The 72,089-nt window shown below is 47.2% G+C and overlaps 1 protein-coding gene across 1 annotated transcript; it reads left to right on the top strand.

Annotated features, from left to right (window-relative positions):
* The first annotated feature begins 34,417 nt into the window (after positions 1–34,417).
* On the top strand, positions 34,418–35,184 carry LOC142435866 (thyroid transcription factor 1-associated protein 26-like). The gene has a single exon (XM_075539936.1). It carries the CDS (start codon positions 34,423–34,425, stop codon positions 35,137–35,139), a length of 717 nt encoding a protein of 238 aa, XP_075396051.1. The 5' UTR covers positions 34,418–34,422; the 3' UTR covers positions 35,140–35,184.
* Positions 35,185–72,089: the final 36,905 nt, after the last annotated feature.

Below are 72,089 nucleotides of genomic sequence, written 5' to 3'. Positions count from 1 at the left end.
TGGAGTAGCTGGTTGGTTCAAGCCAGCAACCTGGCAGTTAACAAGTACGTCCCTTGTACCTGTAATACCTGTATAAAGTGTATTAAATATGAACTACTCATGGTGTGTAATTTTAAATTGAATTATTGTGCCTGGAACTTTTTTTTTAATAGCTAAGAATGGTGAAATCAGACTCCTGTAGATGTTATGAGAAGAATAGACACTACACAGGGCTTGGACTCAACACAGCTTAATTCAAAGGAAGGCAGATTTATTTTCTTCTGCTTCCCAGAAGGTTCCTCAGCAGAACGTGTGTTAAACAAAATTGTTTAGCTATGGAAAAGAGCAATCTCCTCTTGGGAAGATTCTGGTAGAAAGGGGCTTTGGTTACATATCCAGCTCAACCCAGCCCCAGAGCCCTCGTCATGTTTTATTTTGTTTTGCCCTTGACACTGATTGTCTTGGGAACTGTGGCCCCCGAGCAATGGCCAGGAAGTCAGGTCTTCTTGATGTAAATCCTCTAATATCCCCTACAATGATTTTCAGTGCCAATGGTAAGGCCCGCCCAGTGGCTGCCACATGCCCCTGAGCAGACACGTCAGAGCAGATGAGAGCATGAGACAGCATTTAAGAGAATGGTAGGTTGGCCTTGACATAGCTGTTTGGCCTCTCCTCAGAAGTCATTTGTGACACTGACTGTCATGGGTTTCATTAAGAACAAGTCTATCTCTACCAAAGAAAACTGCAAGGTAAGAGGACTTTCAGCTCCAGCTACATATGTCTCCAAACTTACTTACATATTGTCCTGTTTTCAGAAGAAAAAAAATTTACTCAGTGCCTCCCGGGCAAATAAAAACTTTGGTACTACAACCTACAATCCCAGATAAAGTGTAGGTATCTGCTTTGGCAGCTCCCCTGGATCGAGCTGCTCCGGTAGCTCTCCACAAAAACCCTGTGAAGAGATGATCAGGCAGGATAGCCTAGTCTGTTCTTCAGAAAGAAGCTACCCCTGAAACCTCAGTGGCTTAAAATCTAGAAGTTTATTTCTTGTTCATGCAAATTCTGACGCTGGAAGGGCAATTCTACAGGGTGTTTGTCCTGCACACCGTCCGTCAGTGATTCGGGCTGCTTCACAAATATGGTGCCACCAGATCAAAAGGTGGATTCCAGGTCATCACAGAAGAGGAAGAGAGAAGTGGGGGTTGTGGATCAGTCTTTACATGCTTTGACACTTTAGTTGACATAGATCGCTGGATAGGGCTGCTTATATAAAGGTTATCAGTTCAAACCCACCTAGCTGTACCACAAAAGGAAGGAGTCATCTGTTTTCATAAAGGGTACAGCCTAGCCAACCTCATGCAACAATTGTACTCTGTACCACAAGGGGTGAGCATGAGTCAGAACTGACTTGAAGGCAACAGGATTTGGGGTTTTTTTGTTTGTTTGTTTGTTTGGTTGGTTGGTTGGTTGGTTGGTTGATTGGTTTGGTTTGGTGAGTGGGAGGTGGTTCTACCTACAGCATATTAATCTGAAGTAGTCACTTTAGGTTTTTTTGTTTGTTTTTTGAGAGATGTGGAAAAGCTCATTGGCTTTAATGGGGAGTTAACTCTGCCGCAGACGGCCTCCTCAAAATTTCCCTCCGGCTTCATAAACTAGCAGAGATTTTCAATGAAGGAGCCTGCTGGCACCCGCTGGATATCTCCTTGCAAGGTCAGTCCTTTGGAGCCATTGGGAGGGAGAAAAAAGAGACTTTTATTCCTGTAATGAATTCCAGCCCCAGAAATCCTGAGGGGGAAATTCTGCCCTGTCCTCTCGGGTCGCTATGAGTCCGAATTGAATTTATGGCTATGAGTTGAGTTGTAATTCCATTCACTTACTGCTATTGACAGGTTGCTAGATTAGGGCTTGTCTTCCCAAATGCCAGCACTAAACGAAATTGAGCTGTCCAGGCCACAACAAAGGGGTTGGAAATACATCAGGCACACTCATTACACACCTATGGCAAAATTCAGAACTGAGCATGCTCTGACCCAAGTCATGTAGACCCAGGTGGAAGGTCCACCTGGTCATACAGAATAGGACTTCACAAAAGTGCACCGAAATCAACCAATACGATCGACCAATGTCCTCCAGTGGTGTTGGGAGGTGATAGAAGTAGGCCTGGGCTCCTTGTCGCCCTCCCTTGTTCACGTGCTCTGCAAGTGGAGGGTGAGGCCCTTGGGGGTTCCTGCCGTGGCTCCTCAGCTGGTTCTGCACTCCTGCTCAGGTATTCCTCCCATAAAACCGCCATATTCAGCTGCAAACTTTCCCCACCCCTGCCATGCAGCCCGGCGTGATTTCCGGAGATAGTGGGGACTTTTGGGGACTGCGATACCTGAAACTTTCTTCCATAACATTCACATGGATTTACAAAAGTGCTTCTGCCATATGAATTCTTTCAGCGTTGCTAAGCAAGAACTGAGGTCAACCACCCCAGAAACCTAACACTATCAAGTCAATTCTGACTTATATCAATCTAGGGGGTCCTCAAACTATGGCCTGCGGGCCGCATGGCCCTCAGAGGACATTTATTCAGCGCGCCGGGTGTTTTTGCCCCGTTTTTTTTACTTCAAATTAGGTATGTGCAGTGCGCATAGGCATTTGTGCATAGTTTTATTTTTAAACTATCATCCGGCCCTCCAGCGGATTTGAGGGACAATGAACTGGCCTCCTGTTTAAAAAGTTTGAGGACCCCTGAAAGGAAAACGTAGAACTATGCCTGTGGGTTCCCGAAGTTCTAAATCTTTACAGGAGCTGAGAACCGCATCTTTCTCTGTGAGCCACTAGCGGATTCCAACTGGCCGGCCTCATGGTCACACACATTCCACCAGGCTCCTTGAGCCTTAACTTGATAATTTAATGAAATGATACTTCTCCAAGTCACATTGTATCATGGTCTATAATCTTGCTATTCTAATATCAAATTTAAAATAAGGAATATAGTTAAGCTCCAAATCCATAAGCAATAAGATCATTGAATCTCTTTGGACACTATTACTTAAAAAAAGAAAAAACTCTGTTCAATTATTTTCAGCACAGAAAAGCTTCCAGCGTTTACAGCTTAGTATTTAATTGCTTTTTCTCTTCTTCTTTTGCATTGGTGAATCATTTTGAGCTTATAATAATGTCAAAATAAATAGTTTCCAGAGCCTCCAGGCATTCACTGTGTAATGATCATTTAAAAGATTTCTTGGTTAGAGGGTCCTCAAAAGAATAAAAAGCGTGTCCGCATCCCTGGTCATTTCTATATTCAAAAGAAGAAATTGCTCATCAAATGCTACAAGCCAATTTCTTTCTTCAGCCAAACTGCCCGTTTTAGCATCACTGAATTAAGCAAATGGTTCTACATTTCAAAGTCAACAATGATAATCTTTTCCCTTTAACACGAGCATCTTAAACAGCTCAAAAAGTAGTCGAGCTCTTTATTATGGCTTTTCCTGAGAAAGCTGTTTCGTTGTTTATTTTATTTATTCATCTAGACTTTCATTTTAAGATTTGTGTATTTTAAGTTCTGCTAGTCAGGACATTTAAAACGGAGCCAGATTTTTGTTTATACTTTGTCTTTTAAAATATAATGAGACTGAGCAGTACATCCCTTAATAAAATATAAAGTCTTCCTATTTCTGTTTGTTTGTAATTTCCCTAAGGATAACTCTTAAAGTAGTAAAACCAAAACCCCCCATAATGAATTACATTTGGTCTACTGGGGGTTGTGGCCAACCTTTTGATAGAAAAATCCAGAGACTCCCTTCTGCATCTCCTTTCCCAACCAAACCCCGGTGGCTGGAGGCTGGAAGGAAGAAAGAGGCTGGGCTGCTGGGGCAGGGTGGGGAAGGGGTAACCTTGCAGATTATTTCAAATTCTACTCTGAAGGCAGAAAGTTATCCAAATGAGATAGCTAGAGATTCACTTCCTTAGAAAAAGATTGAAATTAATGTGTCCCTTAGAAAAGCCAAAGGAAAAAAGTCGTTATTAATTTAGGCAATTGAAGAACTTTGAAAGCCATGTCTAGTACATAAAAACACCTGTCCCTAGAGCCCATCGGCCTAGGAAACTGAATTTTTATACCATGTAAAATAAAGGAAGGTCATTTCTTAGACTTGCTCAACAGAAGATTGTCATTTTAAACCGGTTACTGTAATGAGAAGCTGGGTTTTCGTAAAAAGGACTGAATGCTTGAGTCAGTGTGAAATGAAATTAGAGATGCATGTTCTGCGCATGGCAGCATTTCCGGTGGAGTCTGTGTTCCCGTGACTGCTCTCAATCTGTCTCGTGCCTTCTGGGAAACTCACAGTGTGGTGCCCACATCTAGTCTCTCGGACTTTCTTGCCAGCTTTGGAAAGGTGTTGAGTCTGTTGGATCTGCTGCACAGAGACAGCATGCAAGTGGACCCTTCCCACATTCCTCAGAGAGCAGCCCCCCAGTGTAAAGCTGTGGGTGAGGTTTGATGACCTTTGCCCCTTCATCATCCCGCATTCTTTGAGGGACCCAAGCGCTCCCCCGAGGCATTACCGGAGAAGCAGCTACCCCATAGTTTCCAGATGGTGGGTATCAGCCTGTGTGCTCATTGGGATCGCCAGAGAGCTGTCCAAAAGACATCTTTGTCCCATCTCCACTGAGTCCGATTTTATTGGCCTGGAATGCAGCCTAGGTGCTTGGATTTTTTTCTCTCTCATAAGTTTTTATTGTGAATTGGGTGAAGGTTTACCAAGATCATCAGTTTTTTATTCAACAATTCATACACATTGTGTTTTATGCCACTTATTGCAATCTCCACAATATAATATGACTTGTTCCACTCCCTACTTATGTCTTCTGTTTCCCTTCCTCCTCTCTTCCTACCCTTCTGAACTTGGGCCTTGGATTAATACTGCCCTTTTGAGATCAAATGGTTTGCATGCCTCACTTGAGTAATTGCTCCCATTATAGACCAATCTATTATTTGGCTGAATATGGAACCACAGGTAGGAGTTCATTTTCAAACTTAGTGAATAAGGACCATCATTTCAGAGGTTCTGTTAGTCCCTATCCAGCCAATAAGCCTGGTCTCTTTTATGACTGTGAATTTTGCTTCACTATCTAGGACCTTTTGATGTGATCCCTTTCAAAGAAGTTGGAATTGATAGTTGGAGATCATCTAGTTATTCTGTGCTCAGAGTCATGAAGTCTAATGTTCATGTGGTCCACTCACCACTCTTTCCTCCAGAGTGAGGGTGACAATATTTGCCACCTAGATGGCCACTTGTGAGCTTCTGAGATCCAGCTGCTACTCACCAGCGTGGATGTCGACCATAGTCTTTACAGTCTAGGTAATGACAATTGTTCTTGGTGTCCTTCACAACTATAATCCCCAGCCCCCCAGCCCAATAAAGCACTCCCTCCAGTTGTTCGGTTATGCCTAAGGAGTTTTGATAACTTCATCTTCTGTGTGCTCCGGAATATTCAATTCCCTGGATGATCAGAATGCTCAGTCAGGGCTCAGAATGTTGGTGTTAAGGCTCCTGGTGAGATCCTGGCACATCAGACACAGAGGTTGTGAGGCTAGAGGATGGGCAGAAGGGGATCATACTGAGTCTAACAAGGAAAGAAAAGGAAATGAAGGATATAAGCAATTAAAAGCAAGCGCATAAATAGATACAAATACACAGATGGCCCTTGCAACATTATTCCCAATCTCGCAAACGTGTCAACGGTCTAAATACCCATCAATAGGTGAATGGATAAGTCAAACATGTTGCCTATGGTATATACAATGGACTACTACTCAGCCATAAAGAGAAATGAACTCTTGACACAGGCTACAAGAGGAATGAACCTCATAAGCATTATGCTGAGTGAAATAAATCAGCTTCAAAAAGGACACATTTTGCTTAATTCCACTTACAAGAAATATCTAGGCTAGGAAAATGAATAGAGACAAACATATCCCAATTGTTTCCAGGGATAGGTAGGAAGGTAAGTATGGTTGTTACATAATGCCATGTCAATTGGACAAATAAGTGAGGTGGAGTCTTTCTTATACCTATATGAGTGTCCTTGGATTTATTTCTCTAGTCAACCCAGCCTAACCCAGTAGGGCCTGGAGGGGAAGTGCCATCCCTGAGACGATACTGAGCTTCCATAAGGGTGATGACATAATTTTGGAATGGGTAAGGATGATAATATGAACAACATGCAGAATGCCACTTAGTTATAATCTTGTAGAGCGTGGAAGTGACGAATGTTTTGATGCATGTATATTTAGTACGATTTTTAAAGAGTGTACGCAAAAGAGCAATATGGCAAGTCTGTGTTGCCATTTGCTGTTGCTCAGCTAAAAGCGATTCGGGCCTGTGTAGTCCAAAGGGAACCACAGAGGCTCAGGAGGAAAGCTGGTACCATCTCCAACTAAGACTTGTCTGACCAAATGCAGAGTCTCCCTTCAAGTAACTGACAGGTCAGAGGCAGCTCATCTCTGCTGCAGAAGCAATGATTTGTCTCAATTCCCAGACCACTGTCACAACCATGTCTTGTTGCCCTCGGTGCCCCCCTTCCCCACCACAATAAGTCACTAGAAAGCCATGCTTCATTTAAAAACAAGCAAATAAACCCCTTCTGCCTCCATCCTGGCACTGTTTCAGCTTATTTAGCATCATAACATATGTCATCTGTTTCCCTAAACAATCTAACATGGACATGGCACGATGGGACTGATGAGTTAGGCAAATGAGGACCAGCCTGCCCTCTGAACACACACAATGGCATTTGACTTGCTGTCAGTAGATGCTGTCGCGTTTCTTCTCCTCTTTCCTGGAAAATAAATATAGAAAAGAAAGAGGACATGAAAAGGGCTGCAAGATGTTTAGCTCTGGTCTTTCTAGAAAGTGTAGAAAAAAAGTATGTGACCCCTGCCTGCCTTTAGATGCCCCACTCCTCTGGCAAACAAGGATTGCGCACTGACCATGGACAAGACATCTGGATCTGGGGGGAGGATATAACAATTGCCCCCACCAGCAAAGAGTTTCCAGATTTACGGGACTACACAGGCCAGGGAGCAGCTCATAAAAAGAACAAGAAGCATCGCAAAGGAGGGTGTGCTCCAGCACCACTTCGTCCAGCTGCAGACACATGAAGGCAAAGTTTCCTTTGCTTTCAGTCAAGTTTATGATTTCCGCGGCATCCCTTACCAACACCTTCACAAAGATGTAGGTTCTTGGGTTGTTTCGTTCCAAGGCGGACATCACCTTGGTAAAGCCACACTCTATGGACAGCTCATGGTCCAAGAATTCCACCTATATGTTTTGAAAGGGGCCACGTTAAAACCCCTGGCTCAGACTTTCAGGACTGGGCACAATACAGCAAACCCACCATGGGGACAGCAGGATTTGGTAACACTCTCATCTCCATCACAACCTGGACCTGGCAAAGCTATTTTCTTCCACTCACCATCTTTCAATCAATATTTACTCAGCTATTAGTTGCTCCCCAGGCTCAGCATCAGAAAAGTGTTCAAACGTTACCGAATTGTCCATCTAATGGTAGAGGTCTGTGCAAGGGATATGGAGCAAGAGGCTCAGAGATGATCAGTGGGTAACGAGAGAGGGATTCACCTTTATCATTTGTAGAAAGCCCCTGAGGCTTAGTCACATTGGCAGACTTTCCCTGGAGCAAGCAAATAAAGCTGCTCCCGGCTCAGCTCCATTCCTGATCTGGTCTTGCCATGAGACTATCCAGGCTTTGTCCCAACCCCACGTTCTGGAAACCACGAGTGGAAGGAGGTGGATCTTGGGGATACCATGGAAAAGATTGGGCATTGCACAACACTTCATTGTACTCATATGGAGCTTATGCAAAGGCCAAGAGATAGAACCAGGTGAGACTGTGAACAGGACAAGGTGATACTGCATGGTTTAAAATCAGAAAAGGTGTGCATCAGGGTTGTATCCTTTCACTGTTCTTATTCCATCTGTATGCTGAGCAATTTATACAAGAAGCTGGTCTATGTGAAAAAGAACATGGCATCAGGATTAGAGGAAGACCCAAGTAATGTCATTAGGAACATTTTCTCACTAAAAATTTTAGGTCATGGCATCAAAAAAGTGTCATTTTAACCTAAATGGGTTTTTAGACCAGTGAAATAACAGTGAGAGTGAGTCAGCATTGTGCACAGAATTGAGCGATACTGGTTCTTTGGGAAATTCATAATCCAATACTGACACTGCTGAGATAAAGAATGACAGTGAGGAAGATTCTACACCTGAGCTCTGTGATGGGCCAACGTGGTGCTCTACTCTCTTCAGGAATGGATGAGCCAGCTCCACCAAGATTCCCCTTTACTGGAGCACCTGCTATGTATGTAGACGTTGAACACAAGAACGCTTTGGCGTTCCTACAATGATTTCTGACCGATGAGGTCATCGAAAAATTGATTATGATAGCCCGGAGGTTTACTTTCAGGTTTTAACCCCTCTTCAGTTAATTTCTGTGCATGGGGGAAGGTTTGGGGCTTGCTTCATTTTCCTACATACGGTATCTCAGTTTGTCCAACACCATTTGTTGAGCAAGCAGAATTTGTCCCTTTGGATATTTCTGTGTCCTTTTTCGAAGGCTAGGTTCCTGTTGACTGGTGAATATATGTGTAGCTTTTCTGTTCGTATAAATTTATCTATATACCTCTCAGTGTACCAATACACTGCTCTCCCTTAGGGAAAAACAACAACAAAAGTTGTATGAGCCCCTATATAATGATTTTTTTTAATGGACGATGAACTATTTTCCAGGCCAGCACTATCCTATGTTTGAGCACATTGCTGCAGCCACTGTGTCAATCCATCATGCCTTATAGCCTGCGGTACTCATGTTCAGGTATAGTGTTCTGCCATTCACAAGGTTCACACTGGCCAGTTCTTTCAGAAGTGGAAGACCAGGTCCTCCTCCCTCGTCTCTGTCTGGAAACTGCTGAAGTCTAACTGCAGTGAGTGACCCAGCAGGCATTTGAACTACTGGCTGCAAAATTTCCACCATTACAGCCAAATGCAGGCCACCACAGTACAACAGACAGTAACAGCATCTTAACACCACACAAAGGCTCCTCCCTGGGGAGACCACGTGTTCAGGCAATTGCTGCTGTTACACATGTAAATGGGGGCTACATGAATTCGCACCATCTCCTGTGGCCCTTCCAGGAACAGGCCATTCTGCTGTTGTTTCTACTGGACTTAGGCTCAGCTGCCAACCTGCCCTCTGCACGCATTCTTCTCCTTACCCTTCCATGTCACCTTCTCTTTGCCCAAGTCAATACTGCTGGTCAGTCACCTACTGGTGGATGCTTGCTTCTGAAGTTTCTGAACCACATTTCCCCATGGTTATGAGACATTGCTGCTGCCACTGCGAGCATTTAACAGGTTACTTTACACCTTCAATGAGAAATCTAGGGGAATAGAAAGAAAGCTTCTTCTTTCTCCCAAGGAGTGGGTGGTGGTTTTGAACCGTTTCCCTTGAGGTTAGCAGCCCAATGTGTAACCCACTACACCAGTAGAGCCTTGGTGGCACTGTCCAGCAATCATTAGACTGCTAAATATGAGGTCAGGGTTTCAAACCTACCAACTTCTCCTTGGGAGAACGATAAAGCTGTTCCCATAAAAGACTGACAGCTCCAGAAGCCCTCTATAGGGTGGCTATGAGTTGGAATTTTGCGGTCATTTAGGGCTTTTTGGTGGCATGTGATTTTTTAGGGCTTTTAGGTTGTTTGTGGACGTTCAAGGTGTGTTTGGGGCATTCGGGTGGTTTGGGGTTTTTAGGGTGTTTTATAAGATTTTAGGGAGTGTTTAAGGGATTTAGGGGTGGTTTTTTAGAGTGTATAGGTATTTTTCAGCACAATATGGTGTTTTTAGTGAAGTTACAGAGTTCCTTAGGGATTTTAGGGTATTTTTCATATTATATGTGTTTTTTTCCCCCAGCATTTTAGGTTTTCTTAGGGCTTTCATGGTGTTTTCAGGGCATATATGGGGTTTAGGAATGTTTAGGGTTTGGGAATCTTCTAAGGATGATTTTTGGAAGTTTCACATGTTTGGGTGGGCATTTGGTGTTTTTTTGTGGCTTTAGAGTGTTTATGGGATCCTGTCAATTTGCAGCTTTAATTCCGCAAAGAAAAGTCAGATAGCAAGCCAGAAAGGAGCAGGAAATGAAGGGGAAGGCCAGGCCACATGTTACAGCCGCCAAGTCCGGAGAACCTAGGTGTGGTCGTTGGCTACCTGGGACCGGGAGTTGGGCTGTGCTCCTGCCCAAGGGTGCTAGGGAGTAAACCAATCTCAGCTGGACGTTTGGCTTTTCTACTAATTAGCCGACTCCATGAACTTTCCCAAGGGCAGCTGGCGAATTGCCAGGGGAACCCAGCTAGACCCCCCACACAAAAGCACAGGGATGGTTACAGGAACAGGAGGTTTCACACAGTGGATGTGCAGGGCTTGGGGTCGGGATTGGGGGCCAAGGTGAGGAAGGGGCAGCAATAAGGCCTGGTCCCAAATAATCAGACACTGAGCTATAAAAGTACAAGGACCGCCAAGAGAACATGGGGACAAAGGATGGCTGGACTTCATTTGATATCTTTGGACGTGCTGTCAGGAGAGACCAGTCCCTGAAGAGACATCAAGTCCATGAAGGACATGATGCTTGGCAAAAAGTGGAGGACGGGCAATAAAACAGCTCGAAACAGTGGCTACATCAGTGGGCATAGTAACAATGGTGAGGATGGTTCGAGACCTGGCAGTGTTTTATTTTACTGCTTGTGTTTTTCTAGAACTGTCTTTCCTGGATGCACGAGGAAGGATAACTGTGCTTGTGGGAAGCAAATGCACAGTGGGTAGCGCTTTGGCCAACATAGGTACACCACCGGCACACAGTGCCCCCTTACTTGGCATCCAAAGTGACAGGATTTGTCTTTCACCAGAGCTCTCCAGCCCTGGGGGAAGCGTCCCTGCCTTCGGCGCACCGCCAGGGGACAGCACTGCTGCTCTCTCACTGGCTACATCTGTGAGGACCCAGAGAGCTGCTCCTTTCTGCTGCTCTCCTCTCAGACTCCTGCCAGAAGCCTTGGCTCCTCCTGGATCCTCCCTTGATTCCCACTCTGCACCTTTGGGGACACCCAGCCCATTAACTCTCTCCCATCCTTCCTTGCTGCCTCTTGTCCAGATGCCTGAGCTGGGCTTCAAGTAGTTGTAATGTTATGCTTAGGTGAGATGTGTTCAGCTTGTTTACTGTCTGTATACAAGAAAAGAGTGCAGCCCAAGACATCCACCCTTTTGTTCCTCTATGGAAAGCCTGTTACGTGTCATAGTCTTCTCTCTGTGCAGTGCTTTCCTCTGCTGCTGATGCTTTTACATGAAATGGGACTCGGTGTGTCACCGCTACAGGAAATTATCTCTGAAAAAATAATATGCCCAGAGCTCAGAAACAGTGTCAGCTTGCATCTGGCATCATGGAAGCATCATGGGTGTGTTTCCATTCATTCGCTCCTGTGTGTCACATGTTAAACTCAGTGCATAGCATAAGCAGCAGCAGGCACAAACTGAGACAAAGCACACCCTTTGCTGTGAAGCACATTCCGACTCCTGGCTGCCCCTGTGCCACAGAGTAGAACTGCCCCGCAGGGGCTCCCTACCTGTCATCTTTACAGAGGCACATGGCCACACCTCCCTTTTGGGAAGCCACTGGGTAGGTTTGAACTTCAGGGTTGCAGTAATTGATATTGTAGAGCCCTGGAGTCAGTTCGGATTCATAGGGGCCTGTGCACTAGAGAGAGAAACAAAGCCCAGTCCTGCGCCATCCTCGCACTTGTTACTGTATTTGAGCCGATTCTCGCAGCCACGGTGTCAATCCACCTAAGTAAGGGTCTTCCTCTTGTTTGCTAACCCTCTGCCAAAAATGATGCCCTTCTTGCAGGACTGGTTCCACCATAGTAATATGTCCAAAGTACCTGAGACAACGTCTCCGCATCCTCTTTCACATCTCCTGCCTTTAGTTTGTCAGCTCACTTCGATGGAGTCGATGCTGAGCCATAGCGACTCTATGAGATCAGAGCAGAACTATCTCTGTGGGTTTCCCAAAGGCTAACTCTATGGGAGTAGAACGCCTCATCCTTTTCTTCTGAGGACTGACTGGTGGTTCCCCACTGCTGACATTACAGTTGACACCCAAGGCATAAGGTACTATGCCACCAGAAGTCCCTTGCCCCTGTGCAATAACCAACACCACCTACACACAAAACCCACCCCTTCTCTGTCAGTTTGATGTATTGAGATGGCTTGAGTTGCTATGAAATTGGAAGCTACTAGGGGGAACCCGACAAAAACTACAATTTTTTCAAAACTATGCATTTAAATGTTTTATCCCCTTCATAGTACCCTCCATTACACTTCACACATTTGTCTAATCTGTGATTACATTCTTGGAGACATTTTTCAAACTCAGCAGTTTGGGTGACACCCTTGTTTTTTCCCCCACCTCTTCTGTGTTGTCAAACCACTGTCCTTCATTCATGGAAACAGAAAGAAGTCACATGGAGTGAGTTCAGGTGATTAAGATATGAGGGACAAGAGAGGCATGCTTTTTGGGGGGATGTTTTTATACTGTTATTATTTTTTTTATAATCATTTTTTGGGGCCTCATACAACTCTTATCACAATTGATACATACATCACATTTGTACATTCATTGCCCTCATCATTCTGAAAACATTTTCTCTGCACTTAATCTGCTGGCATCAGCTGATAATTATTCCCCATCCCTCATGAACCCTGAATAATTTCTAAATTATTATTTTGTCATATCTTACACTATACAATATCTCCCTTCAGCCACTTTTCTGTTGTCTGTCCCCCAGGGAGATGGTTATATGTAGATCCTTATAATCGGTTTCCCCTAACCATTCCTACCTCCCTCCACCCTCCTCGTATCGCCACTCTCACCACTGGTCCTGAAGGGATCATCCGCCCTGGATTCCCTGTGTTTCCAGTTCCTATCTGTACCAGTGTACATCCTCAGGTCTAGCTAGATTTGTAAGGTAGAATGGGGATCATTTTAGTTGTGGGGGAAGAAGCATTTAGGAGCTAGAGGAAAGTTGTATGTTTCATTGTTGCTACAGTGCACCCTGACTGGCTCCTCTCCTCCCTGCTACCCTTCTGTAAGGGGATGTCCAATTATCTACAAATGAGCTTTGGGTTTTCACTCCAAACTCCCCCGTATTCACAAAGATATGATTTTTTTTGTTCCGATGATGTCTGATACCTGATTCTTCCAACACCTCGTGATCACACATGCTGGTGTGCTTCTTTCATGTGGGCTTTGTTGCTTCTCAGCTACATGACCACTTGTTTAACTTCAAGCTTTTAAGACCCCAGAATGTATAACTTTTGATAGCCGACCACCATCAACTTCAGTCACCACATTTGCTTATGCACCCATTTGCCTCCAGCAATTGTGTTGGGGAGGTGAGCATCACGGAATGCCACTTTAATACAACAAAGTATTTTTGCATTGAGGGAGTACTTGAATGGAGGCCCAATGTACATCTGTTACCTTAATACTAAACCTATAAATATATGCATATAGATCTATTTCCCCATCGTTATACATAAATATATTTACATATGCACATGCCTTTATTTAGACCTCTATAAATGCCCTTTGCTTCCTACCTCTTTCCTTGATTTCCTTTTACTTTCCGATTGTCCCACTCTCATGTTCAGCCTTCATTTGTGTTTCAGTAATTCCTCTCGGTTACATTACTCTTGGTTACACTCTACCAAGCCTCCTACACCCTCCTCACCATCTATTTGGATGACTTGGTGTTCCTTTGTCCCTGGGTTTGTTAACAGCACTTCCTATTTCCCTACATCCCCGTGTCCCATCTCCCCCCCTCCCCTCACCAGCTGTCAGTCCCATTGTTTTCTCCTCCAGATTGTTCATCCAGCCTATCTCATTTAGACAGACCTGTGGAAATCATAGCATGCACAAAAACGAGACAGAGCAAACCCAAGCAACAAAATGAAACAAAAGAACAACACCACCACCAACAAGCCAATGACAAAAAGCAAAACAAAACACAAGAAAGAAAAGCTTTTAGTTAGTTCAAGGACTGTTTGTTGGCCTTTAGGAGTGTTTTCTCATAGAGTATGATGGGTCAGCTAGCCCTGGCCCCAAAGTCTATTTTTGGTATTCCCTGGGGACTTCGTTGCTCTGTTCCCCTTCCTGTTCTGTTGTACACCCTTAGTATTTTGCCTCGGTGTGCTGGGATCAGATCGGGCGATAGAGGCATGCTGTTTTTTTTTGTGTGAGCAGGTGCACTGACATGGTGGCAAAACCAGTCCCCTGTCTACCACTAATCAGTCCTTTTTATTTTAAATAAATCATTTTATTGGGGGATCTTACAGCTCTTGTAACAATTCATACACCAATTTGTATGAAGCACATTTGTACATACATTGCTATCATCATTTCCAAACACGTTCTTTCTCCTTGAGCTCCTTTTTCCCTTCCCCCCACCCACGTGAACCATTGATAATTTATACATACTTTTTATTTTTATATTTTACACCTCTGCTGTATCCCTTCACCCAAACTTCTGCTGTTTGTTCCCCTGGGTGGTGGAGTGGGGCTGTATGTCCATCATTGAGATTGGTTTCCCCTTTCTTCTGCTTCTCCCCCCTACCTTCCTTCGTGGTGTTGCTACTCTCAGTGTTGGTCCTGAGGGGTTTATCTGTCCTGGATTCTGTGTGTCGGAACTTCTAATCAATAGCAGTGTGCAAGCTCTGGTCTAGCCAGACAACTCAGACCTTCTTTGTCACACTGTTACACAATATCTTCAGAACCTCTAAATAGGAAGCTTGATTAACAGTCTGACCTAGTGCAATGACTAAACTCCAAATGCACTATCCTCCTCACATCAACAAAACCAAACAAATGAGCATCTTCTTGAGGTTTGAGTTCACTTGACGAGGTGTATTTGAGTGAGGTGATGATGGCGTCTTACACTGACTTGATTTATGTTTGCATTCTGGCTTGTGAGAAGAGCACAAGGTCTTGTCACCAGCAATGACCTTGGGAAAAAAGTGTGGGTGCACTAGCTCAGAGCAAGTTGCCAGATGCCTGCCTAAGCAGGAGAATGTATATATTGAAATGTGTACCCAGTGGAGCTTTGTATCGCTTGGTTTTTTGGCGGGGGTGGGGTGGGGGTGGGTGGAAGGCCGGCTACTCCTTTGTAGGTTAGATAATCTGAGATGTGCTATTTGAAATTTCCTGGGGCCAGTTTTAGACAAAACTAGAAAAGTTAATTTTGCTGTATGGAAAAATCTGACGGTCTGGAAGTATCTAATTTTCCTCACATGCCATCATTCCCCTAGTAGCATTATTCCTAGTTAAAGCTCTCCTCTGTTCCTCCTTAGGGTTTCCCCCACTACCTGATGTTCCTTTTCTCCTACTCATCATCAAGGGACTTGTGTCCAAAGTGAGGACAGCAAATAAGAGACCCTCCTGACTCTCTGTTAAGAAGGGTGCTCTGGTGCATGCGTGAGTTTATGTGTGCACATACAATCGCATTTGAATTTTGTTGGAAGAGGCTTCATAGAGACCGAGAGTGACATGGTTAGAGCTGCTGCACATGTAGAGCACTGTACTCTATGGTGTTCTAATTCAAATGCATGTAAGGTCCAAGAGAGGTAATAGAAGCAAGTGACCAGGGTCAGGGAAGGCAGTAGGAGGAACTGAGGGAGCCTGAATGCCTCACACCCTGCCAGTTTCACTGATTCTTGGAAGGGAAAGTACCAACCTAGTGCTGTGAAATCTTCGCAGTTTTCAGAGGCTTGGGGGATTTTAATTTTGTATGTAAAAAATAGACATCAAAAATGCTTGTAATTTATTGATTTCGATAAACACACTGAATGCCAGTACTCAAGTCAAACAAACCAAACTGACAGCCATCGAGTCTTTGCCAACTCATAGTGACCCTATTAGACAGGGTAGAACTGCCCCTCAGTTCAGCTCCCAGCCCTGGAGGCCCACCAGTTCCTCATTATTATCATGAGGAATACTATTTTCACAAGAGCATTACATACCCCTAGAGACTAAACCATAAGGCCATATAGGCTTTGACCATCAATTCTGATATGCTTTGTCCTCAAAGTGATGGGTGATTTAATGGAATCCTTGTATTACTTCCCTAACATAAAAATTAATCAAGCAAAGGAGATTCAGTGCTCAGTACTGCAGCCCCCTATTTAGAGATTAACTCTTAAAAACCACCACCACCACCACCACCACCACCACCACCGCCACCTTATCTATGTTGATAAAAACTAGAGTAGGCTATATAAATAACTCAAGTATTTAGGATAAAATGGATTCTTATTGTACTGTCACATATTTAGTTTGAGTTATGTGTTTCCATCTGAACACAAATTAAATAGACCTCATTGACATCTTTTCAAAATGCCATAAAAATTAAATGATTACCTTAAATGATACTCAGTATAATTAGGCATCAGAAAAATGTACATCAACACTAGAGCGAGATAGTGTTTCAACCCATCAAGATGACACTAGCCAAGAATATTAAAAATACCAGTGAGTGCTGGAAGAATGAACAGATTTGTGTCAGAAGAACAGTCTGAAAGGTCCTTAGAAGCAAGCACGGGGAGACTTCACATGCTTTGGATATGTTATCAGGAGATGCCAGTCCCTGGAAAAGGCTGAAATGTTAGGTTCAAGTATAACAACAATTTTGAAGATGGTGTAGGACTGCGCAGTGGTTCATTCTGCCTTGAGTTGGAACTGACTCAATAGCACCTAATGCTAAAAGCTAGATGCTTTTGATCCTAAATGAAAAGTGGATGGTCCAGCCTCCATACCAGCTACGTGGACAACTGCCCCTCCCCCCAGAAGAATTTACTTTAGAAGACGGCACTGAACCTGTAGCTAGGGGAGATGGACATGCCTGATCAGAGCACACAGGGGCAAATGAAGGGGGAGGAAGAGAGTGGAGCACATACTGGTCCACCAGGCTTGGAGGATGATTTTGCCACTCTGAACAGCCAATGTACAGAGTGGACCATATGGCTGATCCCACTATGAGACATGCCATCCCTAGCTGGCCCAGGGCCCTATGGGGACAATACCGGAGACTCTGTGTTGGGACTGACCCGACTGGCCCTCCAACACGGAGGCAAATCACTAAACGCATGCAGCAGAGCAACCATGGGAGCAGAGCGGGTAGCCCCTGAGGGAGTACAAAGGACAGACTCTGGGGCCAGAGCATGATACGCCATCAGACCTGACTGAAGGACACACCTATAGAAAAAAAAAATCACACCTTGATCTATTTACAGGTTTTTCTTTCTTAAAAAATTTTTTTTGTCTTTTAATTAATTTACTCTTTTATTGATCATTGGTTTTCTGTTGTTGTTTTTTTGTCATCACAGTGTTCTCACCCATCGCCTATCTTGCTATGGTTTGATTTTTGGTGCATATTATTATCTCAACAGATCTATCTAGATAAGATAGGCTGGAAGAATAGTCTGGAGGAGAAAACAACAGGACCAATGGTTCCCGGGGACATGGGAGAGAGAGAGGAGGGGGTAAGGAGGTGATGCTGACCAATCCAGCGACAGGGGAGCAACAAGTAATCCAAAATCCGTCGCAAGGAGGGTGTGAGAAGCCTGGTAGGTATTCAGCAAGGGCAATGTAACCAAGAGAAATTACTCAAACCCAAGTGAAAGCTGAGCATGATAGTCGGACAAGAGGAAAGTAAAAGTAAATAGAGGAAAGAACTAGGTGACAAAGGGTATTTCTAGAGGTCTACATACTGGCATGTACATATGTAAATATATTTATACAGGAGGGTTCGTAAATAGATCAACGTGCATATATTTATAGACTTAGTATTAAGGCAGTAGATGGACATTGCCAAGTACTTACTCAATGCAAGAACACGTTATATTAAATTGGCATTCCATGATGAACACCTTTCCAACATATTGGCTGAAGAAAAATGTGTGCACTAGCAAATGTGGTGAAGAAAGCTGATGGTGCCTGGCTATCAAAAGTTATAGCATCTGGGATCTTACAGGCTTGAAAATAAAGAAGCGGCCATCTAGCTCAGAAGCAACAAAACCCACATGGAGGAAGCACACCAGCCTGTGTGACCATGAACTGTTGAAGGGATCAGATATCAAGCATCAAAGAACACAAAAATCATGTCATTGTAAATGAGGGTGAGTGCAGAGTGGAGACTCAAAGCCCATTGGTAGGTAACTGGACACCCCCTTCCTGAAGGGATGTGGGGAGGAGATAAGCCAGTCAGGGTGCAGGGTAGCAACAATGAAACATGTTTCCTCTAGTTCTTAAATGCTTCCTCTCCCCACTATCATGATCCAAATTCTACTTTACAAATCTGGCTAGACAAGAGGATGTACAGAGAGATCGCCTTGGAGATTGGGTGGATGTTCCCACAGTAGCGTGGAGCCCCACAAGTGCTGGTCAGGCGTTTCCCCCAGTCACTTGTAGGACCTCAGGATTTAGGCTGGGGATGCCCCCACTTTTTATAGGGGAGAACAACCTGTGGCCTGGTGTGTGGGAGAGGACCAGCGTGAATTCCCCAGATGCTTGCCACACCAATAAGTGGGGGGTGGGAGCTCCCTCAGTTGGGCCTTCAGGTTTGCCCTAGGCAGAGGGGAGTGGCCTGGAGACAGCTATTGTCTTGTGATGGGAAAGAGAGTGAAAGGAGAGGAAAAAGAGAGAAAGAGGAAGACACAGACTGGGGCAATAATGCCAACCAGACTGAGAACCCCTCACCCACACACAACTAAAATGCACAGAGTAAACAAAGGTGACAACAGTAAAAAGAAAGAAAAGAAAACAACTAAAAAGGAGAACAAAATCTGTGGAGGCTGTGGTAGGAAGTAGAGAAGAGCTTGATGGAGCGGAGAAAAGCAGAAAACCTGTAAGAAGAGCCCAATAAAAGAAAAAAGAGAGAAGAGAAAAGGAAGGAGGAGGAGAGAGTATTTTTTAAATGGTTAAAGAAATAACTGACCCTGTGTTATGCTGTGTGTAGCTCTGACTCGTCCTGTGTGCAGTACTGTCTTAGGGGTCAGGCTGCCCACTAGGAGGACAGGGTTGCCCTAGGCTGAGTGTAGGGCTCTGGAAACCAGCAGTGGTATGTGCAAGCAATGAGAGGGAGCAGAGAGAATCGTACAAGCTAAGAGAGAGGTGAAGAAAGCAAAGACAGAAAGAGGAAAGAAAGAAAAAGAGAATAAAGAGAAAGAAGGAAATAAATCCAACTGAGTTCACTAAGGTTGGCTGTGATGGTAAAGAGCAAGGAGAGAGAGAAGGAGGAAATAAAGTATAAAGTAGTAGCTGATCCCTGATTGCTTGGATGAGGGGCCAGAGGGGTTTAGACACTACTCCAACATGGCAGGGCAGTGTGCCCTTTTAATGCCGGGACCCAGTGGTGCTGGGCAGAATTGCCCTAGTTGACGAGATCACCTTAGAGGCATGACGGAGGTTTCTTCAACGGTGCAGCGCACTGTAGGTGTTTGTCCCAGGTGCCTTGTGTGGTGTACAGCACTCCCACACAGGGCAGGCTGGAGTGCCTCCTGCTATTTGGGTTGATTTGCCCTAAGCGGAGGGAAGTGACCTGGAAGCCTTTAGTGGCATATGAGAGGAGAGAGTGGGAGAGAAGAGGAAAAAGAGGGGAAAAGGGGAAAAAAGAGGGATAAAGAAGAAAGCGAGTAAATAAAAGCCCAACACCAACCTGAGCACGTTGAAACTGAGTGCGATGGAAAAGTTAGAAGGGCTAGTGAATAAAGTGAGAATAAGTAGAGCAGTGGGTAAGGAGGTAATGATACTTGATCACCTGTCCTTGAGGCCAGAGAAATTCCAACTCTTCCTCAAGGTCACAGGGTCATGGACTTGTAAGGTCTCTCTCTCTGGCCTAAATTCCAACCCCAGTCCTTGGCTCCCCGCGAGAAAAATTTCATGCGGAAGCCGGGCTAGTGATCCAAGTGAATTTAATGAGAGTTAAAAGAAGCTTCAGGTTTTACAAGGCACCCATAGGATTCCTTTGACCATGGGGCCTGGCAGAGACTGCCTCAGGTCATGCAAGGATCTCTCTCCTCCCACTAAGACGACCAGACCACCCCTCTCCCATCTGGTACCTGCCTTTTCAAGGGTTCCCGGGGAGGCTGGTGAAGAACCCCAGGTCAATCCCATTGGCTGAACTGCAATCATCTGGCCCAGGTGGGCTGCTCCAGGTGCAACATCCATCAGAGCCCACGGGCAGGAAAATCCAGCTTTCCTATGCTGGCTCTCCTGGGCATGCGTTAATGGACCTTCCCATCCCTGATGTAGGGTTACACAGATGCTGTGTGAGATTACTGCAAAAGCAAGATCGCGCCCGTGGCCAGGGCTCACTTGGGTGCTGGAGTACCTGCCTTGTGCTGCATGTAGCACTGCAGCAGGGGCTGGGAGGGGGCACTGGGGGGCTCCCTCAGCCCTGTTTAGGGCTCCAAGACCGGCAGGGCCTCCCCAGCTATGTGTAGAATCACTGAGAGGGAAGCTTGTTGTCCTATCTAGACTGCTGATGCTTCCTGGATCAGAGGATTTTCTTTTTTATCCCTCTGGCCAGCTAGAATGAAATTGTCTCCCACAGTCTCTGGGCTACAGCTCAGTGCTGTTTAAGGCTGACACTGCTACAGCGGGTCTTTGTTATGGTAAAAGCTGCCAGGCCCTGTGGCTGAGTTCTGGCATTCCTTAGCTAGGTTGCTTCTTATGCTGGTTTATGTTAAGGGACTCCCCTATGTGGTGCTTGGAGCTGAGCAACCAGACTTGGGTTTGAGTTTTAAACCAATCATTTATGTTTCACCCTTAAAAAAAATTCTACTTGTGATGTGTTCAGATTTGGTGGCTGTCAAGCTGACCCACAGAGGGGGAGATGCAGCTTATCAGGGGGGTTGTTTACTAGTCGGCCAATTGGAACTAAATTTGCTCCCTGGACTCCCGACTTTCTGCCTTTTTCTCCCACACCATGATCTTCCTAAGGTAATAATATATTTTTTCTTCTACTCTAAATTATGGCTACCCACCACCAACCCCTGACCGTGAGCTCAAGGCATCCAACCGCATGGAGAGCTCAGTGTGGGGTTCCCCTTGCTTCTGAGCTTCTGCCCCCTCTCAGTGTACATTGGTCGCATTGCCTTAAGGCCTTGGCCCCATCACCAATTCTCCACAACTCTAGTCCCCTCAGAGTAGGTCATGGACTTCAAACGAGTCAACCTGCTCTCATCTTCTTCTCTACTGCCTGTAAACCAGGTCCACGAGTGTCAGTGGTCAGAATGAACCCGCTGCTCTATTGCTGCTATTCTGCCACTTTCACTCAACAAGCAGATCCAGGTGGTCACCTAGCAATCATTTCAGGCTTCTACAGGCTCCCTTGAATGTTCAGTACTAGAAAGGAGTTTCTTCAGGCTTTGAGATTTTTTTCCAGTTTCTGACAAAAACCACTATTCAAAATTCAAATATTACAAAAGTTCCCTTTTAATGCACATGAAGCTCTTCCTCACAGTGGGAGCAGTGCACAGAAACGGACCTTGATGCTGGGCTGCTCTGTGCGTGCTTTGGTCAGTTGGGAGCTGCTGATTCACAGATTCACTTCACGTGGATGAAGATGCTTGTTTGCTTCCCCGTGAGTTTATCGCGCTTCAACAGAGAAGAACCCTGTTCTTGGGTTTTGCCTCTGCCTTGCTCCTAGCACCGCTGGAATAGAAAGATTACAAATGATTTTTTTGTTGTTGTTTTAAAAAACAGAAAAGAAATGCCGTGTACCTGTTAGGTAAGTAGAGGCAGAACTGAGGGTGGTCGCTGTGCATGCCAAACCTCCTCCCCATCACAGACAGTTGAAAGCTGCTTCAGGCTGGAAAGATGCACACATTTAGGTCCTTGTGACAGGAAGCAGGTCAACCTGGGCGGGCCCCCATCTAGACCAGGTGGGCTTAATTCAGTCAATGGGGTCAAACAGTACCGTCAGCCATGCCTACCAACAGGGTATGGGTGGGGGCCTCCCACCAGCTGTCATGCAACCCAGCGCGCGTGGGCTGTCCAGTCCGCCCCCACCCCCCACGAGCATATTTGCCTCTTCTATCCTTTATAAAGTCACTTGGATCACAAACTAGGTTTCTGCGTCAATTGGTTCTTGTGTGAAGCCAAGGACAGAGGTACATTTCTCCCAGAGAGAGCCCTCACATAACCAAATCAGATTATAGCCTTCAGTGTTAGGGTTCCAACGAATTTTGGGGGAATATCTCAAGTGGTAGTGGTAAGGACACAACTCAATCCATATTATCTCTTTATTTTGCTCAGCCAGATGCTTGCCCTTTGAGCCTGAATTGTTGCAAGGCTTATTACCCCATCAAGTGTTCCCAGAGCAAGCCCTAAATGGGCAGTAGTCACACACAAGGAAGATTTGCAGGGGACACTGTTAAGAATGATTAATGCTTAAGTGTTCCTTGTCTCCCCAAATGTACCATCTGGCAGAAAATTTCTTAGATCTCTCTCCTGGGAGAGATATACCTCAGCTCTTGAATAACTCTCCTGGTCATAGAAGTCAAATTCCAAGCTTTTCATCCAACATTCATAAAGCTAAATAAATGTTACATAAACCTAAGTTCTCTATCTTGGATAAGACAAAGTAAAACCATGACTTGAGAAGGTTTTCATTGAGGACAGAGACAACTTCAGATATTCTAAGCCTATGAAATTGGTCATGATTCAGGCAACTTGCCAAGGAAGCAGGTAATACCTAGGTGGGAGGTGGAATGAATAAGAACTTGCACTAAGATTCCATTCCATCAGGTGCAGCTGGTGACTTTGGAGGCCCAGAGCAGGCAGTGGGAGAGAGAAGACCAGAGCAGGGGAGGGATGTGATGAGCTGGAGGGTAGAGGGAGGGATTATGTGTTGTCCTGCTGTCACCTCCCACCCCACTGTGACCCTTTAGTGATGTGGGCCCAGGTTTGTGATGCAAGTGGGTTTGAAGCCAGAGGGGACTCAGAGTGCTCAGTTGCCTGAGTGCAACCGCTGTATCCAGAAGATGGAGGAGATTCTCTTTCTGCTGGAACAGAAAAGTGCTTCCTGGCTGACCTACCAATACCCCACCTGGTTCACTGTTTTGACCTTGGGCATCCTGTATGGAGTGGGTTGCTTCTTCCTGGTCCTCCCCTTCCTTCCAAATACTCCACCTGTGCGACCACCCAGGAAAAGGATAAAGGTAAGAAATTCTCAACCCAGCCATAGGAGAGATTGATTTTTCCTTGTTTTATAAATTTTTCCTTTCGTAATTAATTTCCTGATAGGGGAAATCTCAAGAAAGAAGAGACCATCAGCCCTGGCTTTGGAATATTGATGAGGGCTGGTGCGTCCTTACTCACTGTTAGGACTTTGTTCACTGCATTGGTATCATTTTATCCTTGCCGGCTTATATTGATTTTCATTATTTCTGTTGGCTTTCCCTGTTTGTGAAGCACAGGAGGCGTGGATGCATCATGATCATGGACACAAGGGTTGACAGAGTTGCAGGTGGAGAGATCTCATGGCAGAGGGAGGGATTGTGAGATCAGCAGTGTGGAGAACTTCCCCATCGGGAAGCTAGGGAGTGAAGGGGGATTTATTTCAAGACGAAAAAATGAAGGAGGCCAGAGGGGACAGAGAGCTTTAGACCTGACTGTGATTACACAACTCCTTTTGAAGGCAATTTAACCATGGAGGGGGGGGGTGTTGTTCTAAAATGGATATGGTAATCATTGATTGTACCATTGCCCTTGATCTGATTGAACGACTGAACTATTGACTCGTATGATATGTAAATCATTTGCCAGTCAGATGAGCATTCAAAAATATTTCTCTTTGAAGATCTCAGACCTCCCATCTCTAGTTGTTATAGAGGGCAATAGGTAAAAATCCCCAATATAGTGACGCAGTGGCTAAGGACTAGATGACTAGACATTTCAAAGGGCAGCTCTCATCACTGGGTCCTCAGTCTCTTTCCTTGAGCTCCAGTCTCTGGGCCAAGGCTCCTTTTCTGTCTGGGCTAATTGAGAAAGCATGGCTGACCCCGGGGAGGAAGTGGTCAAGGGCTGGCCCAGAGCTTCAGCCTCCATAATCAAAATCTTGCCCACCAGAACACTGAGAGCTGAGAGTGTGTGCTCTCCGTGAGCAGAGGAAGGCTGACGGAAGAAATGCACTCTAGGTCTCACACAGAAGCTGGTTTCTGGGCTTTAGTCATTCCATGGAGATTGTCATTCTTCTAATCACCAGTAAATGCCTGCAGTTTGTCACAAAGAACAGATGCAGGATTGGATTCCAGCCTGACTTCCTCTCTTGTGCCCCAGCCTCAGGTGGAGACAAGGAGAAGCAGCAGGTCAAGGGACAAAGGTGACGCTCTGAAAGGTAAGGTTCTGCCCATTCAACCAAGCTCTGTAAGCTCTCCTGTCCCCTCCTCTGCAGGATGCCAGTGGCAACAGCCCGTCTCTCTCAGGTAATAATCCTGAACAAAAGGATACTGTGGATGGAAACAGAACCCAGATATTTCCCAGATGTACAGGAGGGGTCTAGGATGGGATGAAGGCTGGCCAAGGTAGGACCCAGTAGGGGGCAGTGGGGGTGTCAGGAGCAGATTCTGGTGGATTTGGAGGTGGAACATTGAGGGGTAACTGCGATAAGCTGTGTAACTTTGCCAAGGTTCAGATTGCTCACTGAGACCCCACAGACAATATTGGAAACCGATGCTCCTTGAAATGCCAAAGCACCTCCTGCCCGTGGGAGTAAGCTATCATTTGACCTTGAGCTCTGGAGAGTCCAACGTCCTAAGTGCACAGCCCGTGTGACATTCCTTTCGGTCCTCTGGGAGGGCTGCACCATAACGGTTCTCCTGATTTCCAGCTTTCCGAAGCTTCCTGCAAGAACTATATGGCGCTCAGAACCTGCGTTTGCGTCTTAGGCAGAAGTAAGTAACCTTCCTGCTTCACCGCGGGGTGCATCTTCCAACCAGGGTGCCTGTGTGGCCTCGGGCTGCAGAGCAGCTGGGATGCGCTGGTTTGGGGGACACTTTCAGGGATGGGCAGAGAATGACAGGAGTCCCGGGCAGTGGGGTGGGGCAGGAAGAGCAGGCCATCAAGGCTTGGGGAGGGACTGAGCTTGCACCGACCCTTGCTAGCCTGCTAGGTCTCTTGCCCCTTCAGTCCTGGCTGTAATCTGGTCCTTCTGTCTCCTGCAGCCACTTGGGAAACCCATCTGACACTGGCAGCTTTGGTCAAAAGAAAGCTCAAGCCCTCTCTGGTAGCTGGCGAAATAGAGGGACGGCTGAAGTCCACGTCGGTACGCGCGCCCCACACGGTTCTGCGGCTCATCCATTCCGGACACCTAGGTCTCAGAACTCCACCCTTCCACGGGCCCAGATGTGCCTCTCAACTTCTCATGTCTTACCCGCCTTGAGTCAATCACCAGACTGCGCACATTCCCGTGAACCTGACAGTCTTTCACCCACACCACTGGCTCTTCCCTCACCCAGTGCCAAACCCCCGGATTCAAAGGCCTACCTGCAGCCTCCAAGCACTCTCTGGGACTCACCACCCCCGCCTCCCACAGGGACTCATTCTCAGAATGACTTGTTGGCAAGGCCCAGACAGAGCCCATCTCCACACAACCGCTGCTCCACACCTGCCATGGCAGCCATCAAAAGTCAGGATCCCACAGGCCGCCCTACTGCCTCCCCACCCCAGTGTTGGGCAGCTGCCAAGAACATACAGCTTCCCTCCTTGGAATACATTGGGTCTCTGAAAGAGCACTCTACCTGGCACCCCCAAGAAGACACCTTTCGGGAAGGAACCACAAAGAGGCAGGGGGAAGTAGGGAGCCCCACCTTGCTCAACCCCAATGTCCACAAGCTGCTGGAAATAGAAATCACAAAGGCAGAGAAATGGAATATTTGGGAAGAAAAAGGAAAGGGTGTATCAGAATACCATCTGCAGGCCTTAAATATGTTGAAGCCACTCGATGGGGAGCAGATCACTGCACCTCCCCATCCCTTCTGGAATGCCAGCAGTAAAGCAGAGCAGATACCCAGCCCTCAGAAGCATTTTCCACAAAAATTCAGTGAGTTTTTCTGGGGTCTCCCTTTTCTGCACAGCGAGTCTCTGGCAGTTGTTCTCAGGGTCTCTGGATCCACCCTAGAGTTTTCCACTGTCTTATTTAATGAAATTCCTAATGTCTTACCAGTTCAAATGCAAGCTAAAGAGTACCCACTCTTGTTGCAACGTCACTCCTTGCCCTACACTGAAGGCCGATTCCAACTTTTACTTCCAATTGCATGCCAAGCCCAGGCCCCACCGGCGGCTACAGTCCTGACTCCGCCCGGTCCACAGCCCCGTGGCCCACTCGCAGTACCTTTTCCTCCTCCACACAAGAGTCCCTGTGATGAATCCTGTCTTCCCGTCCACACTAAGTCCCAATCACGCGTTCCAAATTCACTTCAACAGCTGGAAAGCCATTTTTTAAAGAAACAACAGGAAAGTGAGAGTTCTTTACCCTTTATGATGCCACGACCCCAGGAAGCTTTTTGTCTTCGCAGCCCCACTCATCCCCAGGATAATCAGAAGGTCCAGACCCCAAAGACAGACCCCAAGCTTCCTGGCTGCTTGAAGCAATCGGAGCTCCACCGCCAAGAGAACTTCCCTCAATTGCAGGGGCCCCTTGGCAATGGGACTCTTGAGTCTATGACACTAAAGCAACCTCAGGAAAAATGGCCAGGGACTTGTCTGGATATTAAGCAGCCCGAATGTTCCTGCTCCACACCTGGAGACAAGCAGGGGAAGAATGTAATGAAGACGGTGTCCCCAGGAAGATGCACACACCCTGGACCGTCGCTTGCGTGCTGCAGAGCCGGTGTCCAGCTGAGGAACAACTCGGTCAATGGACAAGGGAATTACTTGAGGAAAATATCCAAATGTAATCTATCTCTCTGTGGATCAGGAAACTACTGCCCAAAAGGAACTCCGGGAGCCGACTCAAAGGAGTTAAGTGATTTGAGGATACACAAGGGGATTAGCACAGGAACTTACACCCTAAGGGGTCCAAACAAAATCCTACTGGAAAACACCCTGAATGTCCACATGTGCAGGAAGGTGGAGCAGATTAGAAAGGATCAGATCCCTGGCATTGTTTGCCGTTCATGTCTTGCGACCACGCATGCTTTGTCTATTTCCCTGACCCATCCACGTTTTGTCAATGTGGCCTCCTGGGGAGAGCTGGGAGATCTCCTGAACACAACGCAGAGCCTTTCCTTTCTCAGCCCGGGCACTCAACAGGTACTGGACTCGCATATCGTAAGGCTCCAAATGAGGCAGAGGTGGTGCATGCCCCTCAAAGTCCTTGAGCCCACAAACCTCTGTAGGACAAGAAAAGACAACGCAATGTCCCTTCCACAGTCCACCTGCTTAGCCACCCCTAAGTCTTCAACTAACCAAGTAACTGAGGCTGTCAAGTCCTGGGAGAACCCTGTCAGGCAGACTGGGGAGAGAGAGTGACCACAAAGAAATCAAGCCCTACCCTGGAGAGTCCTTTTGCTGATTGCTCCCCTACAGAGGAGCCTGTTCAGGGAACCCCAGCCTACCCCCCACTTGATAATGACAGTGGATGCTCATTGGCCCTCAGGCAGCCGTTTCCAGCCTTCATGCCCAGTATCCTTGGCAGAACCTTCCAGAATGAAAGTGTCCAGAGAGAGAGCCTAGAGCAAACCTCAAATCCAGTACTGACCAGCAAGGGGTCAAGGAAAGAGGGTGCTAGTTGTGCCAAAGGAGGCCCCAGATTGGAAGTGAACTCTGAATGTCCATCTTCAAGAGCCAAAGAGACAGGGTTGGTGGTGGTCAAGAAGTCCTCTTCAATAGAGCTAGACGATAGAGACACTTTCAAAACCAGTGTGCTGGCAAAATCTCAAACCAATGATGTGGACCGGGGGTGCTTCGAGGCTCTAGGATGTAGTAAAAGTTTCCTGCTACCTGGAAAGTGTGCTCCAGTTCCTGAAAAGCCAAGCCTTACAGCACGAGTGTGCAGTGAGATTAAGTTCCAGGTGGAGGTAGAGGCAGAGGGTGGTTCTCCATGCTGTCCTGTAGACGGGCCCCTTCAGGACTGTACCACTGATGTGCTCACTGCCACCAATGCTTTGCCTTCTCAGGTGGTCCATTGCCGCCCCCAGCATTTGTTCACTGGGGATAAGCCAATATGTCAAGGGCCAAGTGGCTTCGTGGTGGCTAGAGCAAGTTACATGGGGCAGCAGAAGCTCAAAAGCCCCAACCTTCAGGACCCCTCGACAAGGAGAAGGAAGGATGCTGTTCCCACTGACAAGAGGGAGACCCATAAATGGCCTAATCCAGAAGAGCATGGAAAAGGATTAGCGGGAAGAGGCATCTCCCAAGTCTGTGGGTTAAGCCAGCCTGTGCAAGACAAGGCATTGGCTGAGTGCCTTGAGATCAAGTCCTCAAAGCTCCCACCAGAGAAGGGACAGCTTCCTGCTGAGGGCCACTGCAAAAAATGGAGGAAGCACTTTGTCCAGTGGATTTGCTCCAGCAAATAATCTACAGGACACGGTGATCCTTTGCAAAAAGGAAAGCCCGTATTACACTGTGGTCACAGCCTTAGGCCCCTTCAAAGACAACCAGTGTCTCATAACAAGGTCACGGAGGCTCAGGTGCTCACGACAGATGTTGGCCAAGTCCTAGAGGGGACACCAGGCTGCCAACAGGAGTATCTTGCGTCAATGTCAAGTTCACGAAAAGAAGCGCAGGCCTCAGTTAATGGATGTTCCTCCAGATGTGGGGCTCCTTTCTTTGTAGAACACAGGAGAGTGGCAAGTGTGAGACCCTGCCTTTGCCAGGCGATACCAGACTGCCAGAGCCTTCCCACCACGAGCACCTGTATCAGGGATGTATTCACAAATTTCTGTCTGTTCAAGGGATTCAATGTCAGAAGCCACACTCAGGCATTGCCCCCCAGGGTGTTTGTGTGCCCAGTCAGCTTCCAGCAGCACAGGCGGAGGAGGTGGGCTTACTCCAGTTACCCTTACCACTGCCCACGTCACTGTCTTCGAGAATATGTCTTATCTGGCAAATTAGAAGACGCTTCTTCTGCTCTGATTAGTAGGAAAGTATCCATGCCAGCCACTTTAGCCTGTTCTGCACAGGCTAATGGCTTCTCTCAGCCATGATATTCATTGTTCCATAATAGAGATTTTCCCCCTCCTACATTAAAGTGTGACTTCTGTGCTTCATGGTGGGATCTAGAGGGGGTGTCATGTGTGTTAGTCTGTGTAGACTAGAGAAACAAAATTCATACACTCATATATTATGAGTTTTATATAAAGGTTAAGTGAACATTGAAAAGCATCCCAACCCAGTTCAATCTAAGACCACCAGTCCAATAGTATCCCATGTGTCTGACACCAATCTACAAAGTCCTCCTCACAATCCAAAAACACACGGGGAGACAATGACTGCAGGAGGAAATTGTAGTCTGTGCGTTGGCAGGTTCTCCATGAGGCTGCTGCAGAAACCAGGGCTGCAACAGGGTAGGTCCATGTGGCTTCTCCTCAGGGATCTCCCAGGAAATGAGTCTTTCCAGCTGCTTTAGGGACCTAACAAATGCATATCCACCCTGGTGGCACTATCAGAGAGCAAGAGACCAGAAAGGCTAGGCTCACAGAGCCATTGATCTCCCTGCCTTTCAATTAACCCCACATGAGTTCATTGACGAGGTTGGCATAATATACCTTTAACTATGTTAGATACTGCGTCTCCTTCTCTGAGTGCTAGCTCTGACTTCTCAAAGGGCAGGGCTCTGGAGGAGGTTTTCAGCAGTGTTTCCCACCCACTTCCATCCCAAATTCTTCATTTTGCACCTCTTATGATTTATGGTAACACCCCTACTGTGAAAACCTCAGAAGGTCCCAACACAGTGAAGAATGTTCCCTGGTGCCATTACTTTGTCTTCAACGTTATGTGGCTGCAGTTGATAGGTTTTGAGAGGCGCAATCCAGCCAAGAAATTCCATCGCAGGCTCCAGAAGAGGTTTAGACCAAAGTAGCGTCTCATGGTACCAAGCAGGCATGAGACATGTGGCGGCCTGTCTAAGTCCCACATGTGCATTTGATGAAGGCTGCCAAGTTTGGCATGGAGGTTCCGCCTCAATACACCTGTCACAAAATGTGAAATGACATCTTTTGCTACCTTTGCCTCTCTCCCAGCCTAGGGTAGCCTCCAGGATGGAAGTCCCAGGTCTGACACATGTGGGTGGGAACTGCTAGGGAGGCTGCCAGCGGGGGACTATTCTCACCCACTGCACCAAGGGAAAATCTGGTTCACAGCTCACATGCCTTCCTCTGTATATAAACCCGGAGAAGGAGCAACAGCTTAGGCTGAGTGGTACAGGATGAGTGTCTGTGTAATAACCACTAATGGTTAGGAACCATGGACACAGGGTAGGGAAGGATACAGTGAAGAAGAATATAAAGTGTTGGAAGTAGCAAAGGCGGCCAAAGAGCATGAGGATCCCCAGAAATGATGCAAGACACAAGCAGAGCTAACACAGGCTTACAAAGGGGAATCGGCCAGGTGCTTCACCCCAGCTTTAGCTAGCTGCCCCCACAGCAGAACTTTATCTCCTACAGAGAGCACTAGGTTGTATAGCAAAGGCACAGTTTTCAAGCAGGGAAGGTTACTTTCTCAATACTATCTTAGTGGGGCGACAAACTGTTATTTTACTTGATTTCCATCTCCTGTGTGGTGGAAGAATGAGTGTATAGCCAGGGTGGGGTAGAGTGGGGATGAGACAATAACAGGGATGCCAGGACTCAGGAAACATGACCCAGGCTTTTGGGCTTCACACATGCACACACACACGTGTCCGCGCTCAAGGAATGTTCTCACGAAACATGACCCAAGGCTGGTGGTCTTCACATGCACACATACGCGTGCGCACACACACACATACATGCTCTAGGAATGTTCTCAGCAAACATGACCCCAGGCTGGTGGTCTTCACACACACACACACACACACACACACACACACACACACGCTCTAGGAATGTTCTCAGGAAACATGATCCCAGGCTGGTGGTCTTCACACACACACACACACACACGCACGCACGCACGCATGCTCTAGGAATGTTCTCAAGAAACATGATCCCAGGCTGGTGGTTTTCACACACACACTCACACGCAAACTCTAGGAATGTTCTCAAGAAACATGACCCCAGGCTGGTGATCTTCACACACACGGATGCACACACACACACACACACACGTGCACGTGCTCTAGGAATGTTCTCCGGAGAGAGTGGCTTCTAAGGACTGAGTGCTGCAAAGAAAGTCACAACTGGGAGCAGCCTTCCCTTCCCCTAGAGACTCCTGGGAAATCAGGATGTGCACGGAGATTAGACATCACCTGTCTTGATAAGGGAAAACAGTTCAATAGTGGTCAGTGTTTCCTCTGTGCTTCTAACACAGGGTTTTATTTCCTGGGCACCAGATTATAGAAGGAGGCAGGAGGGCCCCCCAAAATATGATTAGTTGATCCGCTAGAGTAAATTCTCATGTGCTTAAAAGAACACCCCTGGTGGGCCAGGGTTTACTGTTTACTGAACTAAACAGTAAAGGATGCCGAGGAAGACATCCACTGAGCCTTGACCTCCATGCCTCAGTCAGGACACCAAGTGTGTGTGTGTGGGGTGGGGGGGGGGACTGACACCCGTGGTGGAGGAGGGAATTAGACATAGGCCCCAGAGACTGCTGGTACAGCAGCATGATGTTGTTTCTGGAGTCCTGATTGTGCCAAGGCAGCGTCTGGAGTGTCTGTGGCAGTAAAAAATCAGATTCTGGATCTGCAGAGCCTGGATCTGGGGCTTCTTGGGTAGCAGGTAGCTTGGGTGTGTTCCTAGGTAGTGTGAAGAGCTGGACACCGGACTACCCGCTGCTGAACCCTACCGTTCGTGCTAGGTAAGTGCACGGAGATGGAGAGAAGACCCTGAAAGAACAGCAAGGGGTGCATGAACCAAGCCCCTTCCCTTTCCCCTGCCACCAGGTCCTCTTATATGGTGCTGTGAGGTCAAACAAAGGGAAGCCCACTCAGACCTGCAGAGACCTCAGCGAAACACCTGCCCCCCAACCCCCACAATTCAGCAGACATCTCACAAGGACACTCACACATACCCAAGAGAGAAACCTCACACACATACTTCCTTGGAGACTTCCAGAGAGACTCAGAGGCCTCGCACAGAGACTTCATATGAAGTTCTCAGCATCCTTTATGGAGACTTCTCAGAGACCTCACAAGGACCTTACACAAAGCCCTCCCACATAGCTCACTGCCAGCACGGGAGAATTAGCAGCCACTGTCCACCCCTGAGCTCCTGGAAACTTTCACACATTGTCTGCAGTGCCCCCCATGCTTGTGCATCTTTGTCCTCATAGCCTTGCTTGGGAACAACAGAATCACAAACTGCACATAGTTCTGTGCAAATTTTCCCCACTGAAACGTTTTCACTAGCCTGAACTCTGAAGTGTAGTTTACAATTGAAATACAAGTAAAACTGCCAACACCAAATGAGAGTGTGATTTTAGATGGTGTGCAGTCAAATGTCGTCCGCCACACTTTTACTTTTGCTTCGGACAAATTCCTGAATTGGTGGGGAAGTGACTGACTACTTTGGAAGCAACAGAATAGTCCATCAAATGGGCTTCAGGACTCAAATAAATAAATATACATCTGATCTGAACTCAAACTCATTCCCCAAGGGGCTCATGAAACTAATTTTTTTGGAAGAGTGAAGGAACCCACATGAAAATAACAAAATTTACATCACATTGTGTCTGTCTGGCTCAATTTCTCAATGAAACAGCTGTCATATCTTAAGATATTCAGGGCAACATTCCTTTTATAGCTCTGTTGACATAATTAATATGATTTTTCCGTGAAATGTAATATTTCTAAGTTATGCAAAGTCCTAATGTTTATCTACCACAACAAACTGATAATATTTCGAAGGATGAAGAAATAGATTAAGAAATAATAATTAATGAAATACACATTTTCAGGTAGTACCATTTACAATAGCCAAGTGTAAATGAAAATATCTATATCTATACTTGAATAAAAAACAACAGATTTATATGAGGAAAACTACAGAAATTACAAGAAATCAAGTGTGACCTCAGCAAATGGGATAATATCCCATGCTCCTTGACCAGACGACTCAATGTAGTACAGTTATCAGTTCTACTCAAGGCACTAGACAAGTTTAATTCACTCCTGACAAAATTACCCTCATCTTTCTTCAAAGAATTGCAAAAACACTGATTACTAACTTCATATGGTAGGGCATAGGTCAGGGGTTGAACCTACAAACTTCTCCTTGGTAGAAAGATAAAACTGTTCTCATAAAAGACTTAAACCTACAGAAGCCCTTTGTAGGCTGGCTTTGAGTTGGAATTTTGGGGTCATTTAGGATATTTTTGTGGCATGTGATTTTTAGGGCTTTAAGGTCATTTAATTTTTTTGCGCATTAGGGTAGTTTTGGCTTTAAGGGTGTTTTATAAGGTTTAAGGGAGTTTTCAAGGGATTTAGGGGTGATTTTTTGGAGTGTATAGGTATTTTTTAGCAGGTAGGGGTGTTTTTAGTGATCTTACAGGGTTTCTTAGAGATTTTAGGGTATTTTAAAATATTTTATGTGTTTTTCCCCAGCATTTTATGTTTTGTTGGGGCTTTCATGTTGTCTTCAGGGCATTTATGTGGTTTTGGAAGTTCATGGTTTGGGAATCTTCTAGGGATATGATTTGGAAGTTCCACATGTTTTGGGAGGCATTTAGTGTGTTATTTGTGGCTTCAGAGTGTTATTTGAATTTTAGGGAATATTATGGCTTTTCAGACATTTTAAGGCTTTTAGGGTGATTTTAGTGTTTAAGGGTGTTTATTAGGCTTATATGTGTTTTTATGGCTTTTAGTGTTTTGTTAAAATTTTAGGGTGCTTCTTAAGGCCTTAGAGTGTTTGGGGGGATTAGGTTTTGGTTTTCAGGGCTTTAGGGTTTTGTTGGATTATTTTTTGCTTTCATGGTGAATTCATGTCTATTAGGCTGTTGGACTTTTACAGGGTTTTATAGTGCTTCGGGTTGCTTTGTAGGGATGTTCTTGGGGTTTTAAAAGACTTTTAGCGTGTTTTTAGGGCTTCACGTGTTCTTTATTTTGCGTTTTAAGGCATTTGCATAATATTAGGGCATTTATTATGTTTTCGGGACGTAAGGAGTTTTTTTTAAGACTTATGGCGCGAGGCCTCCGCCATGGCGCCGGTGAAGCTGCGCGCCGAGAGTCGGGGTTTGCGTGGCGAAGCGCTTTCTCCAGTGGAAGTCACGAAGAGGGACTTGAAACAGAGAAGGTGGCGATCGAATCATCCGAAGGCTTTTTCGGGGAGCGTCCGCGAGGGGCAAGGCTTTGCACTTCGAAGAAAGCTAAAGATTCAGCAAAGTTACAAGAAATTGCTTTGGAAGGAAAGAAATTTTCAAACCTCACGGGAATCCCAGTTCACAGATCAATACCCAGACCACCTGAAACATCTCTATTTAGCTGAAGAAGAAAGGCTCAAGAAACAAATCAGAAAAGTTCGCCAGCCTTTGCCAGAAGGACAAGTTGCACCACCTTTGCCAGAAGATCACGCCAGCCTTGACCAGGCTGTGTCTGAGGAACAGTGCAGTCTGGACCATCCTCTGCCAGAAGAACATTGTAGCACCGCAGTAAACTCCTTTGCTACCCTAAAGACAAAGAGGAAGAAAACATCCAATCAGAAAGCACAGGAAGAAAATTCACAGATCCAAGCCAAACGTGCTGCTAAGAAACAGGAATTTGAGCGGAGGAAACAGGAGCGAGAAGAAGCTCAAAGACTCTACAAAAAGAAGAAAATGGAAGTGTTCAAAATATTAAGCAAAAAGACTAAAAGGGGCCAACCAAATTTGAATTTACAAATGGAATATCTTCTTCAAAATATACAAGCAGGAAATTAAATCAGATACATCCTTAATCAGTGGCTGAAGCATCTGCATATGTCGACTATTTCTGAATGGACAAGGGGACTTCAAATCTTCCAAGGGAAAGTTCCATTGTCTTTTCAGTACATCTTTCACAAACTTTTTGAAACTTTCTTGTGCAATGTGCCTCTTAACAGCCAGCTAAATATATGAGCATAAACTGTATTGCTAAGTTACACTAAGTGTAAAATGTTGCAAATGCTCTTTTTTTAAAGGACATTTTCTATACAGGTTGTACATTATAGGACTTGTTTTAATTTGTTTCTAAAGAAAAATAGATTGAAGAACCGAAAGCACCTTCTATTTGGGAGCAGACTCAAACATAAATACTTTTGTAATATGTAAAGTAAGTACAAAATGTTTTATAGGAACAGCTTTAATGCAGTGCTTCAATTTACACAGTGTTCAGCAATTGCGATCTGCGATTCATTTCAACAATGGAGGCCAACAGTCCTGCTTTGCTTTTATTTTAAATTAAGTGCATTTTGCTGGGAGATGGACTTTCTAGAAATATCAGGGCAGAGATTTTATTCAGGACAAGTAGTGCTGCAACTACCTTGTGGCCCACTATATAAGGATATGATCTCTAAGAGCAGATGTGGGCATAAGGACTCAGTCATTAGTTGTAAATATTTCCTGAAAGAAATGAAATACTTTCTTAATCTTTGGTCATTCAGATAGTCATGTAAACCAGTAGTGTTGCAACAAGAATTAAGCTTTCCAGATCTGTGCAACTGTATTGTAAGAACACTGTCACTGAAATGTGTCCCCTGTTGGTGCCCTTGGGAACTAAGGCAAGTACTGGGATGTTTCTTCTGCTTATTTCTTGGCAATCATTGAAAAACATGTTGGCAACAATCATTGCAAGCAAAAGGTTTGTAATAACAGTCATTTAAAAATTGTGATTGCGCAATGAAATGTTAAAAGTGGTAACGAATGTCGCCTGAAACTGCATTACAGCTGTAGTAGGACTTCCATGTACACTATCAATTGATTCTGCATTCTAAAATGCAATGGGGAGAAAGACCTGCGATCTTTACTTTGGGAAAAGCAGCCACATAACTGAAGGGGAAGCCAGAGAGATTGCTTTGGCACGATCCCAGCTTATTGCATTGACAGACAGAATGCAGTAGGAGATGCTGAGTTTATTAAAGAAGGTTGCACAAGATAGGTTACCCTTTTACACTTCTCACACAAATTGTCCACTGACATTAGTTACACTGTGTCGACCTTCTTCCAGATTGCACCTCGTTTGTTCCCTTTGCAGTATGTTTCCCTTCCTCCTCCTCTTCATTTTTGCTTCTGAGAAATTGTTGACCTTTCGTTTTCAAATAGATTGGTTTTCAAACAAAGGTACCACCCACATCATGGAGTAGCCTTTGTGTACTATTTCAATAAAGGGTGATTTCACAGGATAAAAAAAATTAGACTTATGGCGCATTAGGGTGTTTTAGAAAGCCTTTTACCATGTATTTAATGGTCTTAAGATGTTTTAGAGAGTCTTTAGGGGTGGTCTTAGCATTTTAGATGTATTTTAGACGTTTTAGGGTTTTTAAGGCATTTATAGTGTTTTTAAGACTTTTAAGGTGTTTTTAGAACACGGCTGACAGGTACACACTATTTCAATCAGGCTCTGGTTAGTGCCTCTCAATCAATTGGTGACATGGGAGTCTGGATAATGGATTACCTTTACTCTGCAGATGAGAAAACTCACTCAAAAAGACACAGGTGTTGACCCACAGGCACACAACTGGTTAACAACAAAGACATATTCACAACCAGTGTTGGGAGCCAGAGCCCTAAGCCCCACATACCTGTCCCCAGCCGAACAGTCAATCTATCCTGAACCATCAAATGATCTGAGCAGATCCTCCCACCCAACTCCCCTTCCCATGCCAAATATTTTATTTCAGAGGATGGCAGTGAATCTGCAGCTCTGAGAGAGGGACATATCTGATCGGAGCACATGGAGCAGATGAAGGGGGAGGAGGGGAATGTGGAGCACATCCTGGCACACCAGGACTTGAGGATGATGTTCCCACTCAGAGAATCCAGTCCACATAGAAGACCACATGGCCAGCCCCACGATGAGACAAGACACCCCTCAAAGACCCATAGCCTTAGAGGGGACAACACTGAAGACTCAGTGTGGGAAATGCGCCCGAACTAATCCTGCCACACCGAGGCATAACACTAAGGGGGTACAGCAGAAGAGAAAGAAAACGAAGCACCAAGGTCTCCAGGGAATGCCAAAGGATGACTTTGGGGCCAGTACTTGGTACACCAACAGACTGGACTGGAAAACACTCTTAAAGGCCAACAAACCGACCTTGAACTAACGATGAGCCACTTCTTTCTTGTTGAGTTGTTTTCTTTCATTGTCATTGGATTTTGGTTGTTTTGTTGCTTTTAGTGCTTGGTTTTGCTCTGTTTTGTTTTGTGTATGTTATTACATCTACAGGTCTGTCTAAATAAGATAGGCTGGATGAACAATCTGGAGGAGAGAAAACAGGACCAACACTTCTGGGGAGACATGGGAGAGAGGGAGGTGTGGGGAAAGGTAGTAGTGTTAAGAAACCCAGAGAAAAGGGAAGAACAGGTGATGCAAATCAGTGGTGACGGGGATGTAGGAGGCCTGGTAGGGAGTGATCAAGGGAAATGGAACCAATGGAACCAAGAGGAATTACTGAATTACTGAAGCACAAATGAAAAGTGAGCATGGCAGTGGGCCCAAGAGGCAAATCAAAGGGAATAGAAAAGCAAGCTAGGAAGCAAGGGTCAATTATAGAGGTTTAAAAAAAGGCATGTACATATTTAAATATATGAGCATGGGGAAATAGATCTATGTCCCTATATTTATAGGTTTTGTATTAAGGTAGCAGATGGACATTGGGCCTCCGCTCAAGGACTCCCTCGTTGCAAAAATACTGTTCTATTGAATTGGCATTCTAGGATGCTCACCTTCCCTACACGATCACTGAACACAAAGCAGGTACATAAGCAAATGTGGTGAAGAAAGCTAATGGTGCCCAGCTATCAAATATATAGCATGTGAGGTCTTAAAGGCTTAAAGGAAAACAAGCGCCCATCTAGCTCAGAAGAAACAAAGCCCACATGGAAGAAGCACACCAGCTTGTGCGATCATGAGGTTTTGAAAAGATTTGGTAGCAGGCATCATCAGAACAAAAAAAATCTTATCATTGCGAATGAGCAGGGAGTGCTGGGTACAGACACAAAGCCCATTTACAGTCCTCTGGACATCCCTAACAGAAGGGTGTCAGGGAGGAGATAAACCAAGACAGGTACCAGATAATAACGATGAAACACAGCTTTCCCCTAGTTCCTACATGTTTCCTATCTCCCACTATCATGATCCCAATTCTAATTTACAAATCAGGCTAGACTAGAGAATGTACACTTGGACAGATAGGAACAGGAAACATGGGGAATCCAGGGTGGATGAGCCCTTGAGGACCAGTGTTATGAGTGCAGACTCGGGAAGGGTGGAGGGAGGGTAGGTTGGAAAACGGAAACCGTATACAGGGATCTACATTTAACCTCAACAGAAAAGTGGGTGAAGGAACATCAGACAGTGCAAGATATGAGAAAATAATTAGTAAATTATCAAGGGTAGCTCGAATGGAGGGGGAAAAATGAGGAGCTGAGGCCAGGGGCTTGGGTGGGGTGGAGAGTGGATATTTTGAGAATAATGAGGGCAATGAATGTACAAATGTGCTTTACACAACCGATGTATATATGCATTGTGGTTAGTGTTGCATGAACAATTTAAAAAAAGGTCTGGACAGAGGGCACATGCAAGGATGATCTCAGGCTGGATTAGATCAGCAAAATCACCTCCTGGAGTTGCCTCACCCTGTGTCTATTCCTGAGTCAGGCATGAAGCTTAGGGCCCATAGTCCCAGGAGCTGGACAGGGAGGGAGGCGGGGTTCTGAGGTCATTCCATAGGGGCAATGGCCCTCCTGTCCTGCCGGGCCCACCCTCCTTTGTAATCCTGCTGGCTGGAGCACGGCTTTCATGGAGTCCACACCATGGGAGCTCTACTACTCATGGGGGATTGGCAGGAAGCCTCTGCTTATGCGCACACACCACCACCTAGCTGGAGGATCTCTGTGAACAAAGCCTGAGGCAGACAACAAGCCCACTAATTGATGCTGTAAGAGATACAATCAGCATCCAGAAACCTGCAACTGGGAGTAAGAGGCAGCATACTTGGCCCCAGCCACTCCCACTGCCATCTTCAAGGAGTGACATTCTAAAGCAGAGGGTTTTCAAAAGGCACTGCCAGGACTGTGGAATGAGCAGCTCATTTGTGGACATGGATACTGTGTGATCCAGAAGTATTACCTCTTCCTTTCCATTCAGGTGAGACAAAAAAAAGTTCCAAATAGAAAGCCATGCATCTAAACAGTATCCAATAGCCACTCATGTGCAGTGCTGCTGCCTCCAAAGAGCTTTCCTAGGTTTTTCTCTCTGTGGACAGATATACCTTGGTCCTTGGCTCTGCATGAGAAAGAATTCACGCCAAAGCCAGGTTTGTGATCCAATTGTGTTTTAGGAGAGATAGGGAGGCATGGTAGGCAACCCTGGTGGACCCCAGTGGCTGAATTGAATTTACTTGGCCTAGGTGGGTCAATGTGGGTGCAGCACCCACCCAGGTGTACCTGGCCTTCCTGACTGGAAACCTGGACCTCTGAGCACGCTCAGTGTGCCACTCTTTCCTGGGTGGCTAGCTTGGCCCTCTGAGCATGTATCATGGACAACCTAGTCCCTATGCTAGCTACCTAAAATTTACACCCTGAAGAGATATGGACCCAAATCTTTCTTGGACTATCTAGGTTAACGAACGGGCACTTGGACTATGGAGGTTACCTAGCGGGCACTTGGACTATGGAGGTTACCTAGCGGGCACTTGGACTATCTAGGTTAGCTAACGGGCACTTGGACTATGTAGGTTCCCTAGCAGGGCTTTGATTATGTAAGTTCTCTAATGGGCACTTGGGCTATGTGGGATCCCTAGCGGGCATTTGGACTATCTAGGTTACCTAACGGGCACTTGGACTATGTACGTTACTAGCGGGCATTTGGACTATGTAGGTTCCCTAGCGGATACTTGGACTACGTAGGTTCCCCATCAGGGACTTGGACAATGTAGGTTAACTAGCGGGCACTTGGACTATCTAGGTTAACTAGCGGGCCCTTGGACTATGTAGGTTAACTACCGGGCCCTTTGACGATCTTGGTTAGCAAACGGGCACTTGGACTATGTAGGTTACCTAGCAGGCACTTGGACTGTCTAGGTTACCTAGCGGGCACTTGAATTATCTAGGTTAACGAACGGGCACTTGGACTATGTAGGTTAGCTAACAGGAACTTGGACTATCTAGGTTAACGAACGGGCACTTGGACTATGGAGGTTACCTAGCGGGCACTTGGACTATGGAGGTTACCTAGCGGGCACTTGGAATATCTGGGTTCCCTAACGGGCACTTGGAATATGAAGATTCCCTATCGGGCACTTGGACTATGTAGGTTCCTCATTGGGCACTTGGACTATGTAGGTTCCCTATCGGGCACTTGGACTATGTAGGTTAACTAGCGGGCCCTTGGACTATCTAGGTTACCTAGCGGGCACTTGGACTATCTAGGTTAACTAGAGGGCACTTGTACAATGCAGGTTCCCTAGCGGGCACTTTGACTATGTAGGTTCCCTAGAGGGCACTTGGACTATCTAGGTGCCCTAATGGGCACTTGGAATACGTAGGTTCCCTTTCGGACACTTGGACTATGTAGGTTCCTCATCGGGCACTTGGACTATGTAGGTTAACTAGCGGGCACTTGGACTATCTAGGTTACCTAGCGGGCACTTGGACTATGCAGGTTCCCTAGCGGGCACTTGGACTATGTTCGTCCCTTAGCGGGCACTTGGACTATGTAGGTTCCCTATCGGGCAGTTGGGCTATGTAGGTTAACTAGCGGGCCCTTAGACTATCTAGGTTACCTAGCGGGCACTTGGACTATGTACGTCTTCTAGCGGTCAATTGGACTATCTAGGTTAACTAGAGGGCCCTTGGACTATGTAGGTTAACTAGCGGGCACTTGGAATATCTAGGTTACCTAGCGGCCCTTGGACTATGTTGGTTACCTACCGCGACTTGGACTATCTAAGTTAACGAACGTGCACTTGGACTATGTAAGTAACCTAGCGGGCACTTGGACAGTATAGGTTACCTAGCGGGCACTTGGACTATCTAGGTTAACGAATGGGTCACTTGGACTATGTAGGTTATCTAGCGGGCACTTGGACTATCTAGGTTAGCAAACCGGAACTTGGAATATCTAGGTTACCTAGCGGGCACTTGGACTATGTAGGATCCCTATTGGACATTTGTACTACTTAGGTTAACTAGCGGGCACTTTGACTATCTAGGTTAACTAGCGGGCACTTGGACTATCTATGTCAACTAGCGGGCCATTGTACTATGTAGGTTAACTAGCGGGCACTTGGCCTATCTAGGTTACCTAACGGGAACTTGGACTATGTAGGTTTACTAGCGGACACTTGGACGATCTAGGTTAACTAGCGGGCACTTGGACAATGCAGGTTCCCTAGCGGGCACTATGAATATGTAGCTTCCCTAGAGGGCACTTGGACTATGTAGGTTCCCTATGGGCACTTGGACTATCTGGGTTCCCTAACGGGCACTTGGAATATGAAGATTCCCTATCGGGCACTTGGACTATGTAGGTTCCTCATTGGGCACTTGGACTATGTAGGTTCCCTATCGGGCACTTGGACTTTGTAGGTTAACTAGCGGGCCCTTGGACTATCTAGGTTAACTAGCGGGCACTTGGACTATCTAGGTTAACTAGAGGGCACTTGTACAATGCAGGTTCCCTCGCGGGCACTTTGACTATGTAGGTTCCCTAGAGGGCACTTGGACGATATATGTTCCCTATGGGCACTTGGACTATCTAGGTGCCCCAAAGGGCACTTGGAATATGTAGGTTCCCTTTCGGACACTTGGACTATGTAGGTTCCTCAGCGGGCACTTGGACTATGTAGGTTAACTAGCGGGCACTTGGACTATCTAGGTTACCTAGCGGGCACTTGGATTTTGTAGGTTCCCTAGAGGGCACTTGGACTATGTTCGTCCCTTAGCGGGCACTTGGACCATGTAGGTTCCCTATCGGGCAGTTGTACTATGTAGGTTATCTAGCGGGCCCTTAGACTATCTAGGTTACATAGCGGGCAATTGGAGTATGTATGTCCCCTAGCGGGCACTTGGACTATCTAGGTTAACTAGAGGGCCCTTTGACTATGTAGGTTAACTAAGGGGCACTTGGAATATCTAGGTTAACTAGCGGACCTTGGACTATGTAGGTTAACTAGCGGGCACTTGGACGATCTAGGTTAAGTAGCGGGCACTTGGACTATCTAGGTTAACTAGCGGGCACTTGGACTATCTAGATTAACTAGCGGGCACTTGAACGATGCAGTTTCCCTAGCGGGCACTTGGACTATATAGGTAAATTATTGGGCACTTGGACTATGGAGGTTACCTAGAAGGCAATTGGACTATGGAGGTTACCTAGCGGGCACTTGGACTATCTAGGTTAGCTAACGGGTACTTGGACTATCTAGGTTACCTAGTGGGCACTTGGACTATGTAGGTTACCTAGCGGGCACTTGGACTATCTAGGTTACCTAACGGGCACTTGGACTATGCAGGTAACCTAGCGGGCACTTGAACTGTCTAAGTTACCTGCCGGCTCATGGACTATGTAGGTTACCTAGCGGGCAATTATATTATCTAGGTTAACGAACGGGCACGTGGACTATGTAGGTAACCTCACGGGCACTTGAACTATCTAGGTTAGGTAACGGGCACTTTGACTATCTAGGTTACCTAGCGGGAACTTGGAATATGTAGGATCCCTAGAGGGCACTTGGACTATAGGTTACCTAGTGGCCCTTGGACTATGTAGGTTACCTAGCGCGACTTGGACTATCTAAGTTAACGAACGTGCACTTGGACTATGTAGGTAACCTAGCAGGCACTTGGACAGTATAGGTTACCTAGCGGGCACTTGGACTATCTAGGTTAACGAATGGGCACTTGGACTATGTAGGTTACCTAGCGGGCACTTGGACTATCTAGGTTAGCAAACCGGAACTTGGAATATCTAGGTTACCTAGCGGGCACTTGGACTATGTAGGATCCCTATTGGACATTTGTACTACTTAGGTTAACTAGCGGGCACTTTGACTATCTAGGTTAACTAGCGGGCACTTAAACTATCTAGGTCAACTAGCGGGCCATTGTACTATGTAGGTTAACTAGCGGGCACTTGGCCTATCTAGGTTACCTAACGGGAACTTGGACTATGTAGGTTTACTAGCGGACACTTGGACGATCTAGGTTAACTAGCGGGCACTTGGACAATGCAGGTTCCCTAGCGGGCACTATGAATATGTAGCTTCCCTAGAGGGGACTTGGATTATGTAGGTTCCCTATGGGCACTTGGACTATCTGGGTTCCCTAACGGGCACTTGGAATATGAAGATTCCCTATCGGGCACTTGGACTATGTAGGTTCCTCATTGGGCACTTGGACTTTGTAGGTTAACTAGCGGGCCCTTGGACTATCTAGGTTACCTAGCGGGCACTTGGACTATGTAGGTTAACTAGAGGGCACTTGTACAATGCAGGTTCCCTAGCGGGCACTTTGACTATGTAGGTTCCCTAGAGGGCACTTGGACGATATATGTTCCCTATGGGCACTTGGACTATCTAGGTGCCCTAATGGGCACTTGGAATACGTAGGTTCCCTTTCGGACACTTGGACTATGCAGGTTCCTCAGTGGGCACTTGGACTATGTAGGTTTACTAGCGGGCACTTGGACTATCTAGGTTACCTATGGGGCACTTGGACTATGCAGGTTCCCTAGCGGGCACTTGGACTATGTTCGTCCCTTAGCGGGCACTTGGACTATGTAGGTTCCCTATCGGGCAGTTGGACTATGTAGGTTAACTAGCGGGCCCGTAGACTATCTAGGTTACCTAGCGGGCACTTGGACTATGTACGTCCTCCAGCGGGCACTTGGACTATCTAGGTTAACTAGAGGGCCGTTGGACTATGTAGGTTAACTAGCAGACCCTTGGACTATCTAGGTTACCTAGCGGGCACTTGGACTATCTAGGTTAACTAGAGGGCACTTGTACAATGCAGGTACCCTAGCGGGCACTTTGACTATGTAAGTTCCCTAGAGGGCACTTGGACTATATAGGTTCCCTATGGGCACTTGGACTATCTAGGTGCCCTAATGGGCACTTGGAATACGTAGGTTCCCTTTCGGACACTTGGACTATGTAGGTTCCTCAGCGGGCACTTGGACTATGTAGGTTAACTAGCGGGCACTTGGACTATCTAGGTTACCTAGCGGGCACTTGGACTATGTAGATTCCCTAGCGGGCACTTGGACTATGTTCGTCCCTTAGCGAGCGCTTGAACTATGTAGGTTCCCTATCGGGCAGTTGGACTATGTAGGTTAACTAGCGGGCCCTTAGACTATCTAGGTTACCTAGCGTGCACTTGGACTATGTACTTCCCCTAGTGGGCACTTGGACTATCTAGGTTAACTAGAGGGCCCTTGGACTATGTAGGTTAACTAGCGGGCACTTGAAATATCTAGGTTAACTAGCGGACCTTGGACTATGTAGGTTAACTAGCGGGCACTTGGGCGATCTAGGTTAACTAGCGGGCACTTGGACGATCTAGGTTAACTAGCGGCCACTTGGACTATCTAGCTTAACTAGCGGGCACTTGGACTATCTAGATTAACTAGCGGGCACTTGGATGATGCAGGTTCCCTAGCGGGCACTTGGACTATATAGGTTAATTAGCGGGCACTTGGACTATGGAGGTTAACTACCGGGCACTTGGACTGTCTAGGTTACCTAACAGGCACTTGGACTATGTAGGTTAATTAGCGGGCACTTGGACTATGTAGGTAACCTAACGGGCACTTGGACTATCTAGGTTAAGTAACGGGCACTTGGACAATCTTGGTTACCTAGCGGGAACTTGGAATATGTAGGTTACCTAGCGGGCACTTGGACTATAGTTTAACTAGCGGGCACTTGGACTATATAGGTTACCTAACGCGACTTGGACTATCTAAGTTAAAGAACGTGCACATGGACTATATAGGTAACCTAGCGGGCACTTGGACAGTATAGGTTACCTAGCGGGCACTTGGACTATCTAGGTTAACGAATGGGCACTTGGACTATGTAGGTTACCTAGAGGGCACTTGGACTATCTAGATTAATAAACCGGAACTTGGAATATCTAGGTTACCTAGCGGGCACTTGGACTATGTAGGTTAACTTGCGGGCACTTGGCCTATCTAGGTTACCTAACGGGAACTTGGACGATCTAGGTTAACTAGCGGGCACTTGGACAATGCAGGTTCCCTAGCGGGCACTATGAATATGTAGCTTCCCTAGAGGGCACTTGGACCATATAGGTTCCCTATGGGCACTTGGACTATCTGGGTTCCCTAACGGGCACTTGGAATATGAAGATTCCCTCTCGGGCACTTGGACTATGTAGGTTCCTCATTGGGCACTTGGACAATGTAGGTTCCCTATCGGGCACTTGGACTATGTAGGTTAACTAGCGGGCCCTTCGACTATCTAGGTTACCTAGCGGGCACTTGGACTATCTAGGTTAACTAGCGGGCACTTGTACAATGCAGGTTCCCTAGCGGGCACTTTGACTATGTAGCTTCCCTGGAGGGCACTTGGACTATATAGGTTCCCTATGGTTACTTGGACTATCTAGGTGCCCTAACGGGCACTTGGAATACGTAGGTTCCCTTTCGGACACTTGGACTATGTAGGTTCCTCAGCGGGCACTTGGACTATGTAGGTTAACTAGCGGGCACTTGGACTATCTAGGTTACCTAGCGGGCACTTGGATTTTGTAGGTTCCCTAGCGGGCACTTGGACTATGTTCGTCCCTTAGCGGGCCCTTGGACTATGTAGGTTCCCTATCGGGCAGTTGTACTATGTAGGTTATCTAGCGGGCCCTTAGACTATCTAGGTTACATAGTGGGCACTTGGACTATGTATGTCCCCTAGCGGGCACTTGGACTATCTAGGTTAACTAGAGGGTCCTTTGACTATGTAGGTTAACTAGCGGGCACTTGGAATATCTAGGTTAACTAGCGGACCTTGGACTATGTAGGTTAACTAGCGGGCACTTGGACGATCTAGGTTAAGTAGCGGGCACTTGGACTATCTAGGTTAACTAGCGGGCACTTGGACTATCTAGATTAACTAGCGGGCACTTGAACGATGCAGTTTCCCTAGCGGGCACTTGGACTATATAGGTAAATTATTGGGTACTTGGACTATCTAGGTTACCTAGCGGGCACTTGGACTATGGAGGTTACCTAGCGGGCACTTGGACTATCTAGGTTACCTTACGGGCACTTGGACTATGCAGGTAACCTAGCGGGCACTTGAAATGTCTAAGTTACCTGCCAGCTATTGGACTATGTAGGTTACCTAGCGGGCAATTGTACTATCTAGGTTAACGAACGGGCACGTGGACTATGTAGGTAACCTCACGGGCACTTGGACTATCTAGGTTAGGTAACGGGCACTTTGACTATCTAGGTTACCTAGCGGGAACTTGGAATATGTAGGTTACCTAGAGGGCACTTGGACTATAGGTTACCTAGTGGCCCTTGGACTATGTAGGTTACCTAGCGCGACTTGGACTATCTAAGTTAACGAACGTGCACTTGGACTATGTAGGTAACCTAGCAGGCACTTGGACAGTATAGGTTACCTAGCGGGCACTAGGACTATCTAGGTTAACGAATGGGCACTTGGACTATGTAGGTTACCTAGCGGGCACTTGGACTATCTAGGTTAGCAAACCGGAACTTGGAATATCTAGGTTACCTAGCGGGCACATGGACTATGTAGGATCCCTATCGGACATTTGTACTACTTAGGTTAACTAGCGGGCACTTTCACTATCTAGGTTAACTAGCGGGCACTTGAACTATCTAGGTCAACTAGCGGGCCATTGTACTATGTAGGTTAACTAGTGGGCACTTGGCCTATCTAGGTTACGTAACGGGAACTTGGACTATGTAGGTTTACTAGCGGACACTTGGACGATCTAGGTTAACTAGCGGGCACTTGGACAATGCAGGTTCCCTAGCGGGCACTATGAATATGTAGCTTCCCTAGAGGGCACTTGGACTATGTAGGTTCCCTATGGGCACTTGGACTATCTGGGTTCCCTAACGGGCACTTGGAATATGAAGATTCCCTATCGGGCACTTGGACTATGTAGGTTCCTCATTGGGCACTTGGACTATGTAGGTTCCCTATCGGGCACTTGGACTTTGTAGGTTAACTAGCGGGCCCTTGGACTATCTAGGTTACCTAGCGGGCACTTGGACTATCAAGGTTAACTAGAGGGCACTTGTACAATGCAGGTTCCCTAGCGGGCACTTTGACTATGTAGGTTCCCTAGAGGGCACTTGGACGATATAGGTTCCCTATGGGCACTTGGACTATCTAGGTGCCCTAATGGGCACTTGGAATACGTAGGTTCCCTTTCGGACACTTGGACTATGCAGTTTCCTCAGTGGGCACTTGGACTATGTAGGTTTACTAGCGGGCACTTGGACTATCTAGGTTACCTATCGGGCACTTGGACTATGCAGGTTCCCTAGCGGGCACTTGGACTATGTTCGTCCCTTAGCGGGCACTTGGACTATGTAGGTTCCCTATCGGGCAGTTGTACTATGTAGGTTAACTAGCGGGCCCGTAGACTATCTAGGTTACCTAGCGGGCACTTGGACTATGTACGTCCTCCAGCGGGCACTTGGACTATCTAGGTTAACTAGAGGGCCGTTGGACTATGTAGGTTAACTAGCAGGCCCTTGGACTATCTAGGTTACCTAGCGGGCACTTGGACTATCTAGGTTAACTAGAGGGCACTTGTACAATGCAGGTACCCTAGCGGGCACTTTGACTATGTAAGTTCCCTAGAGGGCACTTGGACTATATAGGTTCCCTATGGGCACTTGGACTATCTAGGTGCCCTAATGGGCACTTGGAATACGTAGGTTCCCTTTCGGACACTTGGACTATGTAGGTTCCTCAGCGGGCACTTGGACTATGTAGGTTAACTAGCGGGCACTTGGACTATCTAGGTCAACTAGCGGGCCATTGTACTATGTAGGTTAACTAGCGGGCACTTGGCCTATCTAGGTTACCTAACGGGAACTTGGACTATGTAGGTTTACTAGCGGACCCTTGGACTATCTAGATTAACTAGCGGGCACTTGGACGATGCAGGTTCCCTAGCGGGCACTTGGACTATATAGGTTAATTAGCAGGCACTTGGACTATGGAGGTTACCTATCGGGCACTTGGACTGTCTAGGTTACCTAACGGGCACTTGGACTATGTAGGTTAATTAGCGGGCACTTGGACTATGTAGGTTACTTAGCGGGCACTTGGACTATCTAGGTTAACGAACAGGGACGTGGACTATGTAGGTAACCTAATGGGCACTTGGAATATCTAGGTTAGGTAACGGGCACTTGGACTATCTAGGTTACCTAGCGGGAACTTGGAATATGTAGGTTACCTAGCGGGCACTTGGACTATAGTTTAACTAGCGGGCACTTGGACTATATAGGTTACCTAGCGGGCCCTTGGTCTATGTATGTTACCTAGCGCAACTTGGACTATCTAAGTTAACGAACGTGCACTTGGACTATGTAGGTAACCTAGCGGGCACTTGGACAGTATAGGTTACCTAGCGGGCACTTGGACTATCTAGTTTAACGAATGGGCACTTGGACTATGTAGGTTACCTAGCGGGCACTTGGACTATCTAGGTTAGTAAACCGGAACTTGGAATATCTAGGTTACCTAGCGGGCACTTGGACTATGTAGGTTACTTTGCGGGCACTTGGCCTATCTAGGTTACCTAACGGGCACTTGGACTATGTAGGTTCCCTAGCAGGGCTTTGACTATGTAAGTTCTCTAACGGGCACTTGGACTATGTGGGTTCCCTAGCGGGCATTTGGACTATCTAGGTTACCTAACGGGCACTTGGACTATGGACGTTATTAGCGGGCATTTGGACTATGTAGGTTACCTAGCGGATACTTGGACTATGTAGGTTCCCCATCAGGGACTTGGACAATGTAGGTTAACTAGCGGGCACTTGGACTATCTAGGTTAACTAGCGGGCCCTTGCACTATGTAGGTTAAGTAGCGGGCTCTTGTACTATCTAGGTTAACGAACGGGCACGTGGACTATGTAGGTAACAAGCGGACACTTGGACAGTCTAGGTTACCTAGAGGGCACTTGGAAAATCTAGGTTAATGAATCGGCACTTGGACTATGTAGGTTACCTCGCGGGCACTTAGACTATTTGGGTACCCTAGCGGGCATTTGGACTATCTAGGTTACCTAACGGGCATTTGGACTATGTAGGTTCCCTAGCGGGCACTTGGATTATGTAGGTTCCCTTCTTGCACTTGGACTATGTAGGTTTCTAGCGGGCATTTGGACTATGTAGGTTACCTAGCGGGCACATGGGCTATGTAGGTTCCCTAGCGGGCATTTGGAGTATCTAGGTTACCTAACGGGCATTTGGACTACGTACGTTACTAGTGGGCATTTGGACTATGTAGGTTACCTAGCGGATACTTGGACTATGTAGGTTCCCCATCAGGGACTTGGACAATGTAGGTTAACTAGCGGGCACTTGGACTATCTAGGTTAACTAGCGGGCCCTTGGACTATGTAGGTTAACTAGCGGGCCCTTTGACGATCTAGGTTAGCAAACGGGCACTTGGACTATGTAGGTTACCTATCAGGCACTTGGACTGTCTAGGTTACCTAGCGGGCACTTGAACTATCTAGGTTAACGAAAGGGCACTTGGACTATGTAGGTTAGCTAACAGGAACTTGGACTATCTAGGTTAACGAACGGGCACTTGGACTATGGATGTTACCTAGCGGGCACTTGGACTATGGAGGTTACCCAGCGGGCACTTGGACTATCTAGGTTACCTAACGGGCACTTGGACTATGCAGGTAACCTAGCGGGCACTTGGACTGTTTAAGTTACCTAGAGGGCACATGGACTATAGGTTAACTAGCGGGCACTTGGACTATATAGGTTACCTAGCGGCCCTTAGACTATGTTGGTTACCTACTGCGACTTGGACTATCTAAGTTAACGAACGTGCACTTGGACTATGTAAGTAACCTAGCGGGCACTTGGACAGTATAGGTTACCTAGCGGGCACTTGGACTATCTAGGTTAGCAAACCGGAACTTGGAATATCTAGGTTACCTAGCGGGCACTTGGATTATGTAGGATCCCTATTGGACATTTGTACTACTTAGGTTAACTAGCGGGCACTTTGACTATCTAGGTTAACTAGCGGGCACTTGGACTATCTAGGTCAACTAGCGGGCCATTGTACTATGTAGGTTAACTAGCGGGCACTTGGCCTATCTAGGTTACCTAACGGGAACTTGGACTATGTAGGTTTACTAGCGGACCCTTGGACTATCTAGATTAACTAGCGGGCACTTGGACGATGCAGGTTCCCTAGCGGGCACTTGGACTATATAGGTTAATTAGCAGGCACTTGGACTATGGAGGTTACCTAGCGGGCACTTGGACTGTCTAGGTTACCTAACGGGCACTTGGACTATGTAGGTTAATTAGCGGGCACTTGGACTATGTAGGTTACTTAGCGGGCACTTGGACTATCTAGGTTAACGAACAGGGACGTGGACTATGTAGGTAACCTAATGGGCACTTGGAATATCTAGGTTAGGTAACGGGCACTTGGACTATCTAGGTTACCTAGCGGGAACTTGGAATATGTAGGTTACCTAGCGGGCACTTGGACTATAGTTTAACTAGCGGGCACTTGGACTATATAGGTTACCTAGCGGGCCCTTGGTCTATGTATGTTACCTAGCGCAACTTGGACTATCTAAGTTAACGAACGTGCACTTGGACTATGTAGGTAACCTAGCGGGCACTTGGACAGTATAGGTTACCTAGCGGGCACTTGGACTATCTAGTTTAACGAATGGGCACTTGGACTATGTAGGTTACCTAGCGGGCACTTGGACTATCTAGGTTAGTAAACCGGAACTTGGAATATCTAGGTTACCTAGCGTGCACTTGGACTATGTAGGTTACTTTGCGGGCACTTGGCCTATCTAGGTTACCTAACGGGAACTTGGACTATGTAGGTTTACTAGCGGACACTTGGACAATCTTGGTTAACTAGCGGGCACTTGGACAATGCAGGTTCCCTAGCGGGCACTATGAATATGTAGCTTCCCTAGAGGGCACTTGGACCATATAAGTTCCCTATGGGCACTTGGACTATCTGGGTTCCCTAACGGGCACTTGGAATATGAAGATTCCCTATCGGGCACTTGGACTATGTAGGTTCCTCAGCGGGCACTTGGACTATGTAGGTTAACTAGCGGGCACTTCGACTATCTAGGTTGTCCAGCAGGCACTTGGACTATGTACGTCCCCTAGCGGGCACTTGGACTATGTAGGTTAACTAGCGGGCACTTGGACGATCTAGGTTATCTAGAGGGCACTTGGACTATCTAGGTTAACTAACGGACCTTGGACTATGTAGGTTAACTAGCGGGCACTTGGACGATCTAGGTTAACTAGCAGGCACTTTGACTATCTAGGTTAACTAGCGGGAACTTAGACTCTCTATGTTACCTGGCGGGCACTTGGACGATGCAGGTTCCCTAGAGGGCACTTGGACTATGTAGGTTCCCTAACGGGCACTTGGACTATGTAGACCCTTAGCGGGCACTTGGACTATGTTGGTTCCCTAGCGGGCACTTGGACTATGTAGGTTTCCTAGCAGGGCTTTGATTATGTAAGTTCTCTAATGGGCACTTGGGCTATGTGGGTTCCCTAGCGGGCATTTGGACTATCTAGGTTACCTAACGGACACTTGGACTATGTACGTTACTAGCGGGCATTTGGACTATGTAGGTTACCTAGCGGATACTTGGACTATGTAGGTTCCCCATCAGGGACTTGGACAATGTAGGTTAACTAGCGGGCACTTGGACTATCTAGGTTAACTAGCGGGCCCTTGGACTATGTAGGTAAACTAGCGGGCCCTTTGACGATCTAGGTTAGCAAACGGGCACTTGGACTATGTAGGTTACCTAGCAGGCACTTGGATTGTCTAGGTTACCTAGAGGGCACTTGAACTATCTAGGTTAACGAACGGGCACTTGGACTATGTAGGTTAGCTAACAGGAACTTGGACTATCTAGGTTAATGAACGGGCACTTGGACTATGGAGGTTACCTAGCGGGCACTTGGACTATGGAGGTTACCTAGCAGGCACTTGGACTATCTAGGTTAGCTAACGGGTACTTGGACTATCTAGGTTACCTAGCGGGCACTTGGACTATGTAGGTTCCCTATCGGGCAGTTGGACTCTGTGGGTACCCTAACGGGCATTTGGACTATGTAGGTTCCCTAGCGGTCACTTGGACTATGTCGGTCCCTTAGCGGGCACTTGGACTATGTTGGTTCCCTATCGGGCAGTTGGACTATGTGGGTACCCTAGCAGGCATTTGGACTATCTAGGTTACCTAGCAGGCACTTTGACTATCTAGGTTAACTAACGGGCACTTGGACTATGTAGGTTACCTAGCGGGCACTTGGACTATCTAGGTTACTTTGCGGGCACTTGGCCTATCTAGGTTACCTAACGGGAACTTGGACTATGTAGGTTTACTAGCGGACACTTGGACAATCTTGGTTAACTAGCGGGCACTTGGACAATGCAGGTTCCCTAGCGGGCACTATGAATATGTAGCTTCCCTAGAGGGCACTTGGACCATATAAGTTCCCTATGGGCACTTGGACTATCTGGGTTCCCTAACGGGCACTTGGAATATGAAGATTCCCTATCGGGCACTTGGATTATGTAGGTTCCTCATTGGGCACTTGGACTATGTAGGTTCCCTATCGGGCACTTGGACTATGTAGGTTAACTAGCGGGCCCTTCGACTATCTAGGTTACCTAGCGGGCACTTGGACTATCTAGGTTAACTAGCGGGCACTTGTACAATGCAGGTTCCCTAGCGGGCACTTTGACTATGAAGGTTCCATAGAGGGCACTTGGACTATATAGGTTCCCTATGGTTACTTGGACTATCTAGGTGCCCTAACGGGCACTTGGAATACGTAGGTTCCCTTTCGCACACTTGGACTATGTAGGTTCTCAGCGGGCACTTGGACTATGTAGGTTAACTAGCGGGCACTTGGACTATCTAGGTTGTCCAGCGGGCACTTGGACTATGTACGTCCCCTAGCGGGCACTTGGACTATGTAGATTAACTAGCGGGCACTTGGACGATCTAGGTTATCTAGAGGGCACTTGGACTATCTAGGATAACTAACGGACCTTGGACTATGTAGGTTAACTAGCGGGCACTTGGACGATCTAGGTTAACTAGCAGGCACTTGGACTATCTAGGTTAACTAGCGGGAACTTAGACTCTCTATGTTAACTGGCAGGCACTTGGACGATGCAGGTTCCCTAGAGGGCACTTGGAATATGTAGGTTCCCTAACGGGCACTTGGACTATGTAGGTCCCTTAGCGGGCACTTGGACTATGTTGGTTCCCTATCGGGCAGTTGGACTCTGTGGGTACCCTAACGGGCATTTGGACTATGTAGGTTCCCTAGCGGTCACTTGGACTATGTCGGTCACTTAGCGGGCACTTGGACTATGTTGGTTCCCTATCGGGCAGTTGGACTATGTGGGTACCCTAGCAGGCATTTGGACTATCTAGGTTACCTAGCAGGCACTTTGACTATCTAGGTTAACTAACGGGCACTTGGACTATGTAGGTTACCTAGCGGGCACTTGGACTATGTAGATCCCTAGCGGGCACTTAGACTATGTAGGTTACCTAGCAGGCACTTGGACTGTCTAGGTTACCTAGCGGGCACTTGAACTATCTAGGTTAACGAACGGACACTTGGACTATGTAGGTTAGCCAACAGGAACTTGGACTATATACGTTAACGAACGGGCAATTGGACTATGGAGGTTACCTAGCGGGCACTTGGACTATGGAGGTTACCTAGCGGGCACTTGGACTATCTAGGTTAGCTAACGGGTACTTGGACTATCTAGGTTCCCTAGCGGGCACTTGGACTATGTAGGTTCCCTAGCAGGGCTTTGATTATGTAAGTTCTCTAATGGGCACTTGGGCTATGTGGGTTCCCTAGCGGGCATTTGGACTATCTAGGTTACCTAACGGGCACTTGGACTATGTACGTTACTAGCGGGCATTTGGACTATGTAGGTTACCTAGCGGATACTTGGACTATGTAGGTTCCCCATCAGGGACTTGGACAATGTAGGTTAACTAGCGGGCACTTGGACTATCTAGGTTAACTAGCGGGCCCTTGGACTATGTAGGTTAACTAGCGGGCCCTTTGACGATCTAGGTTAGCAAACGGGCACTTGGACTATGTAGGTTACCTAGCAGGCACTTGGACTGTCTAGGTTACCTAGAGGGCACTTGAACTATCTAGGTTAACGAACGGGCACTTGGACTATGTAGGTTAGCTAACAGGAACTTGGACTATCTAGGTTAATGAACGGGCACTTGGACTATGGAGGTTACCTAGCGGGCACTTGGACTATGGAGGTTACCTAGCGGGCACATGGACTATCTAGGTTAGCTAACGGGTACTTGGACTATCTAGGTTACCTAGCAGGCACTTGGACTATGTAGGTTCCCTATCGGGCAGTTGGACTCTGTGGTTACCCTAACGGGCATTTGGACTATGTAGGTTCCCTAGCGGTCACTTGGACTATGTCGGTTCCTTAGCGGGCACTTGGACTATGTTGGTTCCCTATCGGGCAGTTGGACTATGTGGGTACCCTGGCAGGCATTTGGACTATCTAGGTTACCTAGCAGGCACTTTGACTATCTAGGTTAACTAACGGGCACTTGGACTATGAAGGTTACCTAGCGGGCACTTGGACTATGTAGGTCCCTAGCGGGCACTTAGACTATGTAGGTTACCTAGCAGGCACTTGGACTGTCTAGGTTACTTAGCGGGCACTTGAACTATCTAGGTTAACGAACGGACACTTGGACTATGTAGGTTAGCTAACAGGAACTTGGACTATATAGGTTAACGAACGGGCACTTGGACTATGGTGGTTACCTAGCGGGCACTTGGACTATGGAGGTTACCTAGCGGGCACTTGGACTATCTAGGTTAGCTAACGGGTACTTGGACTATCTAGGTTCCCTAGCGGGCACTTGGACTATGTAGGTTCCCTAGCAGGGCTTTGATTATGTAAGTTCTCTAATGGGCACTTGGGCTATGTGGGTTCCCTAGCGGGCATTTGGACTATCTAGGTTACCTAACGGACACTTGGACTATGTACGTTACTAGCGGGCATTTGGACTATGTAGGTTCCCTAGCGGATACTTGGACTACGTAGGTTCCCCATCAGGGACTTGGACAATATAGGTTAACTAGCGGGCACTTGGACTATCTAGGTTAACTAGCGGGCCCTTGGACTATGTAGGTTAACTAGCGGGCCCTTTGACAATCTAGGTTAGCAAACGGGCACTTGGACTGTCTAGGTTACCTAGAGGGCACTTGAACTATCTAGGTTAACGAACGGGCACTTGGACTATGTAGGTTAGCTAACAGGAACTTGGACTATCTAGGTTAATGAACGGGCACTTGGACGATGGAGGTTACCTAGCGGGCACTTGGACTATGGAGGTTACCTAGCGGGCACTTGGACTATCTAGGTTAGCTAACGGGTACTTGGACTATCTAGGTTACCTAGCGGGCACTTGGACTATGTAGGTTACCTAGCGGGCACTTGTACTATCTAGGTTACCTAACGGGCACTTGGACTATGCAGGTAACCTAGCGGGCACTTGGACTATGTAGGTTAACTAGCGGGCACTTGGACTATCTAGGTTACCTAACGGGCACCTGGACTATCTAGATTACCAAGTGGGCACTTGGAATCTAAAGGTTACCTAGCCCGCCCTTGGACTATGTAGTTTACCTAGCGGGCAATTGGACTATCTAGGTTAACGAACGGGCACGTGGACTATGTAGGTAACCTAACGGGCACTTGGACTATCTAGGTTAGGTAACGGGCACTTGGACTATCTAGGTTACCTAGCGGAAACTTGGAATATGTAGGTTACCTAGAGGGCACTTGGACTATAGGCTAACTAGCGGGCACTTGGACTTATAGGTTACCTAGTGGCCCTTGGACTATGTTGGTTACCTACCGCGACTTGGACTATCTAAGTTAACGAAAGTGCACTTGGACTATGTAAGTAACCTAGCGGGCACTTGGACAGTATAGGTTACCTAGCAGCCACTTGGACTATCTAGTTTAACGAATGGGCTTTTGGACTACGTAGGTTACCTAGCGGGCACTTGGACTATCTAGGTTAGCAAACCGGAACTTGGAATATCTAGGTTACCTAGCGGGCACTTGGACTATGTAGGATCCCTATCGGACATTTGTAGTACTTAGGTTAACTAGCGGGCACTTTGACTATCTAGGTTAACTAGCGGGCACTTGGACTATCTAGGTCAACTAGCGGGCCATTGTACTATGTAGGTTAACTAGCGGGCACTTGGCCTATCTAGGTTACCTAACGGGAACTTGGACTATGTAGGTTTACTAGCGGACCCTTGGACGATCTAGGTTAACTAGCGGGCACTATGAATATGTAGCTTCCCTAGAGGGAACTTGGACTATATAGGTTCCCTATGGGCACTTGGACAATCTGGGTTCCCTAACGGGCACTTGGAATATGAAGATTCCCTATCGGGCACTTGGACTATTTAGGTTCCTCATTGGGCACTTGGACTATGTAGGTTAACTAGCGGGCCCTTGGACTATCTAGGTTACCTAGCGGGCACTTGGACTATCTAGGTTAACTAGAGGGCACTTGTACAATGCAGGTTCCCTAGCGGGCACTTTGACTATGTAGGTTCCCTAGAGGGCACTTGGACTATATAGGTTCCCTATGGTTACTTGGACTATCTAGGTGCCCTAACGGGCACTTGGAATACGTAAGTTCCCTTTCGCACACTTGGACTATGTAGGTTCCTCAGCGGGCACTTGGATTTTGTAGGTTAACTAGCGGGCACTTGGACTATCTAGGTTGTCCAGCGGGCACTTGGACTATGTACGTCCCCTAGCGGGCACTTGGACTATCGAGGTTAACTAGAGGGCCCTTGGACTATGTAGGTTATCTAGAGGGCACTTGGACTATCTAGGTTAACTAACGGACCTTGGACTATGTAGGTTAACTAGCGGGCACTTGGACGATCTAGGTTAACTAGCGGGCACTTGGACTATCTAGGTTAACTAGCGGGGACTTAGACTCTCTATGTTAACTGGCGGGCACTTGGACGATGCAGGTTCCCTAGAGGGCACTTGGAATATGTAGGTTCCCTAACGGGCACTTGGACTATGTAGGTCCCTTAGCGGGCACTTGGACTATGTAGGTTACCTAGCGGGCACTTGGACTATGTAGGTCCCTAGCGGGCACTTAGACTATGTAGGTTACCTAGCAGGCACTTGGACTGTCTAGGTTACCTAGCGGGCACTTGAACTATCTAGGTTAACGAACGGACACTTGGACTATGTAGGTTAGCTAACAGGAACTTGGACTATCTAGGTTAACGAACGGGCACTTGGACTATGGAGGTTACCTAGCGGGCACTTGGACTATGGAGGTTACCTAGCGGGCACTTGGACTATCTAGGTTAGCTAACGGGCACTTGGACTATGTAGGTTCCCTAGCAGGGCTTTGATTATGTAAGTTCTCTAATGGGCACTTGGGCTATGTGGGATCCCTAGCGGGCATTTGGACTATCTAGGTTACCTAACGGGCACTTGGACTATGTACGTTACTAGCGGGCATTTGGACTATGTAGGTTCCCTAGCGGATACTTGGACTACGTAGGTTCCCCATCAGGGACTTGGACAATGTAGGTTAACTAGCGGGCACTTGGACTATCTAGGTTAACTAGCGGGCCCTTGGACTATGTAGGTTAACTACCGGGCCCTTTGACGATCTTGGTTAGCAAACGGGCACTTGGACTATGTAGGTTACCTAGCAGGCACTTGGACTGTCTAGGTTACCTAGCGGGCACTTGAATTATCTAGGTTAACGAACGGGCACTTGGACTATGTAGGTTAGCTAACAGGAACTTGGACTATCTAGGTTAACGAACGGGCACTTGGACTATGGAGGTTACCTAGCGGGCACTTGGACTATGGAGGTTACCTAGCGGGCACTTGGAATATCTGGGTTCCCTAACGGGCACTTGGAATATGAAGATTCCCTATCGGGCACTTGGACTATGTAGGTTCCTCATTGGGCACTTGGACTATGTAGGTTCCCTATCGGGCACTTGGACTATGTAGGTTAACTAGCGGGCCCTTGGACTATCTAGGTTACCTAGCGGGCACTTGGACTATCTAGGTTAACTAGAGGGCACTTGTACAATGCAGGTTCCCTAGCGGGCACTTTGACTATGTAGGTTCCCTAGAGGGCACTTGGACTATCTAGGTGCCCTAATGGGCACTTGGAATACGTAGGTTCCCTTTCGGACACTTGGACTATGTAGGTTCCTCATCGGGCACTTGGACTATGTAGGTTAACTAGCGGGCACTTGGACTATCTAGGTTACCTAGCGGGCACTTGGACTATGCAGGTTCCCTAGCGGGCACTTGGACTATGTTCGTCCCTTAGCGGGCACTTGGACTATGTAGGTTCCCTATCGGGCAGTTGGACTATGTAGGTTAACTAGCGGGCCCTTAGACTATCTAGGTTACCTAGCGGGCACTTGGACTATGTACGTCTTCTAGCGGTCAATTGGACTATCTAGGTTAACTAGAGGGCCCTTGGACTATGTAGGTTAACTAGCGGGCACTTGGAATATCTAGGTTACCTAGCGGCCCTTGGACTATGTTGGTTACCTACCGCGACTTGGACTATCTAAGTTAACGAACGTGCACTTGGACTATGTAAGTAACCTAGCGGGCACTTGGACAGTATAGGTTACCTAGCGGGCACTTGGACTATCTAGGTTAACGAATGGGTCACTTGGACTATGTAGGTTATCTAGCGGGCACTTGGACTATCTAGGTTAGCAAACCGGAACTTGGAATATCTAGGTTACCTAGCGGGCACTTGGACTATGTAGGATCCCTATTGGACATTTGTACTACTTAGGTTAACTAGCGGGCACTTTGACTATCTAGGTTAACTAGCGGGCACTTGGACTATCTATGTCAACTAGCGGGCCATTGTACTATGTAGGTTAACTAGCGGGCACTTGGCCTATCTAGGTTACCTAACGGGAACTTGGACTATGTAGGTTTACTAGCGGACACTTGGACGATCTAGGTTAACTAGCGGGCACTTGGACAATGCAGGTTCCCTAGCGGGCACTATGAATATGTAGCTTCCCTAGAGGGCACTTGGACTATGTAGGTTCCCTATGGGCACTTGGACTATCTGGGTTCCCTAACGGGCACTTGGAATATGAAGATTCCCTATCGGGCACTTGGACTATGTAGGTTCCTCATTGGGCACTTGGACTATGTAGGTTCCCTATCGGGCACTTGGACTTTGTAGGTTAACTAGCGGGCCCTTGGACTATCTAGGTTAACTAGCGGGCACTTGGACTATCTAGGTTAACTAGAGGGCACTTGTACAATGCAGGTTCCCTCGCGGGCACTTTGACTATGTAGGTTCCCTAGAGGGCACTTGGACGATATATGTTCCCTATGGGCACTTGGACTATCTAGGTGCCCCAAAGGGCACTTGGAATACGTAGGTTCCCTTTCGGACACTTGGACTATGTAGGTTCCTCAGCGGGCACTTGGACTATGTAGGTTAACTAGCGGGCACTTGGACTATCTAGGTTACCTAGCGGGCACTTGGATTTTGTAGGTTCCCTAGAGGGCACTTGGACTATGTTCGTCCCTTAGCGGGCACTTGGACCATGTAGGTTCCCTATCGGGCAGTTGTACTATGTAGGTTATCTAGCGGGCCCTTAGACTATCTAGGTTACATAGCGGGCAATTGGAGTATGTATGTCCCCTAGCGGGCACTTGGACTATCTAGGTTAACTAGAGGGCCCTTTGACTATGTAGGTTAACTAAGGGGCACTTGGAATATCTAGGTTAACTAGCGGACCTTGGACTATGTAGGTTAACTAGCGGGCACTTGGACGATCTAGGTTAAGTAGCGGGCACTTGGACTATCTAGGTTAACTAGCGGGCACTTGGACTATCTAGATTAACTAGCGGGCACTTGAACGATGCAGTTTCCCTAGCGGGCACTTGGACTATATAGGTAAATTATTGGGCACTTGGACTATGGAGGTTACCTAGAAGGCAATTGGACTATGGAGGTTACCTAGCGGGCACTTGGACTATCTAGGTTAGCTAACGGGTACTTGGACTATCTAGGTTACCTAGCGGGCACTTGGACTATGTAGGTTACCTAGCGGGCACTTGGACTATCTAGGTTACCTAACGGGCACTTGGACTATGCAGGTAACCTAGCGGGCACTTGAACTGTCTAAGTTACCTGCCGGCTCTTGGACTATGTAGGTTACCTAGCGGGCAATTATATTATCTAGGTTAACGAACGGGCACGTGGACTATGTAGGTAACCTCACGGGCACTTGAACTATCTAGGTTAGGTAACGGGCACTTTGACTATCTAGGTTACCTAGCGGGAACTTGGAATATGTAGGATCCCTAGAGGGCACTTGGACTATAGGTTACCTAGTGGCCCTTGGACTATGTAGGTTACCTAGCGCGACTTGGACTATCTAAGTTAACGAACGTGCACTTGGACTATGTAGGTAACCTAGCAGGCACTTGGACAGTATAGGTTACCTAGCGGGCACTTGGACTATCTAGGTTAACGAATGGGCACTTGGACTATGTAGGTTACCTAGCGGGCACTTGGACTATCTAGGTTAGCAAACCGGAACTTGGAATATCTAGGTTACCTAGCGGGCACTTGGACTATGTAGGATCCCTATTGGACATTTGTACTACTTAGGTTAACTAGCGGGCACTTTGACTATCTAGGTTAACTAGCGGGCACTTAAACTATCTAGGTCAACTAGCGGGCCATTGTACTATGTAGGTTAACTAGCGGGCACTTGGCCTATCTAGGTTACCTAACGGGAACTTGGACTATGTAGGTTTACTAGCGGACACTTGGACGATCTAGGTTAAATAGCGGGCACTTGGACAATGCAGGTTCCCTAGCGGGCACTATGAATATGTAGCTTCCCTAGAGGGGACTTGGATTATGTAGGTTCCCTATGGGCACTTGGACTATCTGGGTTCCCTAACGGGCACTTGGAATATGAAGATTCCCTATCGGGCACTTGGAATATGTAGGTTCCTCATTGGGCACTTGGACTTTGTAGGTTAACTAGCGGGCCCTTGGACTATCTAGGTTACCTAGCGGGCACTTGGACTATGTAGGTTAACTAGAGGGCACTTGTACAATGCAGGTTCCCTAGCGGGCACTTTGACTATGTAGGTTCCCTAGAGGGCACTTGGACGATATATGTTCCCTATGGGCACTTGGACTATCTAGGTGCCCTAATGGGCACTTGGAATACGTAGGTTCCCTTTCGGACACTTGGACTATGCAGGCTCCTCAGTGGGCACTTGGACTATGTAGGTTTACTAGCGGGCACTTGGACTATCTAGGTTACCTATGGGGCACTTGGACTATGCAGGTTCCCTAGCGGGCACTTGGACTATGTTCGTCCCTTAGCGGGCACTTGGACTATGTAGGTTCCCTATCGGGCAGTTGGACTATGTAGGTTAACTAGCGGGCCCGTAGACTATCTAGGTTACCTAGCGGGCACTTGGACTATGTACGTCCTCCAGCGGGCACTTGGACTATCTAGGTTAACTAGAGGGCCGTTGGACTATGTAGGTTAACTAGCAGACCCTTGGACTATCTAGGTTACCTAGCGGGCACTTGGACTATCTAGGTTAACTAGAGGGCACTTGTACAATGCAGGTACCCTAGCGGGCACTTTGACTATGTAAGTTCCCTAGAGGGCACTTGGACTATATAGGTTCCCTATGGGCACTTGGACTATCTAGGTGCCCTAATGGGCACTTGGAATACGTATGTTCCCTTTCGGACACTTGGACTATGTAGGTTCCTCAGCGGGCACTTGGACTATGTAGGTTAACTAGCGGGCACTTGGACTATCTAGGTTACCTAGCGGGCACTTGGACTATGTAGGTTCCCTAGCGGGCACTTGGACTATGTTCGTCCCTTAGCGAGCGCTTGAACTATGTAGGTTCCCTATCGGGCAGTTGGACTATGTAGGTTAACTAGCGGGCCCTTAGACTATCTAGGTTACCTAGCGTGCACTTGGACTATGTACTTCCCCTAGTGGGCACTTGGACTATCTAGGTTAACTAGAGGGCCCTTGGACTATGTAGGTTAACTAGCGGGCACTTGAAATATCTAGGTTAACTAGCGGACCTTGGACTATGTAGGTTAACTAGCGGGCACTTGGGCGATCTAGGTTAACTAGCGGGCACTTGGACGATCTAGGTTAACTAGCGGCCACTTGGACTATCTAGCTTAACTAGCGGGCACTTGGACTATCTAGATTAACTAGCGGGCACTTGGATGATGCAGGTTCCCTAGCGGGCACTTGGACTATATAGGTTAATTAGCGGGCACTTGGACTATGGAGGTTAACTACCGGGCACTTGGACTGTCTAGGTTACCTAACAGGCACTTGGACTATGTAGGTTAATTAGCGGGCACTTGGACTATGTAGGTAACCTAACGGGCACTTGGACTATCTAGGTTAAGTAACGGGCACTTGGACAATCTTGGTTACCTAGCGGGAACTTGGAATATGTAGGTTACCTAGCGGGCACTTGGACTATAGTTTAACTAGCGGGCACTTGGACTATATAGGTTACCTAACGCGACTTGGACTATCTAAGTTAAAGAACGTGCACATGGACTATATAGGTAACCTAGCGGGCACTTGGACAGTATAGGTTACCTAGCGGGCACTTGGACTATCTAGGTTAACGAATGGGCACTTGGACTATGTAGGTTACCTAGAGGGCACTTGGACTATCTAGATTAGTAAACCGGAACTTGGAATATCTAGGTTACCTAGCGGGCACTTGGACTATGTAGGTTACCTTGCGGGCACTTGGCCTATCTAGGTTACCTAACGGGAACTTGGACGATCTAGGTTAACTAGCGGGCACTTGGACAATGCAGGTTCCCTAGCGGGCACTATGAATATGTAGCTTCCCTAGAGGGCACTTGGACCATATAGGTTCCCTATGGGCACTTGGACTATCTGGGTTCCCTAACGGGCACTTGGAATATGAAGATTCCCTCTCGGGCACTTGGACTATGTAGGTTCCTCATTGGGCACTTGGACTATGTAGGTTCCCTATCGGGCACTTGGACTATGTAGGTTAACTAGCGGGCCCTTCGACTATCTAGGTTACCTAGCGGGCACTTGGACTATCTAGGTTAACTAGCGGGCACTTGTACAATGCAGGTTCCCTAGCGGGCACTTTGACTATGTAGCTTCCCTGGAGGGCACTTGGACTATATAGGTTCCCTATGGTTACTTGGACTATCTAGGTGCCCTAACGGGCACTTGGAATACGTAGGTTCCCTTTCGGACACTTGGACTATGTAGGTTCCTCAGCGGGCACTTGGACTATGTAGGTTAACTAGCGGGCACTTGGACTATCTAGGTTACCTAGCGGGCACTTGGATTTTGTAGGTTCCCTAGCGGGCACTTGGACTATGTTCGTCCCTTAGCGGGCCCTTGGACTATGTAGGTTCCCTATCGGGCAGTTGTACTATGTAGGTTATCTAGCGGGCCCTTAGACTATCTAGGTTACATAGTGGGCACTTGGACTATGTATGTCCCCTAGCGGGCACTTGGACTATCTAGGTTAACTAGAGGGTCCTTTGACTATGTAGGTTAACTAGCGGGCACTTGGAATATCTAGGTTAACTAGCGGACCTTGGACTATGTAGGTTAACTAGCGGGCACTTGGACGATCTAGGTTAAGTAGCGGGCACTTGGACTATCTAGGTTAACTAGCGGGCACTTGGACTATCTAGATTAACTAGCGGGCACTTGAACGATGCAGTTTCCCTAGCGGGCACTTGGACTATATAGGTAAATTATTGGGTACTTGGACTATCTAGGTTACCTAGCGGGCACTTGGACTATGGAGGTTACCTAGCGGGCACTTGGACTATCTAGGTTACCTTACGGGCACTTGGACTATGCAGGTAACCTAGCGGGCACTTGAAATGTCTAAGTTACCTGCCAGCTATTGGACTATGTAGGTTACCTAGCGGGCAATTGTACTATCTAGGTTAACGAACGGGCACGTGGACTATGTAGGTAACCTCACGGGCACTTGGACTATCTAGGTTAGGTAACGGGCACTTTGACTATCTAGGTTACCTAGCGGGAACTTGGAATATGTAGGTTACATAGAGGGCACTTGGACTATAGGTTACCTAGTGGCCCTTGGACTATGTAGGTTACCTAGCGCGACTTGGACTATCTAAGTTAACGAACGTGCACTTGGACTATGTAGGTAACCTAGCAGGCACTTGGACAGTATAGGTTACCTAGCGGGCACTAGGACTATCTAGGTTAACGAATGGGCACTTGGACTATGTAGGTTACCTAGCGGGCACTTGGACTATCTAGGTTAGCAAACCGGAACTTGGAATATCTAGGTTACCTAGCGGGCACATGGACTATGTAGGATCCCTATCGGACATTTGTACTACTTAGGTTAACTAGCGGGCACTTTCACTATCTAGGTTAACTAGCGGGCACTTGAACTATCTAGGTCAACTAGCGGGCCATTGTACTATGTAGGTTAACTAGTGGGCACTTGGCCTATCTAGGTTACGTAACGGGAACTTGGACTATGTAGGTTTACTAGCGGACACTTGGACGATCTAGGTTAACTAGCGGGCACTTGGACAATGCAGGTTCCCTAGCGGGCACTATGAATATGTAGCTTCCCTAGAGGGCACTTGGACTATGTAGGTTCCCTATGGGCACTTGGACTATCTGGGTTCCCTAACGGGCACTTGGAATATGAAGATTCCCTATCGGGCACTTGGACTATGTAGGTTCCTCATTGGGCACTTGGACTATGTAGGTTCCCTATCGGGCACTTGGACTTTGTAGGTTAACTAGCGGGCCCTTGGACTATCTAGGTTACCTAGCGGGCACTTGGACTATCAAGGTTAACTAGAGGGCACTTGTACAATGCAGGTTCCCTAGCGGGCACTTTGACTATGTAGGTTCCCTAGAGGGCACTTGGACGATATAGGTTCCCTATGGGCACTTGGACTATCTAGGTGCCCTAATGGGCACTTGGAATACGTAGGTTCCCTTTCGGACACTTGGACTATGCAGTTTCCTCAGTGGGCACTTGGACTATGTAGGTTTACTAGCGGGCACTTGGACTATCTAGGTTACCTATCGGGCACTTGGACTATGCAGGTTCCCTAGCGGGCACTTGGACTATGTTCGTCCCTTAGCGGGCACTTGGACTATGTAGGTTCCCTATCGGGCAGTTGTACTATGTAGGTTAACTAGCGGGCCCGTAGACTATCTAGGTTACCTAGCGGGCACTTGGACTATGTACGTCCTCCAGCGGGCACTTGGACTATCTAGGTTAACTAGAGGGCCGTTGGACTATGTAGGTTAACTAGCAGGCCCTTGGACTATCTAGGTTACCTAGCGGGCACTTGGACTATCTAGGTTAACTAGAGGGCACTTGTACAATGCAGGTACCCTAGCGGGCACTTTGACTATGTAAGTTCCCTAGAGGGCACTTGGACTATATAGGTTCCCTATGGGCACTTGGACTATCTAGGTGCCCTAATGGGCACTTGGAATACGTAGGTTCCCTTTCGGACACTTGGACTATGTAGGTTCCTCAGCGGGCACTTGGACTATGTAGGTTAACTAGCGGGCACTTGGACTATCTAGGTTACCTATCGGGCACTTGGACTATGCAGGTTCCCTAGCAGGCACTTGGACTATGTTCGTCCCTTAGCGGGCACTTGGACTATGTAGGTTCCCTATCGGGCAGTTGTACTATGTAGGTTAAGTAGCGGGCCCGTAGACTATCTAGGTTACCTAGCGGGCACTTGGACTATGTACGTCCTCCAGCGAGCACTTGGACTATCTAGGTTAACTAGAGGGCCGTTGGACTATGTAGGTAAACTAGCAGGCCCTTGGACTATCTAGGTTACCTAGCGGGCACTTGGACTATCTAGGTTAACTAGAGGGCACTTGTACAATGCAGGTACCCTAGCGGGCACTTTGACTATGTAAGTTCCCTAGAGGGCACTTGGACTATATAGGTTCCCTATGGGCACTTGGACTATCTAGGTGCCCTAATGGGCACTTGGAATACGTAGGTTCCCTTTCGGACACTTGGACTATGTAGGTTCCTCAGCGGGCACTTGGACTATGTAGGTTAACTAGCGGGCACTTGGACTATCTAGGTTACCCAGCGGGCACTTGGACTATGTAGGTTCCCAAGCGGGCACTTGGACTATGTTCGTCCCTTAGCGAGCGCTTGGACTATGTAGGTTCCCTATCGGGCAGTTGGACTATGTAGGTTAACTAGCGGGCCCTTGGACTATCTAGGTTAACTAGCGGGCACTTGGACTATCTAGGTTAACTAGAGGGCACTTGTACAATGCAGGTTCCCTAGCGGGCACTTTGACTATGTAGGTTCCCTAGAGGGCACTTCGACGATATATGTTTCCTATGGGCACTTGGACTATCTAGGTGCCCCAAAGGGCACTTGGAATACGTAGGTTCCCTTTCGGACACTTGGACTATGTAGGTTCCTCAGCGGGCACTTGGACTATGTAGGTTAACTAGCGGGCACTTGGACTATCTAGGTTACCTAGCGGGCACTTGGATTTTGTAGGTTCCCTAGAGGGCACTTGGACTATGTTCGTCCCTTAGCGGGCACTTGGACTATGTAGGTTCCCTATCGGGCAGTTGTACTATGTAGGTTATCTAGCGGGCCCTTAGACTATCTAGGTTACATAGCGGGCACTTGGACTATGTATGTCCCCTAGCGGGCACTTGGACTATCTAGGTTAACTAGAGGGCCCTTTGACTATGTAGGTTAACTAAGGGGCACTTGGAATATCTAGGTTAACTAGCGGACCTTGGACTATGTAGGTTAACTAGCGGGCACTTGGACGATCTAGGTTAAGTAGCGGGCACTTGGACTATCTAGGTTAACTAGCGGGCACTTGGACTATCTAGATTAACTAGCGGGCACTTGAACGATGCAGTTTCCCTAGCGGGCACTTGGACTATATAGGTAAATTATTGGGCACTTGGACTATGGAGGTTACCTAGAAGGCAATTGGACTATGGAGGTTACCTAGCGGGCACTTGGACTATCTAGGTTAGCTAACGGGTACTTGGACTATCTAGGTTACCTAGCGGGCACTTGGACTATGTAGGTTACCTAGCGGGCACTTGGACTATCTAGGTTACCTAACGGGCACTTGGAGTATGCAGGTAACCTAGCGGGCACTTGAACTGTCTAAGTTACCTGCCGGCTCTTGGACTATGTAGGTTACCTAGCGGGCAATTATACTATCTAGGTTAACGAACGGGCACTTGGACTATGTAGGTAACCTCACGGGCACTTGGACTATCTAGGTTAGGTAACGGGCACTTTGACTATCTAGGTTACCTAGCGGGAACTTGGAATATGTAGGTTCCCTAGAGGGCACTTGGACTATAGGTTACCTAGTGGCCCTTGGACTATGTAGGTTACCTAGCGCGACTTGGACTATCTAAGTTAACGAACGTGCACTTGGACTATGTAGGTAACCTAGCAGGCACTTGGACAGTATAGGTTACCTAGCGGGCACTTGGACTATCTAGGTTAACGAATGGGCACTTGGACTATGTAGGTTACCTAGCGGGCACTTGGACTATCTAGGTTAGCAAACCGGAACTTGGAATATCTAGGTTACCTAGCGGGCACTTGGACTATGTAGGATCCCTATCGGACATTTGTACTACTTAGGTTAACTAGCGGGCACTTTGACTATCTAGGTTAACTAGCGGGCACTTGAACTATCTAGGTCAACTAGCGGGCCATTGTACTATGTAGGTTAACTAGCGGGCACTTGGCCTATCTAGGTTACCTAACGGGAACTTGGACTATGTAGGTTTACTAGCGGACACTTGGACGATCTAGGTTAACTAGCGGGCACTTGGACAATGCAGGTTCCCTAGCGGGCACTATGAATATGTAGCTTCCCTAGAGGGCACTTGGATTATGTAGGTTCCCTATGGGCACTTGGACTATCTGGGTTCCCTAACGGGCACTTGGAATATGAAGATTCCCTATCGGGCACTTGGACTATGTAGGTTCCTCATTGGGCACTTGGACTTTGTAGGTTAACTAGCGGGCCCTTGGACTATCTAGGTTACCTAGCGGGCACTTGGACTATGTAGGTTAACTAGAGGGCACTTGTACAATGCAGGTTCCCTAGCGGGCACTTTGACTATGTAGGTTCCCTAGAGGGCACTTGGACGATATAGGTTCCCTATGGGCACTTGGACTATCTAGGTGCCCTAATGGGCACTTGGAATACGTAGGTTCCCTTTCGGACACTTGGACTATGCAGGTTCCTCAGTGGGCACTTGGACTATGTAGGTTTACTAGCGGGCACTTGGACTATCTATGTTACCTATCGGGCACTTGGACTATGCAGGTTCCCTAGCGGGCACTTAGACTATGTTCGTCCCTTAGCGGGCACTTGGACTATGTAGGTTCCCTATCGGGCAGTTGTACTATGTAGGTTAACTAGCGGGCCCGTAGACTATCTAGGTTACCTAGCGGGCACTTGGACTATGTACGTCCTCCAGCGGGCACTTGGACTATCTAGGTTAACTAGAGGGCCGTTGGACTATGTAGGTTAACTAGCAGGCCCTTGGACTATCTAGGTTACCTAGCGGGCACTTGGACTATCTAGGTTAACTAGAGGGCACTTGTACAATGCAGGTACCCTAGCGGGCACTTTGACTATGTAAGTTCCCTAGAGGGCACTTGGACTATATAGGTTCCCTATGGGCACTTGGACTATCTAGGTGCCCTAATGGGCACTTGGAATACGTAGGTTCCCTTTCGGACACTTGGACTATGTAGGTTCCTCAGCGGGCACTTGGACTATGTAGGTTAACTAGCGGGCACTTGGACTATCTAGGTTACCCAGCGGGCACTTGGACTATGTAGGTTCCCTAGCGGGCACTTGGACTATGTTCGTCCCTTAGCGAGCGCTTGGACTATGTAGGTTCCCTATCGGGCAGTTGGACTATGTAGGTTAACTAGCGGGCCCTTAGACTATCTAGGTTACCTAGCGTGCACTTGGACTATGTACTTCCCCTAGTGGGCACTTGGACTATCTAGGTTAACTAGAGGGCCCTTGGACTATGTAGGTTAACTAGCGGGCACTTGGAATATCTAGGTTAACTAGCGGACCTTGGACTATGTAGGTTAACTAGCGGGCACTTGGGCGATCTAGGTTAACTAGCGGGCACTTGGACGATCTAGGTTAACTAGCGGCCACTTGGACTATCTAGCTTAACTAGCGGGCACTTGGACTATCTAGATTAACTAGCGGGCACTTGGATGATGCAGGTTCCCTAGCGGGCACTTGGACTATATAGGTTAATTAGCGGGCACTTGGACTATGGAGGTTAACTATCGGGCACTTGGACTGTCTAGGTTACCTAACGGGCACTTGGACTATGTAGGTTAATTAGCGGGCACTTGGACTATGTAGGTAACCTAACGGGCACTTGGACTATCTAGGTTAGGTAACGGGCACTTGGACAATCTTGGTTACCTAGCGGGAACTTGGAATATGTAGGTTAGCTAGCGGGCACTTGGACTATAGTTTAACTAGCGGGCACTTGGACTATATAGGTTACCTAGCGTGACTTGGACTATCTAAGTTAACGAACGTGCACATGGACTATATAGGTAACCTAGCGGGCACTTGGACAGTATAGGTTACCTAGCGGGCACTTGGACTATCTAGGTTAACGAATGGGCACTTGGACTATGTAGGTTACCTAGCGGGCACTTGGACTATCTAGATTAGTAAACCGGAACTTGGAATATCTAGGTTACCTAGCGGGCACTTGGACTATGTAGGTTACCTTGCGGGCACTTGGCCTATCTAGGTTACCTAACGGGAACTTGGACTATGTAGGTTTACTAGCGGACACTTGGACGATCTTGGTTAACTAGCGGGCACTTGGACAATGCAGGTTCCCTAGCGGGCACTATGAATATGTAGCTTCCCTACAGGGCACTTGGACGATATAGGTTCCCTATGGGCACTTGGACTATCTGGGTTCCCTAACGGGCACTTGGAATATGAAGATTCCCTATCGGGCACTTAGACTATGTAGGTTCCTCATTGGGCACTTGGACTATGTAGGTTCCCTATCGGGCACTTGGACTATGTAGGTTAACTAGCGGGCCCTTCGACTATCTAGGTTACCAACGGGCACTTGGACTATCTAGATTAACTAGCGGGCACTTGTACAATGCAGGTTCCCTAGCGGGCACTTTGACTATGTAGCTTCCCTAGAGGGCACTTGGACTATATAGGTTCCCTATGGTTACTTGGACTATCTATGTGCCCTAACGGGCACTTGGAATACGTAGGTTCCCTTTCGGACACTTGGACTATGTAGGTTCCTCAGCGGGCACTTGGACTATGTAGGTTAACTAGCGGGCACTTGGACTATCTAGGTTACCTAGCGGGCACTTGGATTTTGTAGGTTCCCTAGCGGGCACTTGGACTATGTAGGTTCCCTATCGGGCAGTTGGACTATGTAGGTTATCTAGCGGGCCCTTAGACTATCTAGGTTACATAGCGGGCACTTGGACTATGTATGTCCCCTAGCGGGCACTTGGACTATCTAGGTTAACTAGAGGGCCCTTTGACTATGTAGGTTAACTAAGGGGCACTTGGAATATCTAGGTTAACTAGCGGACCTTGGACTATGTAGGTTAACTAGCGGGCACTTGGGCGATCTAGGTTAACTAGCGGGCACTTGGACTATCTAGGTTAACTAGCGGGCACTTGGACTATCTAGATTAACTAGCGGGCACTTGAACGATGCAGTTTCCCTAGCGGGCACTTGGACTATATAGGTAAATTATTGGGCACTTGGACTATGGAGGTTACCTAGAAGGCAATTGGACTATGGAGGTTACCTAGCGGGCACTTGGACTATCTAGGTTAGCTAACGGGTACTTGGACTATCTAGGTTACCTAGCGGGCACTTGGACCATGTAGGTTACCTAGCGGGCACTTGGACTATCTAGGTTACCTAACGGGCACTTGGACTATGCAGGTAACCTAGCGGGCACTTGAACTGTCTAAGTTACCTGCCGGCTCTTGGACTATGTAGGTTACCTAGCGGGCAATTGTACTATCTATGTTATCGAACGGGCACGTGGACTATGTAGGTAACCTCACGGGCACTTGGACTATCTAGGTTAGGTAACGGGCACTTTGACTATCTAGGTTACCTAGCGGGAACTTGGAATATGTAGGTTCCCTAGAGGGCACTTGGACTATA

The sequence above is a fragment of the Tenrec ecaudatus genome (genome assembly GCF_050624435.1).
Source record: "Tenrec ecaudatus isolate mTenEca1 chromosome 4 unlocalized genomic scaffold, mTenEca1.hap1 SUPER_4_unloc_2, whole genome shotgun sequence".
Taxonomy (NCBI): Eukaryota; Metazoa; Chordata; class Mammalia; order Afrosoricida; family Tenrecidae; genus Tenrec; species Tenrec ecaudatus.
The sequence above is the reverse complement of the archived record's forward strand: the minus strand, read 5'-3'. Positions and strand labels throughout refer to the sequence as shown.

Bases quoted from the DNA above. Each gene is read 5' to 3' on its own strand.
- LOC142435866 (XM_075539936.1), top strand. From the start codon at position 34,423: ATGGCGCCGGTGAAGCTGCGCGCCGAGAGTCGGGGTTTGCGTGGCGAA.